Here is a 72,089-nt window from a genome sequence, read left to right on the forward strand (position 1 = left end):
ATGGCAAACTTTTGGCAAGGTGACAACAAATTTGAAAGCTTAGATGTGCAGATTTTCGATTGCTGGCTAGATGGTTTGATTCTAAATGAGATGGATGAGCTAATAATGCTTACGGGGATAACCTAAGATGGCTGGCTTTTCTACAAAGATGACTCTAAAGTGAAGCTTATCCAAGAAGGTGGGGAGAAACAAGGGTGTCTAATCATAGAAATCATGCCTAGTTGGTAAGGCATAAGCAGGATTAACTCCTGGACATTGGCTAAATTTGATGGTGCGCTCTAACCAAGCCTCTTGAAGTGCTTCGTCGGTAGCTTTGTCCTCTGCTTTGTGGAGTTTGGCAATTCGTGGGCTTGGTGTTATTTCTTTTCTCTTGGCTGAAAGTTCTTGATATGCCAAAGATGGCTTGATTTTGACTTTGCGAAACTTCTGTTTGGGTTTGGGTTGTTCCGACATAAATTCCTGAATTTGCTTGGCTTTTGGGAAATCTCAGTTGTTTTTCTTCAACTCGTTCAACTTCTGGAATAGGCAGTGACTATGCTAAGTATGCCCTAAGCTAGGATTGACCAAGTTTGGAAAACATTCATTCAACAAATAAAAGATCAAGCAATAGATAGAAACAACCAGATAGAAGTTTTTGATTCTCAGAAAGTGATACTTGCGCCAAGGAGTGTGTATGTTCTACAAATGTTTCGATCAGTCACCTCAAATACATTAACATCCTAGATGTTTGTCTACAAGGCTGACAATTGGTTTAGCTAAGGAGTCCTTGATATACCCAAGGTACGTGAGGCCCAAATCCGTAGATGAGACCAAAAAGATGTCACACAGCCGAGAGGAGCGGTAAACCACTTCTCCTCTTTCACTTCTCAAGGGTATAAAGTTCCTTGAGGCTTAGCCCGAGTGACAAAATCTTGATCCCAAGAGAGGTGTCTTTCGATTCCTCCCGATTCTTATACTCTGCCGGAACGCTGGAGTTGAGGTCGTCCAAGGGGTGATTAAATCCCCAAGCAGACCTCCTAAAAAGAAACAAGGTTTTGGATCCTAATCTTATGCACCCAAGATGGCCTCGAAAGACGACAAGGGGAGAGAAGACTTGGATGACCTTGGGCTAAAAAACACGCTTGTTCTTTTACCAACTGACTCTTATGTGTGCTAATCTAGACTTTGCAAGCACTCATGTTTAAGAGACAATGTTCAATTCCAACTTGAAGCGCCAACAAAAGTAAATCGATCGAAGAATGCAAACAATAAGAAGAGCTAGGGTCAACAAAAGAAAACTCGCGCGCCCGGAGGCCCTCCATGTCAAGTATCGATTAATTTTCTTTAAGGCATTCAAGATTGAGTGTGAGTTTGTTTTAAGCCCAAAACAAAAGTGTGTGAGATTTGATTTCAAGCGCACGCTCGGAGGCTCTCCACGTCAGTTGTTGTTCAATTTTAGTGCCCAAACTTGAAGTGTGATCGATTTAATCTACAGTTTTGATCATTTAAAAATTTTGATAAAGTTAAAGCAAACGTTCAAAGACCAAGTGAGTGAGTTAGATTGTGGAACATTTAACACCTTTTTCAAGTAGATCCATCCCCATAAATGGCACTGAGATTGCAACCAATGGTTAATATTTGATGGGTGATTAGAAAAGAGGTGAGTCCAAGGAACTACTCAAATTGATTTTTGCAAATTTGCATTTAACTTAACAAAGTTTCTTAATTGTCCAAAAATCAAACATTGCCCAAATTGCATGCAAAAGAGAAATTTTGTTTGTTCTTTTTAATGCACCAAATGAAGTGTTTGATATTGCAATGGTTAATTGATCCTTGGCATTCAAAATTGGATCTGTTTTTTTAAGCATGCATTCCAAGGAAAGTTGATTTTAATCCATGGCACTCAAGAGTGTGTTTTGAGCAACATTCATTCAATGGAAAAGGTGTTTAACCATTCAAGTTCATTTTTTAGCAACATGCATTCAAAGACAAATGGTTAAACATTCAAGTTCATTTTTTTTAGCAACATGAAAACCTGCAAGAAACATGGTTAGTGGTTCCATATGTGCTACAACCTGCAATGAGACAAAAAAGAGCAATTTAGTTAGTTAGCCAAAATCTTCAAAAATGAGAGCTTAACTATGGAAAAAAAATTTTAAAACTTTTTTTGTTGTTTTTCCTACGCGTAAAAATTCTTAAAATGGTCTAAATCCTACGGAACCACTAAAAGTCAAATTTTGATTTATATATATATATATATATATATATATATATATATATATATATATATATATATATATATATATATATATATATATATATTTTAACTACAAAGTGCAGAAATGAAGATTTTAAAACAGAAATGCAACATAAGCAGGCAGAGACGACAGTCTATCAAGCGGAGACGCCAAAATACGTAGACGCTAAAATGCGAAGACGCTAGTATTCGGAGACGACAGAGCGGAGACGATAGGTCAGATTTTGCGGCGCAGAAAATATGTGACAAGCGGAGACGTCGATTTGCGCAGACGCTGATTTTCGCAGACAACGATTTGGGTTGGCGGCGGCGGAGACGACAGAATAGGTTGCGGAGACGACAGTGTAGTTGGCAGAGACACGAATTTGCGGAGACGATGGTTGAGGATGCGCAGACGATAGTCTAGTGGCAGCGTCGACAACAGAAAACCAGGCGGAGACGCCAAAATGCAGAGACGTCGATTTGTTTGCGCAAACAACAAAGTAGCCGACGGAGACGACAGTTTGCAGGCGCAGACGCCAAAACTACGGATACGACACTGCGCGAAAAAAGTTGAAAAAAGCGATTTTTTAAAAAAAAAAATTAATTTTTTTGCTATTTTAGGATTTTTAGATGGTATTTCTTCTTCCTAAGTGCGTTCTTTAACCTGCTAAAATAAGTAAAACACCCTACAACACACTCAAACAACAACAAACATTAGATGGTTAGAAAAAATGACATATAGATGAAAATGGATGATTAAATGACCCATAGTGGGGTCCCGCCGGGCGTGCCAAAATGTATACACTAATCTAATGTGCTAGAAATGCTAATCTAATGAAAGCATTTACACATTAAACTAACATAACATATAAGAGAGACAAAGAGAAGACAAACTCAAATGAGAATGTGAGCCATGGATAAGCTCTCTCAATGAGATTTGTTCTCTTGTTTTTGAGATGTGTCTATGTGTAGATTGGGGATGTATGCTCAAATGCTCAAAGTTGCTTCAATGTTGGAGATGGGTAATGGAAAATTGGTAGCTTTGTGAGCTCTCAATTTGGCATTATAAAGGTATGGGTATGGTTTTTGGCTCTCAAAAGGGCATGGTAACTTTAGCTCAAAGATTGTTGATGGAATGGCTTGGGATGGGATTCAATTTATAGGCCAAGGGGTAGAGGGATGGAGGGCTTAGATGCAAGGATGGGGAGATGGTTAAGGAGGGCTAAGATGCACTCAAAGGGGAGCACATGGATTGTGCTTGTTTAGCACCAATGGGAAGGTGACACTTGTCACAAGGAGGGTGAGTGTGAGAGGGTAGGGTAAAGGGTTGGTTAAAGGCATGATGAGTGGGGTTGAGTATGTAAGAGAGATGTAAGAGGAATGAGTGTGGAAGAGGGAAGAGTGTGGAAGATGGATGTAAGAGTCATGAGTGGGCTTGTAAGAGTCTTTTATGGTTTGTAAGAGCACTCATGACTTGGTGGTTGGGATTTTTGAGGGGAGACTTTGGTTTGGATTAGGAAAGTCTTAAACTTGTTTAAGGAATGTGACAACATTAGGGGGTGGATTAGCCTTGGGTTTAGGATTAGATTAGGAATGTTAGAGATGTACAAGTGGATGACATTAATGAGGGTGGGTGAGTTAGTGGCTAAGCTTGGTTAGTATGGGTGGATGGGGTGGATTAGGCTAAATGGAGGATTAGAGATAGGTTAGGGGTTTTTGAATTTGAGAATTTCATTTATCAAATAGATTTATTTAATAAATGGGGATTTTTGGAATTAGATAGGAGAAAATGATTTAATTGATAAATAATAAATTATTTGATCTATCAATTAGGACTATAGATGATTAATTAAATTAATCAACTAGGGATGGCAAAGGATTAATTAAATAAGAATTTAATTAATGATGCCTTTAGAGATGGCTAAATTAGATTACCAAAGCAGTGTAATCAAATTTAGGTGTCTACACTAATTACATAGATTAGTTATTCCTAAAGACATAACTAGACAATGTATCAACAAACCAATTTTCATGAAACACAATTACCAATAGAATGAATACTTGAACAATTCAAGGAAAATTAAATTCATTATCAATACTTCTTGTGTAAATCTATAGAAACATGAAGTTAGTAACAATGATCATTTATATGTGGAAAAAAATCATATCTTATTTAAAAAGCTAAAAAATGAGATGAGTTAGATGACAAAACTTAGAACAGTAATAAGAATTAAAGATTAAAAATGAAAAAGATTTTTTCATTATTATAAATTTTAAACATAACAATATAATGTTAATAATTCTGCAAAGTCAAAATTATGTGCATCTTTTAACTAACATTATAAATTAAAAATTTAAATTATCCCAAAAATAATTGATAATCTTATTTCTAATTTTCAACCTTTTTAAATAAAATATTGAATGGAGACTCTAAAATAAAAAAATCAAACAAGCTTCTCACCTTTCATTCAAAGATATAATAAATTATCCAAAGTGTAAAGTTTAAAAAAAACATCACAAAGTAAAAGATTATAAGAAAAAACCTTATTCAACACGAAAAATATAAAATTTAGATAGCTTTATTATTTTTTTAGAAAGTAAAATATAAATTAATAGACAACGAAGTTTTCTGTGAGAAATCAATGAACCACATCAAATTTCCAGTTTTCGTCTAAGTATATAGATGCAAACCACAAATTTAGAACTAGGATAGATGCCCTCTCAGAACTGAAAACATGTTCTACCTGTAAGGAGTGCTAAGAGATGTAGTTGTAAGAGATGTAGTTGTAAGGTATGAATGTGTGGACATCAAATGGAGTTGTAAGAGATGTTTTTCTGAGAGGGTAATACATCGCTTTTTAGAAGCCAACAACATGGACCCCTCTGAGAAACCACTTGTGTTAAGGGTTCTCACCCAAGTAGAGGAGATGCTTATCGCACGTGTTACTCCCATCTTGCAAGTAACTCATGCTCATGGTGGGGAATACAAATATAGTTGGCACACAATAAGCTTTCCCTAAGATATTCAAAAAATTACAAAATATTTACCACTTACAATTGACCAACTAGATGTCTTAATGGTTCGAAGACTAAATACAAGTGGGAAGCATTATGATTGCTATGTTAGTAGAAGCCATGTTCACAATGCACTCTCATACAAGATCAAATTTGACCCTTACCATAAAGATGTCAAAATAGATAGTTTGGTATTAAATGATACTTACATTGAAAGAATATATGGAAGTGGAAATATATTCATTTAGTACATGTATAAAAATATTTTTTAAAACTCTTAGTTCTAAATTAGAAAATAAATATTTAGTTCTACCTTATGTAAGTGTTAAACTAATAAAATTTAGTTCTACAAAGAGTCTACCAATGTGTGTAGAGCTCTTTATACTTAATTGCATATAATAAATTATATTTTCTGTTAATTTTCATAAAATACATGTTGAATAGATAAATATATTTTAGGGACTTTATGTGTTTTAATAGTGTATGCTCTAAAAATAAATATAACTTAGCTAGACAAGGGGCTTTATTTTTTGTATATAACTGTTAAGTTCATTTGTCTAATGATACAAAACAACTAAATCAATATTTTTTTTTCCTTTGTAATGTTTGAGTTTCAAATCAATCATAATAGATTTGAATTTCATTAAACATCACAATATCAAATCATTCCAAATTATAAAATTTTATATTAGAAATCATAGATTGTAAATGATGTTAGTGGTTTTCTTCTTTAGATTTAACATTTATTTTGGTTTTTAAGGTTATGGCTAATGCTTGATAACCTATCCAAATAATAGATCTCTCAACTAGATATCTTCAATACAATCAATACAATCAAAAAGTGGCACCTACTATTGTGGGATCACCCAATGGCTCACACAAACAACAACCTCACACCAAATGAATAGATTGAGTTTTACCAAGCAATACATTTGTTTGCTAGAAATGTAAAAGTATCACCACAACAAAAAAGTGTTAAACGAAGTAAATGTCCAAATTGCACTTTGTACTACAATAAATTTATATTGTAGGCTTAAGTAATCTGTTGATGATGACCAACGATCCAGAGAGGTTTTATTATGTAAACTTCAACGTGTTATCTTTACAACAAACCTTTGGATCACAACTAGTCTTGTTAATGTATCTCTTAGGGTAGGTATAAGATATAGTGTATCCAATAAACTCTAAATTTCCTTAGTTGCCTTCATATGTTAAAGTAGAGTTCAATAGCTACAATGGTCCACGTTGAGATCCTAGATACCCAAAAACCTTTCAAATCCAACCCATATCTCGAGGAAATCATACACAATTGCCTCTCACCATAGACTGGGCTATCACTATATACAAATCAAAAGGCCTTACCCTAGATAAAGCTACAATTTATATAGGTAGAACTAAAAGGCAAGGCCTCACCTTCACAACAATCTCCAGAGTCAAATCCATCCAACTTCGTATAAATCCTTACTTTGATATTTTGAACACTTTTTTAAGATGCAAAAAAAAAACCCATACACTATTATTAGAAAGAAACAAGAAGCATGTATGTACTTGATCTCTCTTACCAACCACATCTATGAAGCTACTTCTATAAAAAAAGGTAATGTTTGACATTCTAATACTATTCCTATTTCATTTATTACATTCTTTTTTCGCTTGCTAAGTAATCCATTACTCTTTTCTATAGATTGACATTTGTTGAATTCAAAAACATGTTCACTCAAAAAAATAAAGTAGACAAGTTCAAGTATGTTAATGACCTTTTCGATGTTTTTAAACACTAGTTCTAGATTTTAAACCATTTACTCATATGCACTTCTTATCAATTAACATCATTTTCCTTTTACTTGTAGGTTTTTTCTCGTTGACCATGAATAGGACCCAAATTATGTTTATATTTATATACAAAAGAATATATTTAAAAAATTGAACAATTCAAACCAACTCTTTAATTGGGATGTCATACAGTAAGTAAAATTTTAAGAGATGCAAAATTAACGGGAAGATTTCAAATTGATAACATAAAATCAAATTTTTATATAAAATAGCGGCATATACACATGACTAATCTCACTAGAGGTTCAAACATTGTACATCCCAATTCAAGAGTTGATTTGAACAATACATTTTTTGAAATTTTTTAAACTATAAATACAAAAATAATTAGAGTCTATTTGTGTTGTGACAGACACATTAAACCCTAGTTTTAGAAAATGTTGTATATGTAAACACGAATGAGATGGACATAAAATAAAGTAAGTACAAAATGAATATTACTTTTTGAACAACAATTAATACAAGAAAGATGAAATGCAACAATTTGACGGAAAACATAAAAAGTTTCTTATAGAACACGTAATAAAATAATAAAATAAGATACAAGTATTTAAGTATATAAATTGAAGAAAACTAAACTTAATCACAAATTGTAAAAAAAAATCAATTACACTGATAAGTATACGATATAAGATATAAGAACAATAAGAAAAGTTTAATATGTAAGCGATATATTTTAAATATAGTATAATGGAGTGAATTTATAATTTTGAATATTTTAATTCAAAATATTTAGTAAATTAAAAATTAAAAAAGTATTTCAATAGGAAAGAAAAACCTATATATGGAAACACATTTGGGTAGAGGAAACCCTACACCTAATTTTGATGTATTGTTTTTTAAATATGAGAAATTTAATAAAGTCAATTTTCTCTTAGATCATTAAATTCCATGTTGATTGAACTATTATTCATTATGAATAATCATATTTGATTGAACTATTATTTTATTATCTCATTAATAAAATACTTGAATAATGATCCTAATTGTGTTTACATAAAAAAATTCATTTTTTGTCTTATTAAGATTGTTAATTTTTATATTAATTATATATTAAAAAAAGTTACATGAACTCATTTGTAATATATATTTTTAAAAAATTATAATACAAATAAAAAATTATAAATATATAATATGATAGTATATATTTAAGTATATGTATATCATATATTAGTTATGTATTAATAAATAATATCATTTTCACACAATATTATATAATTAAATGTATTCAATATTTATTTTATTTTATTATAATAATTCATTTAAAAAAATACAATCTAGTTAAAAGTTTAAATTATTCTATCAACAATTTGATATAAGTTATTAAAGTTAAATAATGTATATATATTGTTAATTTAAAATTATATTTATATTCAGTAAGGGAAAGTAAGTCATTAAGAAATTATTTAATTTAATTTAGTACCATTTAGACTAAGTTTGGCATTTATTTTTTACCATTTTACACTTACTAATTTTCAATGCACGATCTATTTTTTAATTATCATAAGTTTCCTATTCTATGTTTTTTTAAAAAGTTGTTGCTATTTGTTTGAGTTCTTTGGAAAATTTGATGTATGATGTTCAACTGATGTGATGTTCAACCAATGTGAGACTTAGACTCATTATAACACTACTTAGCAAGATTGAATGTGAAAAACCTACTTATGTTCCCTGCTAGTGTTTAATTATCTTTTGTTTTGGGAGCTTATTCATCTTAAAAATTGAAAAAAAAAAAAACATTTTTGTGTAGGTTATCAAAGAAAGTAAAAATGAATTTGGAAGTTTCAATAACCAAACAGTGGATTTTTATTTTATTGTTTAAATTTGAAAAATCTAAGTGAAATTTCAATATTTGCTTGTTGAAACATTTGGATTTCTCAGGGCACCCTTATAATTCCTAGCAAAGCCTCATTGTAAAGGCATCATTATACTTTACATACTCTTCAAAGCTCCTCTACTATTGTAGGTGAGGATAGAACTCATACACTCTGGTGTTCTCATCATAGTCTTCGATATTGGCAAGACCCAACCATAGGTGATTTGTGGTTAAGGCATATATTGGATATGATGACATATAGAATTTCCTAAATCCCTTAGCCAATTTTTTCCAAGAGGCAAGCTCTTCACATATAATATGAGCCCAATAAATTTGCAATCCCTTAACACAAAGGACATGGAATAAGTAGAAATGATGGTCAATGAAATATAAGACCTCAACCCTTCCTTTTAATCTTAGAAACAATGCCAAGATGTTGACTATTTCTCTCTTTAGATTGGTCCCAAAAAGAGTCCTTGTCATTTTACTCTTTTTTTAATGAGTTGTCTGAAATCAAGTTCATTGCATGTCCTCTCTCCTTAGATTCTTCTACTCATTGAACATTGATGTAGAGGTGGAAAAGTCGATGTTGCAATATTCTTCTTGTTAGAAATAGATAATATTGAGAGCGGGGGGGGGGGGGGGTGGTTGTTGGGGGTAAATCAATATTTTACAAACTTTTGCCCACAATTGGATATTGTTAATTATTTTATAACTAGCATATGAAAGTAAACCAACAATTCTAAATAGTAAATATAACCATACACAATGAGAACTCATAACACCACTATTTGTTAACTAGGGAAACCCTAGCAAAAGAAAAACCCTAGTGAGACTAATTCCCACAAGATGATCCACTAGAACAAAGAATCTTGTTAAGGATATTGACCCTGTTAGGAGTCTATGAAATACATATAGTGTCTCAAGTCCTTGTTAGAGGACTAGGCCTTGTTAAAAGCCTTAACCCTATTAGGAGTTGCTTCAACCTTGTTAGGAGTTGTTATGTAGAGGTGGAAAAGTTGATGTTGCAATATTCTTCTTGTTAGAAATATATAATATTGAGGAGGGGGGGGAGGGAGAGTGTGGGGGTGAATCAATATTTTAGAAACTTTTTCCCACAATTGGATATTGTTAATTATTTTATAACTAGCATGTGAAAGTAAACCAACAATTCTAAATAGTAAATATAACCATACACAATGAGAACTCATAACACCACTATTTTTTAACAAGGGAAACCCTAACAAAGGAAAAACCTCAGTGAGGATGATACCCACAAGATGATCCACTAGACCAAAGAATCTTGTTAAGGATATTGACCCTGTTAGGAGTCTATGCAATACATATAGTGTCTCAAGTCCTTGTTAGAGGACTAGGCCTTGTTAAAAGCCTCAACCCTGTTAGGAGTTGCTCCAACCTTGTTAGGAGTTGTTAGATCAAATACAATGTATACAAGAAGAGCTCACTTCCCTAACATACAATATAAAATTAAGTTTCTTCACAAGCATAGATATACATACTATTGCACATGTATTTTTCTTCATCCTTAAAGTCAATTGTTTAAGTCTTGGGAGTGCCTAAGTTGAACTTGAACTTGAATCTTTGAGTCAATTCAAGTTCAAGTTCAAGTTCAAGTTCTATCACTAGCATGAAATGTTGAAAGTAGGTTAGTCATTCTCCTAGTTGCCAGCCTTCCTATTCACATATGGGAAAGTTGAACTTGAACTTGAACCTTTGGTTAGTTCAAGTTCAAGCTCAAGTTCAAAATTCCAAAGATCGCTGGTGCAAAGTGCAATGTTCAATTCAAAGTCAGAAGTTGCTCAGAAGTTCAAGATCCAAGGCCAGAAGGTGGTGGCGGACAATGAAATGTACAATAGGGAAACTCCAACATGTGATTCATGTGTAGGTATTGGTGTATATGTTCTTGTAGTTTTAATACAGCCTATAACCACATATTTCTATTAGCATTAAAAAAAGTCACAATGCAAATGGCGCAAATCTTAGCTCCACCATTGGATCTTATTAAATTTTTTATATGTTTTCCAAAATCAAGTTTTCTAAATAATCACTGGAGAGATCTTCAAATTTTGGCCAAGGTAAAAAGTTATAATGGACTGTATGCAAGTCTATCAAACATACTAGCAAATGCAAATGTGTTGTAGTCAGAAAAAATAGCCATGTTGCGGGGGCCACAAATTTTAATTCTACCATTGGATTGAGTTGAATTTTAGATATATTTTGGGAAACCTAATTATCTAAATTCTTGTTAGTAAACAGATTGGTTCTTTTTAATTTAACTCTCAAATGCCCAAATCTAAAAGAAAAACCAAATACTAACAGTTGGATAATCTATCTTCAGGTTGATAGATTTCCTCTGAATTGAAAGGTACAACTCTCTTATCAAATGATAATGAATTTACTAGTTCTCAAGCTAATTGGGTACGTTCTTAACTTGAGAACGGAAGAGGAAAACCAAGCCAGCCCTAGACAGAACTAACTCAGGCAGATTTTAGTTCCTAAACCTAGCCAACACCAAGAACCCACAATTCCTGTGACTTCTCGACATTGGTAATGCAATATGAATGTAAATTATGTAAGTGCAATGAAACTAAAATAGAAGAAGGCTAAACATTCTAATATTTGCAATAGAAACAGTTGAAAATACTCTGATCTAAAACCCATTCACTATTTGAATAAGAATGCAAGAAAGTGTTCAAAACTGACTATAACAATACTCTAATAGAAAGTAATAAAAAAAAGTGATGGCAAATACTCTGATTCACAACTAAACCTTTCTTGTTTTGAACAAAACAAATACAACCCTCTGATTATGTTTTCTTACAATTTATAGCCAAATCTATTACAAAAATTGAATGTCCATCTCCCATGCATAAATGAAAATACATAAACTAAATGCCCTCCCCTCTACTTCAGCAATACCTACTCTTGCAGAAAAACAAGAACCCCTTTTATCATCATCCAATTCCTTATTTAATGCCTTTTCATCTTCATGACCCTTCAATTACAAATATACCTGATTCTTTCTCATCCAAGTCTTTAATTGTTTCTCAATGATAATCTATTTTCACTCTTTTGGAATCCTATTCTTTAAACTTTTACCAGCTTGACCATTTTAATGGTATTGTTCTTTATAGATTCAATGTAAAATATTCCTCAAAATATTGCAATAGTCTTGTAAATATTGGCACTATTGGGATTCTTTGACTCTTCATGTCCGAAATCCGACTGTCTTGGAATACTTTGCCCCACTTTTATGGTAATAGTTGTGTTCAAACATTACACTGCCTGTACTTCCTTTTTTGCATTAAGACATGATAACTCCAAAGTAAGTTGAAAATTTATGTCACCATCTGTAAAGATGTGTAAAAGGCATCAACCTAGAAATATGGTCTCTTTATTCGATCTGTAAGTTCCTTGATATGGATATCCATTTCATTTTTTCCCTCTCCATAAACCATTTGATAATCACAATTTTCAGTTTCACCACTTTTCAAGCTTCACTTCCTTTTTGTGAGATGACAATGTATGATTCAAACTATTTGTCCCTTCGATGGAGCCACCTATTTTTAGTATATTTGTACAATCTATAGGACTAGCATTTGATACTAACATTGATGGACTGGGATAATGATCTTGGGTAATCTAATCAATTCTTTGATATCTTTTCCTTGTGGCACATCTGTGCATCTTATCATCTGGTTTTCTAGTGCATGGCATGGTTGGATTCCTTGTATCTATGTTATCTTCTCCAGACTTGTCTTTGGTGCCAGTTAGCAGATTATGTTCAAAACAAATAGGGTTTTGGACATTTTTCATATTATCTTTTTATTCCATTTGAGATTCAATATTTTTCACAAGGAAACCATGTTGTTTCTCACAACCACTTCTTCAAAATATCCAGACAATAAAATGAGATTTCCAAGTATGAGTAAAAACTAAGAAATCTTCAAACTCTGTGTTATGGTCAGATACAAAGCTATTCCAGCCACGTTCCAAAGTCATTACTATGTTAGTGCAACATAATTATACAGGCCAAAGCTATCCATTGGGGCCTTCAAGAAGAATATTAAGATGCATTCGATATTTGAAAAGTTGAATAAACTTTGGTAATAGTTTCCTATGCACATATCAGGTTAAATAGACATGCTTATCTCATCACATTTGGAGACCAAACATGCCTCGATCACTCCCCATGGTGACAAATTTGTAATGCATATCGTGTATGAATTAAGGAATGGCCATCTTTACAATGGGGAGTTTTTGCTAGAAATGTTTAGCTTTGACAAACTAAACTAACATGTCCATGTTTATCTTTCTCTTTCATGTTATAATTGTTGGCATTGGGTGTCAACTTCTAAATATATTTTAGCTCGATGAACACATCCTCGTCTCTTCACTGTCTCTGCAATGGCACAAGTTCACTAGTTTTGGTCGCATACATTTCCTCAATATTTGTGGAAGAGAATCACAAGGAACCATGGATATTTGGATACAATATTCAACATTGGCATTCTCAAACTTCCTCAACAAATGTGATGTAAATGCCATTTCTACTATAGTTGCTGCCCTCAAAATGTTAAATGTATGAAGTATGATATGCATGTCAGTCAAAGTCCTAAAAAAGCCTCCAGATTTAAATGCTCTCGTATTGAAAGATAAGTGGATGAGCTTTGAGAGTTTTTTTCTTGTAAATTCAAAGCATGCTTGTAGTTTACAATGTCAACACAGGGATATGGAGCTCCAAGTTTCGTAGGTAGTTCAACAGTGCTTATCCTACTAGCAAGAAACTGCTTGAGAAGACCTCTGAGAAAGGGAGCCATTGTATTTCATCTTCTCTTATTCTCTATAAGAACAGACAAGGCAACAATCCATCTAACAAACCAATAAATAAGCTTGTGATCTCTTGTTACAACCTTTCGTTGCAAGAATATAACTGCCTAGAATAGCCCTACAAATGCTGATAGAAATGATGTAGATCGCATTGCCCCCTTTGTAGCATTCCAACATGTTCTCATAGGAGACTCCATAAACTTTTGAAGGTGAAGAATAAAAAATGGTACAAATGTTAAAGAGGAATATAGTTGAAATGTTTTCTGAATGTTGAATATGTTACATTTGCATTATGTGCTAATCATGAAGCTGCATCAGGATGTAAGATAGAACATGGGATAACTAGAGCATATGGATCCAATTTATGTGATTGGAAATCCATCCTACTAGATAAGTAAGTAGATAGAGAAACCAAAATAATAAGACCACCTATGGAACTATCTCGAACAACTTTATATACTGGCAATGCAATTGGACTAGTTTTTGCAACGAAATCTTGATATGATTTAGGTAGTGTTTCTGGTCACATAAGAAAGGAATACATGACCTAAGTAGATGATATGGAAAATAAAAAAGAATCTTCATGTCCCCAACGAAGACCATGGAAAGGTCCATTAAATCCACCAAATAACAAACCAATTCAACAAGCTTCTTCTCTTACAATCAAATCTTTCTCAGACAAAAGCAATTTTATTTTTTAAATTGAACCCCAAATCTTGAACTAGAACTTTGAATCTTCTTTCTCAAGTTGTAGATGTTGAACCTTAAAACTTTAAATATCTGAACTCACTTTTGGACTTCAAAAAATCTTGTACTTTTGAACCTTCTAAACTTTGAGAATTAAGATTCAGGTTCAGTGCTTCTTTCAAATGCAATCTTCTTACAAGATGAATCCTACAACACCATAACTAGCAAAATGAACCAACAGAAGATTTTCTTGATGGGGCTAATTTGGAAGCTCAAAATTGAGGGAATGGAAGTACGCCTATAGCTAGCTATGAATGGGGATTGTGTGCTGCAAAGTACATAAAGAATCTAGAATCTCTAGTAGAAGACAATTATTTTATCCATTGGGTTAGAGAGTCGAGCCAAGAAGAGGGTAAAAATAGAGTTGCTTGTTAGTAGGGCGGAGGGGAGCAAGGAAAAATCAAAACTAGGAAAGTGAATAGCAACGCATCAACACAAGGAAAAAGTAAACTAGGCAAGCCAAAATTGGGAAAGAAAAACATATTTACAAGTAGGTGAGGAAACCTCACCAAACAGAGGAGAAGCAAAATGAAACTCATACATGGCCATTAACCGGTTGTGAAAAGAAGGAACCATTCCGAAATAATGCATGGTATCCCAATGAAGTAATCCATCTCAGCTGAAGTTTAATTACCCCCACAATACTGAAAATCAAAACAATAAAATGAAGAAATCTTGGAAGCAAAATAATATACCCAAAGAGCCATTTTTTGTCATAAAATTCAAATCTTTCTTTATCCTTTTGCATAGAGGATTTGAGGCCATTCTCAAACTCAAATTGGAACAAACATTTCTCAAATATCTCCAAAGAAAACACTTCATTGTCTTTCTCATTTAAACACTTAAGACTATCATAATTTGGAGGACTTTCAGCATACATGACAACCTCAAATTTTGAACATGCCTCTCCAATTTTAGGATAAACCTTGACTAAAATAATTTCCTTATCCTCCTTGCAAATCAAATCTTAAAATCTTCTATCCAAAATAGTGACATAGGATGATAAATCAATACCTAAAGCTATTGGAGAAGCATCCCTTTCTTCAATAATCAGTAAGAGCTGAGAGATAACCTCTTCCTTGCAAGGTAATGTGTTTATTGAAATCATGGATGGCATCAATTGCTGTAACCTTTTAACTTCTTCAATCTCAACCAAACTTTTATCTTGGAACTCAAAGGAAGAATTAGAAAACAATGATCCTTCATCTATTTGACATGATGGAATTTTATCATAGAATACTGCTGGAACCGAAAAATCTTGAACATTGCTTTCTATTAACATAGGATCTGAAATCAATTTCAAACTTTCTTTATTCTCAAAATGATTGACATTTTCCTCATTCAAACAATCAGGCTGAAAATGTAACTTATAAGAACATTCATTATTACTTACTTGAAGGTCATCTTCTATATGTTGTTCTTCTTCTTGTTCATGCAACACATGTAATGATATGATGTTAGGCTCCTCATTTTTAGCTTGTTGAAGATCTTCACATGCATGCTCTTGTTCCTTGGGTTCTTGCACAAGAGGTTTCTTCTTGATGAGGAAAGAGCCATAGGCAACCTTCAACCAATTCACACATCTTGCCATATCTTCTGTAACTTCCTCAATTGGGGTTTTGAATCTTGGGATAAAGATAAAGATATCTAAAACATCTTCATCTCTTGCTAGAATCCAATCTTTTAAAATTTTTGAATATTTCAAGAAAATTTCTTCAATAGAGCCACCAACCTCCATTCTAGGCAAGGTACCTTAAATTCTAAAAATGAAAGCACTAAACTATCTGACCACAAATTTTGAGAATTACAAATAGAATCACCAATCTCCAGGCAACAGAGATAATAATAAACTGAGGAAGAAAAACTTAACACTAATCTTCTTTTCTGCAGTCCCTAGCAGAGTTGCCAAAAATTTGTTTGTAAACAGATTGATTCTTTTTAATTTAACTCTCAAATGCCCAAATCTGAAAGAACAATCGAATACCAACAGTTGGATAATATATCTTTAGGTCGATATATTTCCTCTAAATTGAAAGGTACAACTCCCTTATCAAGTGATATTCAATGAATTTACAAGTTCTTAAACTAATTGGGTACATTCTTAACTCGAGAACGGAAGAGCAAAACCAAGCTAGCTCTAGACAGAACTAACTCAAGAAGATTTTAGTTCCTAAACCTAGCCAATACAAAGAAATCACAATTCCTATGACTTCTCGACATTGGTAATGAAATATGAATGTAAATTATGTAAGTGCAATGAAATTGAAATAAAAGAAGACTAAACATTCTAATCTTTTCAATAGAAATAGTTGAAAATACTCTGATCTACAAACCATTCACTATTTGAATAAGAATGCAAGAAAGTGTTCAAAATTGACTATAACAATACTCCGATTGAAAGTAATCAGAAAAAGTGATGGAAAATACTCTGATTCACAACAAAACCTTTCTTTTTTTGAACACAACAAACACAACCCTCTGATTATATTTGCTTGCAATTTATAGCCAAATCTATTACAAAAACTTAATGTCCATCTCCCATGCATAAATGAAAATACATAAACTAAATGCCCTCCCCTCTACTCCAACAATACCTACTCTTGCAAAAAAAGAAGAACCCCTTGTATCATCATCCAATTCCTTATTTAATGCCTTTTCATCTTCATGGCCCTTCAATTACCAATATACCCGATTCTTTCTCATCCAAGTCTTTAATTGTTTCTCAATGATAATCTATTTTCACTCTTTTTGAATCCTATTCTTTTAACTTTTACTACCTTGACCATTTTAATGGTATCAATCTTTATGGATTCAATGTAAAAGATTCCTCGAAGTATTGCAATAATCTTCTAAATATTGGCACTATTGGGATTCTTTGACTCTTCATGTCCAAAATTTGACTGGCCTAGAATACTTTGCCCCTTTTTTTGGTAATAGTTGTGTTCAAACATTACACTGCCTATACTTCCTTTTCTGCATTAAGACATGATTACTGCAAAGTAAGTTAAAAATCTATGTCACCATCTGTAAAGATGTGTAAAAGGCTTCAACCCAGAAATATGGTCTCTTTATTCTATCCGTAAGTTCCTTGATATGGATATCCATTTCATTTCTTCCCTCTCCATAAACCATTTGATAATCACAAATTTTCAATTTCACTACTTTCAAGCTGCACTTCCTTTTTGTGAGATGACAATGTATGATTCAGACTATCTGTCCCTTCGATGGAACCACCTATTTTTAGTATATTTGTACAATCTATAGGATTAGCAGTTGATACTTACATTGATGGACTGGGATAATGATCTTGGGCAATCTGATCAATTGTTTAACATCTTTTCCTTGTGACAGATCTGTGTGTCTTATCATCTTGTATTCTAGTGCATGGCATGGCTAGATTCCTTGTATCTATGCTATCTTCTTTGAACTTGTCTTTGGTGCCAGTTAGCAGATTATTTTCAAAACAAATAGGGCTTTGGACATTTTTCATATTATCCTTTTCTTCCATTTGGGATTCAATTATTTTCACAAGGAAACCATGTTGTTTCTCACAACCACTTCCTCCAAATATCCGGACAATAAAATGGAATTTCCAAGTATGAGTGAAAACTAAAAAATCTTCAAATTCTATGTTATCGTTAGATAAAAAGCTATTCCAGCCATGTTCAAAAGTCATTACTATGCCTATGCAACATAATTCTACAAGCCAAAGTTGTCCATTGAGGCCTTCAAGAAGAATATCGGGATCCATTTGATCTTTGAAAAGTTGAATAAAATTTGGTGATATTTTCCTATCCACATATCAGGTTCAATAGACATGTTTATCTCATCACATTTGGAGAATAAACATGCCTCGATCACTCCCCGTCGCTTCACAAATTTATGTAATGTGTATCGTGTATGAATCAAGGAATGGCCATCTTTACAAATGGTAGTATCTGCTACAAATGTTTAGCTTCGACAAACTACACTAACATGTCCATGTTTATCCTACTCTTTCATGTTTTAATATTTGACATTGGGTGTCGAATTCTAAATATATTTTAACCCGATGAACACATCCCCATCTCTTCATTGTCTCTGCAATGACACGAGTTCACCACTTTTGGTCACATACATTTCCTCAATATTTGTGCAAGAGAATCACAAAGAACCATGGATATCTGGATACAATATTCAACATTGGCATTCTCGAATTGCCTCAACAAATGTGATGTAAATGCCATTTCAACTATAGTTGTTGCCCTCAAAATGTTAAATGTATGCCAGTATGATATGCATGTCAGTCAAAGTCCTGAAAAAGCCTCCAGATTTAAATGCTCTCCTATTGAAAGATACATGGTTGAGATTTTAGAGTTCTATTCTTGTAAACTCAAAGCATGTCTATAGTTTACAGTGTCAACATAGGGATATGGAGCTCCAAGTTTCAAAGGTAGCCCACCAGTGCTTATCCTACTAGCAAGAAACTGCTTGAGAAAACCCCTAAGAAAGTGAGCCATTATATTTCATCTGCTCTTCTCTTCTATAAGAATAGACAAGGCAACAATCCATCCAAAAAATCAATAAATAAGCTTGTGATCTCTTGTTACAACCTTTCGTTGCAAGCATATAACTGCCTAGAATAGTCCTACAAATGCTGATAGAAATGATGTAGATCGCACTACCCCTTTAGTAGCATTCCAACATGTTCTCATAGGAGACTCCATAAAATTTTGAAGATGAAGAATAACAAATGGTACAAATGTTAAAGAGAAATATAGTGGAAATGTTTTTTTGAATGTTGAATATGTTATATTTGCATTATGCACTAATCATGAAGCTACATTAGGATGTAAGATAGAACATGGAATAACTAAAGCATAAGGATCCAATTTATGCAACTGGAAATCCATCCTACTAGATAAGTAAGTAGATACAGAAACCAAAACAATAGGAACACATCTGCAACTTTCTCGAACAACTTTATATACTGGCAAAGCAATTGGATCAATTTTTGCAATGAAATCTTGATATGATTTAACTAGTATTTTTGGTCGCATGCTAAAGGAATACATGACTTGAGCAGATGATATGGAAAACAAAAAAGAATCTTCGTGTCTCTAACAAATACCATGGAAAGATCTAGTAAATCCACCGAATAAAAAACCAATTCGACAAGCTTCTTCTCTTATAATCAAATCTTTCTTAGACACAAGCAATTTTATTTTTTAAATTGAACCCCAAATCCTGAACTGGAACTTTGAATCTTCTTTCTCAAGTTGCAGATGTTGAACTTTAAAACTTTAAATATCTAAACTCACTTTTGAACTTTGAAAATTCACATAATTCTAAACTTCCTAGACTTTGAGAATTAAGATTAAGGTTCAATGCTTCTTTCAAATGCAGTCTTCTTAAAAGATGAATCCTACAACACCATAACCAGAAAAATGAACCAATGGAAGATTTTCTTGATGGGGCTGATTTGGAAGCATAAAATTGGGGGACTGGAAGTAGGCCTACAATTCTCTCCAAGTTGTTTTGTACAATTCATCAGAGATCAAACTTTATGACTATTTAAGTGCAGTAGTATATAAACTACCAATGACAGTCACAAGATCATGACAACAATTTGTTACCAGCATATGCCACCTATCCAAGAATGCGTATGGGATTAATTTTAAATTTGGAAAATATGTCTGTTATCATATATGCAACTTTGAAATGGCTCAAATATTAAATATTTGTAAAATGATAAGAAGAAGAGATTATTCATGAGAATGATTAAAATTGTTATCAAGAAATGATTACTAGTACCAAAATGCAAGTGAAAACTATTATTTATTGTGAAGATTTCTACACAATGGGGTTTCTTCTCTTCACTGGCAGTTTTGCAACTATAGGAGTGAGAGGATACATTTTTATGGTCAGTGATTGTAATAGGGAGGAGGAATAGAAGTTTAATTTTTATTTTTCTATAATTGGACTGTAATGACATAAATAAAAAGATATTGTTATTATTTTGTTATGCATCTAAAATAAAAGAGAGTTTCATATATCAGATTCTAAAGAGTGCAATTTTCTTGGATTGAAAATGGTTATATAGTTATTTCTTTCATGTTTTGGGTGGAATTCTACATTATCATTCATAGTTAGCAGAATAAAATAATGTTTCTTTGCACTTCCCTTGTGATGTGAAAGATTGGATAGATGGACTTGTGGCTGTTTGTTTGTTTTTCTTTCCTCATTGTCCAATTTATAAATCTTATAATTGCATTTCTCCCATAGTGATGGGTAAATGCTAGAAAGCCTTTGTGTCTTCTAGTAAAAGACATAATCGGCCATTTAAATCCTTTGAATATCTTTCTAAGAGGGAACTATACCTCTCAATTCAGAGGAAAGATACCAATCTCATGATAGTATTTCCAACTATTAGTGGTAATTTTTCTTCTAGTCAGGCATTTTGAGTCATTCATTGTATTTAATTTTGGAAGGACAAATCTTTTTACTAACACATGCAATATTATCTTACTGTTGTATCTCACACTTTCTTTAATCATACATCAGATTTTGCATCACATAAGGCTTACATATCATTTAAGCTTTCTTCACATATAGTTTGCATCACATTCATACTTCCCATTATCTGCGCAAGATATGATCTTTAGTTATATGTCACAAATTAATATATCTCTGCTTAGTCAGCCTTGATGCTTTCATACGCTTGACCAAATATAAAATAACTTTGGGTAAACATCTAGGATGTCGGCCCAACATGATCAAGTAATTATTTTGTTTCCAAAATAATTCCTTAAGTCGTACACTTCAATTGACTGACGTGCTTTGTTAATTACCTATGCTTGTAATCCTTCTATAACTTATGTCGTACTATCTATACATGTGTATGCACTAAAAATATTTATCTCTCTCTCTCTCTCTCTCTCTCTCTCAATAACCTAATCATGTTTTACAAAACCTGATCATGATCTAAATGCATTTTTTATTTTCATAACCTGATTGGGTTATTTGAATCCAAAAAGCTCATTTGGGTTATGGCTTGGTGATAGCCTAGGGAAATGACCCAAAGGCTTGGGAGATAGTTTTCCCTCCATTCTTTTTCCTTTAGACGTATTTTCATCTTCTAAGATGAATTCTTGTCTTTGTCTTCATCAGATATGCTAATGGTGAAGTGGGTATCTCTAAAATCACCGCCATAATTTTACACATCTTCTTAACTTTCTAACCATATAATTTTTCTTTTTTTGGACAGTATTGATGTTGCAAACTTTAATTACTTTTACCAATGCCTTGGCATTCCTCACAAACATATGTCTACCATTTTTGTAATAACTTTTGATAGACTTTACCAAATTCAAAATAAATTACATATTACTGATCTACACTTGATTATATACACATTTATAATAAAAAAGTTTCCATTTTCAATTATTTTGATGCAAGTTAGGCTCAGCACACAAATAGGTACCAAAATTTCAAGATGTATTTTGTTCAATAATTCATAACAAAAAAAATACTCATCATAAAATTACAAAAACATACACAACTTCTAGATATGACTCTTAAATATCACCCTACCAAAGGGATATGAAAAATACTAAATATAACTATGTCTTTTGTGCTGTACACAAAAACAACTATGTTGTGTTTTCTAAAAAATCAAGAACTATTTTTTGTGTGTGCAGGGTTTGACCCACCTAATCTTATCCATTTTGTAAAAACTCTAGTAGTTTAGAAAGTAGATTCAGATTACTACAATTTATATGTTTTACACATCTTGTCATTTTTAGTGGATGACCCTCAAATGTCTCGTCCAATTTTAGGTCTACCTAATTTCAGAAGAAAGGTGTCCAGTTATACCCCTTTTTGTACACCATCTTGGTGCACTCACCCTCATGTAGTATCATTAATGCAGTTATGACAATAATTTCTCGGTCACAATCATGTTTTTCTTGATTACTTTCTAATTGAATTTTTAGATCTACCACTTCTTTTATAAGTGCATCAACCTTTTTGCTCCTTTTATTTCTTGTTTGTTGTAATTGACGTTGTTGGGAAAATGGTATGATGGTTAGCTGTTTGTATGGATCTTCTTGATTCCTAGTAGATGGCTCAATAGCTATTGAACAATTTTTACAACAAACCTTTGGATTCAAATGGGTCTTGTAAATGGGTCACTGAGGGAGGTAGTAGATATTGTGTATACACCTGGTTGTAAACCCCTAGAACCACTTCTATATGTGGTTGTCCATTTTGATAATTACAATGGGCCACCTTTGAACAAAGATCACCCAAAAAGCTTACCTATAACATCTATATCTAGGTAATCGTAGAAAAATACCACTATACATGTCATTGACACTCACCATACATAAATCCCAATTTGGTTGATGCTTAAAAATTAAATTGATTTTGGTAAAATGAAATGACAAGTTGTTACTTTTACAACTATATCAAGAGTTAATCATTAGACAACTTTTGTATAGTGAAAACAAATATCCTTTAATTGATATTGAATAAAAAATATAAAATCCATATACAATTATTAGGCAAAAGGAAGAGTCTTGATTGTAACAACTCTCAATAAAGTGGACCAAATCTTGTAGTTTCCTTTAATACATATTACTCGATATATGTTTACTTCCGTCACTTTTTTTATCGGATACATTTATGCATTTCAATATCCTCTTTCCCCGATGAATAAAGTTGTTGTGTTAGGCACTATCTATACAGGGACCAAAATGCACTTTTATTAATTAATTATAAATTTTTATATGAATGTTGATTTGTTAAAAAATACAAACAAATTAATTATGGAGGTGCATTTTGACCCCTGTATAGCCAAAACTGTTGTGTTATAGGTATGGTGAGAAAATGACCCTTGTGAAAATGCAAATTATGTTATCCAAACTTTTGCTTCTTGAAATCCTTTATATTTGTTTCGAATACAAACAACATATTACCTTGTAAACAGAAAAGTGTCGAAAATATTCTACTATTTTTCTTCAAAAATAGATTACTTTGTGGAAAAAATGTATGTACCAATTTAACTCTTTTTTGTTTCTTTTCCCCTTCTACATTTCTTTAAATTTTATAATAAGTGTGTATGAATCTAAAAGAACAACTAGATTTAACTATTTTAAATTAACAATATTTAAATTGTTTTTCAAGCTTTTATGTTTCCTTTCATTTTAATTCAATGTCCAACTAAAAATGAAATGTGTGACAACCATCTTATGTAGATTTGCACCCTTTGCTCTTCCAGATGCGAGTGCTAGTTTAAAATAAAAAAGCATTCAATGCGACAAGTACATGTTGCCAAAATTAGACCTCATTCTTAATAAAGTATTTGTATTTGTGATTCCATGCAACAGGTACGTGTTACCAAAATTAGCGCTCATTCTTTATAAAGTGTCATTTATTTGCTTGTGATTCATTGACATTTTTTTGATTGTTCTTGTGCCCAGTTGTGCGGTAAAGCGAGCGGATTAAGGCTCTTCTTGCCCCAGGTAAGTCCATTAGATCTTTCTTTCTCTGGTTCTAAGAAAAATGGATCTGCCTTAAAAAACCCTTGCAAATTTTGATGATAAGTTTTGAAAAAAAATGTTGCAGGGGTGAATCTGAATTAGCCATTGCAGCTGAGACCTAATATATGAGCATCTGTGAGCGAAATTGGGAGAGACTTTCGTCTGGGAAACAGTTATCAGTAGGCGAAATTTCGTTTGAAGAATACGGAAAGCGAGAGAATGGCGTGGATAGGAAACATGCAACAGGCAGGAGAAATACGTCTTTTGTGCGAGAGATTTCCAGAATCAAGGTTTCTCTCAAGGAGCCCGGGAATGAGAGGAATCGCGGTATAGCCGGGAGAGATAGAAACAGGGATTGGGACAGAAACATGACAAGACACGAAGATCATGACAGATATACAAAAATGAGGAGATCTGAAAAGGTGACTGAGAATTGGCAGCCCAAGATTGACAGAGCTCGCAACAGCGACATGCTTGAAGAAAAAGATGGTTATAAGGAGACAGCTGATAGAAATAAGCACAAATTATGTGATAAATCGGCTTCTGGAAACAAGAGGAAAAGAGAGGCAGTGGAACTGAAAATTTCTGGTGTTACCTCTCCATCTCAGAATAGGAATGGCGAAGTTTCTGTGAGAGAGACCGTGAAGGGTCTAGGAAGAAGTGGTGGTATTTACATTCCCCCATTCAAGCTGGCTCGACTAGTGAAAGATGAGCAGGACAAGAGTAGTGTGGAATACCAGCGCATAACATGGGATGCCCTTCGGAAGAGTATCAATGGTTTAGTAAACAAGGTAAATGCATCCAACATCAAGAATATCATTCCGGAGTTGCTTGCAGAGAATATCATCCGCGGAAGGGGTATATTTTGTAGGTCTTGCATGAAATCCCAAATGGCATCCCCTGCATTTACAGATGTTTTTGCTGCCTTGCTTGCTGTGGTAAATACAAAGTATCCAGAACTCGGCAGTCTGTTGTTGCGAAGAACTGTTTTGCAGCTCAAGAGGGCATACAAACGCAATGACAAGCAAATGTTGATATCAGCAGCAAAATTCATAGCACATTTGGTGAATCAACAAGTTGCACATGAGATTATTGCCTTGGAAGTTCTCACCCTCTTACTAGAGAATCCTACAGATGATAGCATAGAGGTTGCCGTTGGGTTCGTAAAAGAATGTGGGTCTTTGTTGCAAGACCTTTCACCCAAAGGTCTCAATGGGATTTTCGAAAGACTTAGAGTCATTCTCCATGAGGGGGAAATTGACAAACGAGTGCAGTTTTTAATTGAAGGTCTTTTTGCAATTCGCAAAGGTAAGTTCGAGGGTCATCCAGCTGTGCGTGCAGAATTGGACCTTGTAGAGCAAGAAGATCAGGTAACGCATGAAGTTTCCCTGGGAGATGAACTTGATCAAGAAGCCGGTTTGGATGTTTTCAAGCCAGATCCCGAGTTCTTAGAGCACGAGGCAGCATATGAAAAACTGAAGAAAGATATTCTTGGAGATGCTTCTTCCGAGGAAGCAGAAGGAGAGAATGATTCAGGTGATGATTCAGATGATGAGGAGAAGGAAGATGAAGAAACGCTGAGAATACAGGACGAGACAGAGACAGACTTGGTCAATTTAAGACGCACAATTTACTTGACAATTATGTCAAGTGTTGATTTTGAGGAAGCTGGTCATAAGCTACTAAAGATCAAGCTTGAACCTGGTCAAGAGATGGAGTTGTGCATCATGCTCTTAGAATGCTGCAGTCAAGAGAGAACATACCTCCGTTATTATGGACTTCTTGAACAAAGGTTCTGTATGATCAATAAAAATTATCAGGAATGTTTTGATAAGTGTTTTGTACAACAGTATTCTATGATACACAGGTTAGAGACTAACAAGCTACGCAATGTTGCAAAGTTTTTTGCTCATTTGTTTGGTACAAATGCTCTCTCGTGGCATTCTCTTGCCTATATACGGCTGACAGAGGAAGATACTACTTCCTCTTCCCGTATTTTTATAAAGATTCTCTTTCAGGAGCTGGCAGAGCAGCTGGGTATAATGCTACTTGAAGAAAAATTGAATGATCCAACACTGCAAGAGTCTTTGGACTCAATTTTTCCAAAGAACAGTTTCAAGGATTCTCGGTTTGCTATCAATTTCTTTACTTCCATTGGTCTTGGTGGTATCACCGACAGTTTGCGTCAGTATTTGAAGAATTTCCCAAGGCTTATAATGCAGCAGCAAAAGTCTTTACCCACGTCAGATGAATGTACCTCTAATGATGATTATTCTAGTTCATCAGGCTCATCAGATTCTGATTCATCAGCTTAGTTTCTGAGAGTGAACTTGACAGCGAGAGGATTAAGAAGCCACCAAGAAAGACAAGTATGTCAAAGGATGAGTAGTTTTTTTGTTCTGAATCTCTTTTTAAGCTCACAGTTGTAAATTCCTGCATCTGGGCTTTCAATAGTTTTTATCAGTTACTTATTTTGGAAAATGAGTAAGTATAATTGACTTTATTGTTGATGACACTTATCAATGGCCCAAATGGTTAATCTCTTGTTGAACTGTCACGAGTTTGGTTTAGCAGGTGATTCAATATGATACACTGTTTGTTTTAAATTGGATTTTTAGGTATTTAGCAACATAGATGAATATATAATCTCCTGGCAGGCATAGATATATGTCCTTTCCCATCATTTGTTTAGACTGTTTTGTAGCATCCGGTTTCCTGGATAAACATTTTCTCAATTGTACCAGTATACTGTAAAATTGATACACGGATCTGATCACTTTTAAAAGTTTAACATTTTGTTGGCATGCTTTGAGCTTTGATTTTGGTTTTAGAAGTGTGTTCAAGGAACTAATCATTATATTTTAAGCTATGATAATACTTGCCATTCTGATGGCAACAATTATTACATTACGATCCCTGTAATTACAGCCGGGTCCACATTCAGCCACAGAGTTCGTCGTTCACTGCGCAAACCGCAAACCGTTTACTGATCACCGTGCAACCAAATCCCTTCACCGTTCAAACCGCTATCCACAAAACCACATGCGTGCACAGACCCCTGCATTCACTCTTTGCCAATCTGCAAAACATGTCGTCCTTCACTTGCAATTTTTTTTCCATGGGCCTCCACCTATGAGTTTACACTATCAACCTGTTCATCTGGCCCTACCTTCTCATTATTTTGGAAGAAAGACCCAAACATCATCCGCCATGGGAGACCCCTGCAACTGCTATCAACACTGGCCATTACAATTGATTATCCATCCTTCCTAAGACCTTATCAAAATTTGACGATCACCGGAGCCTGTTGCTTCTGCACAGAACAAACCCGCTGTGGCACTGCCACAGGGAAGTTTTGCACAATCCCTTCCTCTCTTTTTCTGAAGTTTTATTTTAAGCTTCCACCAAGGCTCCCACCTCTTGTCCAGATATTCCTCTCCATGTCTTCATTTTTCTTAGTGACCTGATAAACGGAATAATTCCATATCTCTGTGCGTCTTCATTGTTAGTAAAACGTTTTGTAATGTTGGTGCCTACTCCTGGTTCTGCCCATTCAAAAATCAAAGGCAGCCCCAGTAGTAGCTCTTTGTCAAACAAGGGTTCAACAACCCATGTTACTGTCTCCATATCCTCCCCTAATTCCAATCCCCATCCAGTTATCATAGACACTATTTCTTCCAGCGCCAGTGATTTTGGAATTTCTCTCCCAGTAGCTCAAGGAGAATGTACCACCCGCTGTGATTTGAACTGAATGAGCATGGCCATCCATTCTTTCTTTGTCGCTCCTCGTAAACCTTTCTGCTGCTAGTCATTGTCACAGAGAAATTAACCTCCATCTTCTCTACACCTGCTCTGCGACCCAAATGATAATCTTTGGTTCACCCAATTCTACACAGTCATGCATTTGAATACAAATCCCCATATTGACTCCTGTAGATGGCCTTTCATTAAAGGATACCGATTAATAATTGAAGTGACATCCCACACATTATCTTCCCTCAGCAATTAATAATGCTCCGACACCACCATCTACTAAAAATGGCCAAGTTGTGCAGAGATCCACTCGTGCAAATCTTAAATTTTGAACTCACCTTCATTGTGCAGAGAAAGGGCCCGGTTAGATAATTTATCAGCCTCCGGGGTCCCATCTCTGCAAATGTTAGAAATCATAAAATCATCTGGGTTATCAAGCTTATCAGATATAGCATTAATGATCGGTTGTAGATGCGAGGCCTCAATTCCCTGTTTCGAAATAGCTCTGATGATCACCTGTGAGTCCTCTTCCAAGTAAACGTGATTAAAGCCTAGATGAGAGGCATAATTGGGTAGCCATCAAAGCTGCCCTCCCTTCAGATACATTGTTAGAACCTCCAGGGAGCCTTATTGCTCCCAAAATTTATAGTGTTTCCGTCATGATCTTGTAAGTTCACCCCTAGACCTGAGGCTCCCCCATTGTTTAGTGCTGCTCCATCAAAATGGACTTTGCGGTTACCTCCATCTAACATTTGATCTGTTTACCTTCTTCAGACCCTGTGACAGTCTATCCCACCTCCTAAATTTCAATCTCGTCCACTGTGATTGACGCCGTTGGTCCCACTTGGAAAAAGACACCTCCATTGCTGATTTACATGAGGTTGTACTGGCTACTTCCTGAATGGCAAGATTCACTCTTAACAATTCTTTCCAACAATTCCTTCCTGTCTTGAAAATTTGTCTGTTTCTCTCTTTCAAAACCTCCCAGATTACAACAGATAGGTAGATATTCCATAAGCTGGAAAAAATAAAACAATGGATCCTAGCAGGCCAGTGATAAAAATGGTCTTTGAGTGTGTGTGGGAGGGTACCATGCCACCCTAACTTCCTTTGGACCATCTTCCACACTTCCATTGTAATTTTACAATTTAAAAGCAGGTGATCTGCTGTCTCTTCCTCCTCCTTATAGATGCAGCATCGCGAAGGACCAAAGACACCAAATCTTCGCCTTATATCATTTTTTAGAATCCTTCCTTTGGTAGCCAGCCAAGCAGGAAAAAATAGAATGAGGGATCCTAGCAGGCCAGCGATAAAAATGGTCTTTGAGTGTGTGTGGGAGGGGACCATGCCACCCTAACTTCCTTTGAACCACTGTCCACACTTCCATTGTAATTTTACAATTTAAAAGCAGGTGATCTGCTGTCTCTTCCTCCTCCTCATAAATGCAGCATTGCGAAGGACCAAAGACACCAACTCCTCGCCTTCTATCATTTGTTAGAATCTTTCCTTTGGTAGCCAGCCACGCAGAGGAACCGCCTCAGGCAAACATTCCTTTCCCTAAAATAAATTTGTAGGCCAGTTTTCTTCTTGTCAAGCCCGAGTCAGCATTTGATATCCAATTTTGACTGAATATGCCCCACTTTTAGCTGCACACCATTTATCATCCTTGTTGGTCCTCATAATTGGTCGCAATTTCAAGATGTTTAAAGCCAGTTTTGGGGTTCTGATGTATCCAGATTTTGCACATTCTTCCACTTCCATTCCTCCCCAAAGGAGGTTGAAATAGTTTCCATGTAATCACAAACCCTCTTGCCCGATTGGTATTTCATAACCTGACTTAAACATTCCAGCTCATTACCCTCCCTTAGCACTCTATGGCCATTCCAAGAGTCATCCCAGAAATTAGCCTGCTGCCCACTAACAATCTGCCATGTAATACGTTTGGTGACAATATCTCTATAATCTAAAATAAAATTCCAAATTGCAGAACCTCGAGGGGGTTTACAAATAGGGAGAATTTGACTGTCCTCCTAGCTATCCAAGTATTTAGCTTTCAGAATGCGAACCCATAGCAGATCCGGCGTCGTGTATATCAACCTCAAAAGCTTTGCTCCAAAAGCTCTATTCATGATTTCCCAGCTCCGCAGTCCAGCTGCACCACTCTGTTTAGATTGATCCCAGGCCAACAGAGGGCGTTTATCTACTACTCATCCCCCATTCCAAAAGAAGTTTCGCATTCTATGTGCCATTGTCTTCAAAATCTTTTAGGGATCTTCGTGCACATCATTGAGAACATTGGAATCACAGAACTGACTGACTTTAGTAGTAGAAATTCCCCACAGAAGTGAGCCACCTGCTCTTCCAGCCTTCCATTTTCTTGACACATTTGTCCACTGACTCCTTCCATAGATGAGATTTAGAAGCACCTTCAAACAGCGGGATCCCTAAATACTTACTAGATAGTTTACCAATTTTCATTTGTAAAACTTGACTGATGCTATGCTGCACATTAAGGCTAGTGTTTAAAAGATAAATTGCTGATTTCCCCCAATTGACACATTGACCTGAAGCCCTACTATACTGATCTAGAAGCGCACAAATCTACCTTGCCTCCTGCAATGTTGCCTCTCCAGTTAAATATGTCATCTGCAACCTGCAAATGTGAGAGAGGCTTAACTCTATTCACAATTTTCATACCCTTCCAGCTACCTCGCCGCTTAGTGTTTGAAATGAGCTCCCCCAACACTTCTACCATAATAATAAATAGGAACGGGGATAGAGGGTCCCCTGTCTCAGACCATTAGAGGACTCAAAAAATCCTTGTGGAGACCCATTCACCAAAATTGAAAACGTAGGGGCAGAGATGCAGCTAGTGACCATTCTTGAGAAAAACCAAATCTTTCAACCATCTTCAACAGAAAACCTCTATTGACAACATCATAGGCTTTCCTTATATTCAACTTTATCATCATCTTTTTTAAATTTGCAGATTTCACTGAATGTATTGCCTCATGTGCTACAAAAACTCCTTCATAGATGGAGTGGTTCAGGGAGAAACGACTCCGCTCATTAGATATAGCAACATCCAGCACAGCCTTTAACCTGATAGCAATAACCTTAGAGAAGACTTTATATGTAGTGTTGCATAAAGAGATCAGGAGAAAGTCATCCAACGATGATCTCCTATCGTCTAAGTTGTCGGATTTGGACCTTGGAGCTCAGGTTTGGGTCCGGATTCATCCGGGTCCGGATTTGAGCCCTGGTCCGCGACGGGTCCGGGTATGGTCCGTGTTCTAGCTTGCGGGTCTGTGTTTTGGCATGTGGGTCTGCTCGGGTCTGTGCAAGCATGGACCCGGGCGGACCCGCAAGCCAGAACACGGACCCTGCTCGAACCCTGCATAGACCCGGGCGGACCTGCAGGCCAGAACACGGACCCTGCCCGGACCCGTCGCAGACCCGGGTGAATCCAGGTGGACCCGCGGCAGGTGGGGCCAAAAAGTGGCCCAAAAAAATATTTAAAATATGTTTTAATTTTTTTTTTCTTGCCAAATCCTAAAGTAAGGCCTATTATATGCATTTCATTCATCTAATCTCTCATTTGCTTTGTCATTTTGATGTGGCCATTTTGCAAATTTGAAGAGAAAGTTGTAGAGATTGTTTGTGGAGTCTCAAATCCTTCAAATAATCAGTGCCGAGTGTTCCAGGTATGCATTTGATCCTTCCTTTTGCTTCTTTCATAGTTTGTTTTCAGTTTTTCTTTAATATTTATTGTTCTAAATTTTTAGCAAGTTTTGTGTAAGTGTTGAAATATTTTTTAAATTTGTTTTTATAGATTGCAAGAATCCAAGAATGATTAGTCAAGGTTCAGTGGGTGGGGTGGGATCCCAAAGATTTAAAATTGATAAAGGCCCTCCTTTGTGGAAGTATACAACAAGAATCGAGCAATGTGCTGGTGGGGAAGGGTATATATGAAAATGCAATTTTTGCCAAAATCAATATAGAAGCTCCTATTACTGGGTTGAACATCATTTGATAGGTCCACTAGGTCAAGGGATTTCCATGTGTGAGGGGCCCCAGAGGGAGGTAAAAAACGGTTGCCGGCTCTTCAAATAGCAGGCATGTTAAAAGAACAACAAGAGGCTGATAAGTTAGTGTCAAAGGCAAAAAAAGATAAGTCAAAGCAAAAACCACCAACACCACCCTCTCAAACAATCAGTAGACCACATCCCTTCCTACCTACCCCATTTGTGGATGAAGATGAAATAGAAACACCCGCATCCCGCAAGAGAGGCCCATTAAATATGGCATTTGAAAATGACAAGAGAGAAATTGCTGACATAAAGATTGGGCATTGTCTCATTACAAATGGTGTTTCATTCAATCTAGTGAGATCCCCTTATTGGAGAGAGATGGTGAAAGCAATAAATGATGCACCTCATGGTTACCGATCCCCTGGATATGAAAAATTGAGAACCACCATATTGCATAAGAAGAGAAAGAATGTAGAAAACCTCCTCAAACCAATAAGAGATTCTTGAATCCAAACGGGGGTGAGCATTGCCTCTGATGGATGGAAAGATTGCAAAAACTGTCCATTAATAAATGTGATTGCTGTTTGCCCCAAGGGGGCAATGTTTTTGAAGGTGGTTGATTGTGAAGGGCAAGTACAGGATGCAAATTTTATTGCCCAACTTCTCATTGAATCCATAGAGTCCGTGGGAGCTGACAATGTTGTCCAAGTAATAACGGACAATGCTAAAGTTTGTAAGGCTGCAGGTGTTTTGGTAGAAGCACGATATGAGCATATCTTTTGGACACCATGCACTGTCCACACCTTGAACTTGGTGATGAAAACAATGGGCAGCCAAATTGAATGGATGAAAAATGTGTATGAGGAGGGTGAGCAGATCCAAATGTTTGTGACAAACCACCATATGTCACAAGCAATTTTCAAAACTTTCTCCCGCTTGGAATTATTGAAGGTAAAATTTAAACTTTATTTAGCTTCATTTATCATTTTAATTTTTTTGTCATACTTTACAAAATTTAATACATATTCATAAATTTTTGTGTTATCAACTTATCATATTAACTTACAATTTGAATTAACATGGTAATAGGTTGCTGAAACAAGGTTTGCTTCACACACAATCGTCCTTAGATGACTTGTGAGGGTGAAAGAGGCATTGGGTCAAATGGTTATTAGCAACAAATGGGGTGGATGGAAGAAAGCTGCTACAGAAAAAGCCAAAACTGTAAAGGATTTGATCTTGAGTGATGATTTTTGGAATAGGGTGGAATATGCATTAGAACTCACTGAGCCCATCATGTCTATGCTTCGGTATGCCGACATGGATGAGCCTTGTTTGGGGAACATATATGATGCCATGGACTCCATGCTGGAAAGAATGAAATTAGTAAGTTTAAATTTTTATACAATACTTTATCCTTGTTTATTGAGAGATTTTGATTTTTGATTTTAATTAAGTTATTAACACTACATCAAGATAACTTACATGTACATCATTTGACATCCCAGGTCATTTAGAGGAGAGAGAAGGATCTTGATACCTTGTACACTAAGGTGGAGAAAATTGTTCTACATCGTTGGAACAAGAGGACTACACCTTTACACCTCCTGGCATATGCACTTTCTCCTAGATATTATAGCAGTGAGATACTTGCTATTCCTAGTAGAGTGGCACCATATAGAGATCTTGAAGTTGTTGCTGGGTATAAGAGGGCACTTAACAGGCTCTTTAGTGATCCTGATGTGGCATCAAATGTTAGGAGAGAGTTTGTTGATTTTGTCTCAGGCAAAAATGCAGAGCCTGATGTAATCAATGACCAAAGTAGATTGGATGCTATTGGATGGTGGTGCTTACATGGGGACAGTTACATGTACCTCCAACCTCTTGCCATTAAGATCTTGTCACAAGTATGTATTTAAGTTTTTTTCCTTTTCTTATGGCCACTTAGCTTGTCGAATTAACACTCTTAAATTCCTATTGTATTGTAAAATTACTTAGCTAATTTTTTAAAATTTGTTGGTTGTCTCTCTAAGTTGCAAGCTCTTCTGTTGTTGAGCAGAATTGGAGTACATACTCCTTTATCCACTCAGTGAAGCGTAACCGGTTGGGTTCGAAGAAGGCAGAGGACTTGGTATTTATTCACAACAATTGGCGCCTCTTATCACGCAAGGATCTAGGATATAAGAAGGGACCAGAGAAGTTGTGGGATGTACTACCTGAGACTTCTGACTTGGATATGACTGTCTAAGATATATCTAGAATTGCCTTGTTAGATGTTGAGGAGGAGGATGTGGTTGCATCTGGGGCTAGTGGAATTGGTTTGGATTCCAATGATGAGGAAAATGTCAATGATATAGATGAGCCATTGATCCCTCATATTTTGATGACCCAATTGACCCTTGAAGGGCATTTGCATCTTTGATAAACTATGTTTAAACATTTCTCATTGACTCATTGACTCATTTATGATTTATGACCATGTTTCATAGTTTCAAACTTTATCAAGTCATAATTTATTATCTATCAATCTGATGAAGTAGTCTATGTTTTGAAATTCAATTTTGCATTTTAGTAATTCAATGTATGATTTTATTTATAACATCAGCATAGATTAATGAGTGAGTATTTAATTAAGGAGATAATAAAATAATGAGATTTCTAGTTTTTAAGTAAGGTAGCTCATCTCACTAATATATTCTAACAAAATTTATAAAATTATATCTTTAAACGTCACTTCCATATAAACTAATTGTATACACTAATCTAATGTGTTAGAAATGCTAATGTAATGAAAGCATTTACACATTAAACTAACATAACATATAAGAGAGACAAAGAGAAGACAAACTCAAATGAGAATGTGAGCCATGGATAGGCTCTCTCAATGAGATTCGTTCTCTTGTTTTTGAGATGTGTCTATGTGTAGATTGGGGATGTATGCTCAAATGCTCAAAGTTGCTTCAATGTTGGAGATGGGTAATGGCAAATTGGTAGCTTTGTGAGCTCTCAATTTGGCATTATAAGGGTATGGGTATGGCTTTTGGCTATCAAAAGGGCATGGTAACTTTAGCTCAAAGATTGTTGATGAAATGGCTTGGGATGGGATTCAATTTATAGGCCAAGGGGTAGAGGGATGGAGGGCTTAGATGCAAGGATGAGAAGATGGTTAAGGAGGGCTAAGATGCACTCAAAGGGGATCACATGGATTGTGCTTGTTTAGCACCAATGGAAAGGTGACACTTGTCACAAGGAGGGTGAGTGTGAGAGGGTAGGGTAAAGGGTTGGTTAAAGGCATGATGAGTGGGGTTGAGTATGTAAGAGAGATGTAAGAGGAATGAGTGTGGAAGAGGGAAGAGTGTGGAAGATGGATGTAAGAGTCATGAGTGGGCTTGTAAGAGCCTTTTATGGCTTGTAAGAGCACTCATGACTTGGTGGTTGGGATTTTTGAGGGGAGACTTTGGTTTGGATTAGGAAAGTCTTAAACTTGTTTAAGAAATGTGACAACATTAGGGGGTGGATTAGGCTTGGGTTTAGGATTAGATTAGGAATGTTAGAGATGTGCAAGTGGATGGCATTAATGAGGGTGGGTGAGTTAGTGGCTAAGCTTGGTTAGTATGGGTGGATGGGGTGGATTAGGCTAAATGGAGGATTAGAGATAGGTTAGGGGTTTTTGAATTTGAGGATTTCATTTATCAAATAGATTTATTTAATAAATGGGGATTTTTGGAATTAGATAGGAGAAAAGGATTTAATTGATAAATAATAAATTATTTGATTTATCAATTAGGACTATAAATGATTAATTAAATTAATCAACTAGGGATGGCAAAGGATTAATTAAATAAGAATTTAATTAATGATGCCTTTAGAGATGGCTAAATTAGATTACCAAAGCAGTGTAATCAAATTTAGGTGTCTACATTTTGCCCCTCTTTGACATAGTGTTGAGACAACACTATTTCAAAGAAGTTCGAATGAAGACGACACGAAGAAGATGTTTTAGAAACAAGGTTGCCCCAGTCTCGGATAAGAAGAGGAGAGACTAGACTTAGATGATGCCCCCTCAAGAAGGCGGCGGGGAGAGAAATGAGGCTCAATGACTTCTTGAAAAGTACAAGGAATTGAGATGGAGCTGAGACACAGGTTGGCAAAGAGAAGGAGCTGAATTAGCTCAAACTCTCACTATGGGAGAATGATAAAGGGAAATCAGAGACACAATGGTAAAGCAAGCTTAAGACTTTCCAAGATTGGGGGAGGATGGAGGAGTGGAGCGCTATAAAAGGAATTCATGGAGGAGGGGAGGGATGATGGGATGATAAAAGTTGATGCAACAGGATTTCAAAGAGTCAGATTGGCGGAAGATGTGTTTCAGAGATCCCTAGGACTAGGATTGTGGATCTCAAAAGATGAGGCTTGGTGGATTGATTTGATTGGTGGATCCCTAAGACTAGGATTGTGGATCCCTAAAGCTAAGCGTGAGGAGTGATTCAAAGAGATACTGATGCATAAGCTGGGGTAGGAGCGAGAGATGCAGGATATGGATGGGGGATAACGAAGATGAAGGGAATCCATTGAAGCTTTTTGAGTGGGGGGATACTTCAAAGAGAAGTACCACCATGTAGATGAGCACTAGATTTGCTATAGGATTGTTGGTTAATTGCCAAGGTTACCAAGAACATCAAGGCTTTTTCACCAACCATCCAGAGGACTGACGAACTGACTCGAAACAAACACGCAAGGATTGCCCCAGTATCACACATGAATCCCAGAGGAAGCAACGTGGAAATGACACTAGGTATCCCACAAGCAGAAAAGGAAAACAAGCAAAAGACCTGATCAAGACCTTACACTCTGATTGCCCTATTCGCAGCATACCATGATATGGAAAATCGTGGCAACCTTGAGGAGGGAACAAGGAGATTGCTTGGAAAAGATACTTCAAGACCCAAAAGGGAAGATCCCAAATCAAAAGAAAGCAAAAATCCAAAAGAGAACCGTTTGCCAACGAGATGGGTAGGACGAGGTACTGACGAACCAAGATCAGACATGAGGAAAGCTATATCCTGCAAGGATCTATCGGAGAGCACCTAAGCTGGTGGATTTGGATGAGTGGTGCGCCAGACAAGCTGAACTAAGAAGGATAACACTTTGGTGACATGAGATCTAGCTAAAGGATGTATTGGAATAGCTAACCAAGGTGTGCGATGTGTGCAAGATGTTGACCAAGGATGAACTAACACAAAAGCCAGATAGATACAATGATACTAAGCTAAAGAGGATGTACAAGCTGATGGACCAAGATATGTTACAAAAGTACAAGTTTGTTCATGTTTTGTTTTTTTGTGAGATGGAAATGTTTTTGAAGGATGGGATGTCTATAATAGTTGATAGGTGGATGGTAGATGGTTTGCGAAAAGTTTAAGGAAAATGGGATTCTTTGTGTGCATGTGATAGGATACAAGCTAGGATACAAGATTATTTACAAGCTGGAATATGGTACAAACTTTGGACAAGATTCGGATATACAAGGTATGGTACAAGATTTACAAGGTATAATACAAGCTTTGGTACAAGTTTTTACAAGCTGAGGTACAAGATTTTACAAGCTATACAGGAGGTATTTACAAGCTTCATCAGATTTTGGATATTTGGTTGGAACACCAAGGGAACAAGCAGGTATTTTATGGGATGCTGAATGGATGGATGAGGGATAGGATAGTGATAGATAATGAATTAGTCTTTAGTACACAAGGTGTCTGAATTACCAGGTTTTCACCAAGGTACCTATCCAAGGCGCTTGAATTGCCAAGTTTTCACCATTGGATGCTTATTTCTCTTTACTATTTTTTTGTATTTTTCAAAAGCTGGGTATACCAAGGATCTTCAAGCATAGAACTTCTTGAGATGAATGATGTTAGTGGGATCATTCAAGAGTTCTCCTTCTGGTGTAGATAATTGATAGGCTCTGGAGCCAAAGGAGGCAGTAACCACATAGGGACCAAGCCATGTAAGTTCAAACTTGCCTTTCTTTTCTCGATCTGCTTCGACTTTCATATTTTCTTTGAGGACCATGTCACTTGGCTGAAAGTGTCGTGGGAGCACCTTCTTGTTGAAATTCCTTTTGAGATGAGTTTGATAGACTATGAGATGGTCATAGGCTTGTTGTCTCTTCTCATCTAAGAGATCTAGCTGGGTGAGTCGAGCTACTCTGTATTCTTCATCTGAGATTTGCCCTCGCAAAGATATGCGTAGTGAGGGAAGTTCAACTTCTATAGGTAATACCATTTCGGCACCATAGACTAGGGAGTATGGAGTTGTGCCTGTTGATGTACGGAAGGAAGTTTGATAGGCCCATAAAGCCGGATTTATTTGTAGGTGCCAATCGCGGCCGGAATCATTGACAACTTTCTTTAGGATTTTGAGGAGGGTTTTGTTAGTTGCCTCTGCCTGGTCATTACCTTGTGGGAAATATGGGCTAGAAAAGTGGTGATGGATGCGGAGGGAAGTGCATAATTCTTCCATGTTGAGATTTTCAAAGTTACCTCCATGGTCAGTGAAGATGGTGGATGGGATGCCAAAGCGGCAAACAATGTGGTATAAGATGAACTTGGAGACTTGAACTCCTGTAGCTGAGACTAGGGGGACTGCTTCCACCCACTTAGTGAAATAATCTGTAGCTGTTATTATCCATTTATGTCCATCAGATGAGAAAGGTGTGATAGTTCCAACTAGATCAAGGCCCCAACAAGCGAAAGGTCAAGGTGGTGCAATAGGCTGTAGATCTTGTGCTGGAGCGTGCACAAGATTTGCATGCTGCTGACATGGGAGACACTTTCTGACAAAGTCACAAGAGTCTTCTTCAATGGCAGGCCAATAGTAGCCTACTCTAAGGATTTGTCGTGCTAGGACAATACCACTCGTGTGGGCACCGCAAAGTTCGAAATGTACTTCTTTTAATGCCATCGCGGCCTCATTTTCATCTAAACATTGAGAGAGAGTATCGTGATAACCCCGACGATATAGGGTATTGGCTATGATAACATAGCGGGATGATTTTCGGATGAGGTTTTGGCATTGGGTACGTGTGAGGTGAGGGGATATGATACCATCGTTAAGGTAAGCGTGAATTTCATGGTACCAAGGGGATTGGGGACCAACCAAGATACAAATACGGTTTGAATCCTCATTTGCATAGGCAGGTGTGAGGAGCTGCTCAACTAAAAACTCATACTGCGTAGCTTCTTGGGGAATTTCCAAGAGCGAGCCGATAGTGGCCATGGCATCTGCTGCCTTATTTTGCATTCGTGGCACTTGTGTAAACTGAAGCTTTGTAAAATGTTGGGTCAGTTGATCAACTAGCTCTTTGTAGGGTAATAGCTTTTCATCTTTAGTTTGATATTCATTTAAGACTTCTTTGATGATGAGCTGGGAATCGCCAAAGATTTCTAACTCAGTGATATTCCATTCTGCAGCGATCTTTAATCCTGCTACAAGAGCTTCATATTCTGCAATATTGTTGCTGCTAGGGAATTGTAGCTTGAAGGCTTTTGGAATATAATCTCCCTGAGGTGTAACTAATAATATTATTGCCCCTGATCCATGATATGTGTATGAGCCATCAAAATAAAGCTTCCATGGGGGTTGTTCTTCAATTAGGCAGATATGCTCGTCTGGGAATTCTGTGAACAAAGGATATGCATCTACTAGAGGTGCATCAGCTAGGTGATCTGCTATAGCTTGCCCTTTGATTGCCTTTTTGTCCACATACTGGATGTCAAACTCACTTAGTAGCATAACCCACTTTGCTAGCCGACCTATGAGTGCTGTTCTAGAGAGCATATACTTGAGAGGATCAATCTTAGAGACTAGTTGGATGGTATGACTTAGCATGTAGTGGCGAAGCTTTTGAGTTGAGAAAACAACTGCCAAACAAGCTTTTTCCATAGGAGTATAATTGAGTTCATAACCAACTAGGGTTCTACTAATATAGTAGATGGCTCTTTCTCTGCTATAATCATCATGTTGTGCTAGAAGCGCCCCTAGAGCAGTAGGTGTTGTTGATATGTACAAGATCAAGGGACGACCAGGAACTGGTGGGACCAAGATAGGGGGATTGGCTAGATACTACTTGAGCTGATCGAAGCTACACTGACATAAAGGATCCCATTTGAAGTTCTCATCCTTCTTTAGCAAGTGTGAAAATGGTGTACACTTATCTGCAAGCTGGGAGATGAAGCGCCGAACATATTGAAGTTTTCCCTGAAGAGAGTGAAGCTGTCGCAGTGTCTGGGGAAGAGGCATGTCTAAGATAGCCTTGACCTTTTTGGGGTCGATCTCTATACCTCGTTTAGAAACTATGAAGCCTAGAAGCTTGCCAGATGTGACCCCAAAGACACATTTCTTGGGATTTAGCATGAGATGATATTGGGCCAACCTATCAAAGACTTTCTCCAGGTCAGCAAGATGATCCATGAAGGTGTGAGATTTGACTAGGATATCCTCCACATAATCTTCCAAAATGCTATGGATAAGATCATGGAAAATGGCTGTCATAGCTCTTTGATAGGTAGCCCCAGCATTCTTTAGGCCAAAAGGCATCATGGTGTAGCAAAAGGTTCCACAAGGGGTAGTGAATGCTGTCTTATGTTGATCCTCTTCTGCAATCTTGATCTGATTATACCCAAAAAATCCATCCATAAGGGACAAAATTTCATGTCCAACTATAAGATCTACAATCATATCTATGTTGGGCAAGGGAAAATCATCCTTTGGACAAGCTTTGTTAAGATCTCTAAAATTAGTGCAGATTCTGATGTCACCAGAAGGCTTAGTGACAGGGACCATGTTGGAGATCCACTCTGAGTAGTCGATAGGTTGGATAACCTTAGCAACTAACATTCTTTCTAGTTCAGCTTTGACCAGTAATGCCACCTTGGGGTGCATTTTTCTAAGCTTTTTTCTGACGGACTTGATCTTTGGATCGACTGCAAGATGATGAACTACAAGCTTTGGATCAAGTCCTGGCATGTCCTAATATGACCATGCAAATCGGCCAATGTTCTCTCGTAAAACCTCAAAGAGGAGGTTAGCTTGGTCTTGTGATAGGGATGCAGCAATGTGAACAAGTCTAGGGATCTCTGAAGAACCAATGTTGACTTCTCTAGTATCCTCTATTAGAATAGAAGACACCTCTGGTCGATTATCTTGAGGAGGCAATACTAAATCCTCATGTTCTGCTTCAATTTTCTTGCTAAGGGGTTCTCTTCGCTGCCTTAGCTAGTCCCAGATTTACCTTAGTTCCAGTTTTGGGTGTATCGAAACTAGGTTGGGAATTTTCTCCAAAATACCCCTTGGGATCTAGCTTGTAGATGTAGGCAGAATCTGGCTTTGTCTTCTTATGAGGAGTTTCGGCTCCCATGAATCTTAGAAGTGCTTCCTCTGATGCGAACTCATCAATATGTATGACACTTGGTTGGTCCCAATCTATGAGTTGTGGATGAGTGAGTGGTAGGTCAATGAGATGGATGGATAGTTCTCGGAGAACAGAGTCTCCTAGGAAGATTTGGTCTGGGATATTGTCGTAGGCTCTCTTTCCAACTTCCTCAGGAATGTCTTTGATTTCGACAAGGTCGCGGTGGATATTCAAAAAAGTGTGACCGTTCTCGTTGGTGCCCCCAGTTGTGGGTATGCCAAAGCCAAGACCTGACTTCGTTTCCCACTTATGTGCTTCAATGGGACATTGCATGCCCCTTTCTTCTGGTCCTAGTCCACCACCTTGATAGTTCCATTTTTCAGTGATGAGCTTATGTTCTTGGGGATACTTCTGGCTGAAGTGATCAAGGCGTGCTTGATTTCTTGGGGGTGCATCCTTATGTAACCAATTGTTGATATCTGGAGTGAGCTCTTCATGAAGAGGGGTTTTTGAGGACACAAAGGTGGTTGGGCCAAACTGTTTGTATCGAGGAGGTGGAATCTCCTTAGCTTTGTGATATGTTGGCCGTCCATGGGTATGTGGATCAAGTGGGATTGCTCCGACAGCAAATGCATCTGACAGACTATATTCTCCACAGCCTTTGTTGTTGATCTTTACAGTAGATAGGGTGGAGGCGAGGATGGTTTCAGCGTCATTACAAGTGTGGGATGAGCTGGCGATGTCTGTGCCGATGTCTATTCCAGGGCAATGATTTGTATATGAGGCTTCAAGCGCATTGAAGTAAGCAAAGGGTTTTGGATCGGCCTGGATGGTTACCTCAGTGCCTTGATGCGAAAATTTGATGCACTGATGGTAGGTGGATGGAACGGCCTTCATAGTGTGAATCCATGGGCGACCGAGGAGGATGTTAAATGGTAGGTTTAGATCAACAACATGGAAAACTGTCTCTTAGATGACCGGCCCAACCTTGATTGGTAGGAAAATAGTCCCTTCTGTGGTTCTTTCCAAGTTGTCATAAGCTTTGATGGTGATAACCTCACTGATTATAGTTGCCTCGGTATACCCAGCTTGTTTTATGAATTTTAGGTTGCAAATATTCAAGGCTGATCCATTATCTATCATTACTCGTTTCACAGAAAAATTGGATACCATGATGGCTATGCGAAGTGGAAGGGTGTGATCTGGCTCGACTGCGGGTATGTCGGTGGGTTTGAAGGATAGGGCACATGAGGATGAAAGGTGTCCGACAAGATTACGAAAATCAATAGCATTGATATCAGAAGGGACACGGGATTCTATGAGAGCACTGTCAAGGATGTCTTCGTACACAGGACTAGTGCAACGAAGGTCTAAAATGGAGATTTGGGCTGGCATGTTCCCAAGGTGTTCCAAGATATTGTACCAGATTTTTGATGGGGCTGATGGTGCTGATGAAACTGGTGGGCTTGCGATGTTAAATCGCGCTCTTCGAGTGGTAACTGCACACTCATTGTTTGGTCCTCGGATGTTGATAACATTGACAGAAGGCTCTTTCTCAGATATACAACCTATAACGCTACCATAGTCTATATAGGATGAAGTGTGGTCATTGTTCTTCCCATGCTGTTGGTTTGGCTAGCGGTTGTTGGTGTTGTTTTGGATAGGTGCTTTTCCAAATTTTTGTTTGTTGTGTGGAGGAAAAGCATTTTGATAAATCTATAAGCTTGCGTTGGGAGAGGTTTGGGCACCAACAGTGATTTCTTTCCGATCAATGAGGTCCTGCACATAATCTTTCAGTTTCATGCATCTGAGGGTGGTGTGACCATTTACCCTATGGAACTTGCAATACTCATTGTCCTTGTACCATGCAGCTTTGGATTGGCTTGGATCAATTTGCTGTGTAGGAGGAAATTTGATGAGGTTTTCCTTAGCCAATTTCTCAAAAATAACATCCAATGGCTCACCAAGGGGTGTATAGTTTCTAGGTGCAGGTTGGAATCTGGGCTTTTGCCCTGCAGCTACATTGATGGCATTAGCTCGATTGTTAGACCCTTGAAAGTTGGGTCTTGTATTATGGTTTTGATAGCTTTGGTTATTCCGTTGTTGGTAATTGATAGCTTGTTGGTTGTTTGTTTGATATGGTGAGTTAGACTGGTTTTGACAAGGACCAACAATATTCACATGTCTGGTGTCAGTAACCCCATATGTTGCAACATGCTTGTTTTTGTTCCAATACCTAGACCTGTCATTGGAATGTGATTGATTTTGGTTGGCCTCTTTGTAAATCTTTACCACACCATCTTTGATGAGTCCTCGCTCAAGGATCATTCCTTTCTCTTTGATATCCTTATAGGTCTACAAACAGTTCATGGTCATGTGGAGAGCCAAGCTGGGATGTGCATTATCAATAAACATTTTCACCACATGGCGTTCTGGCAAGGTGCAGGATATGCGGGTGGTAAGGGTTTGCCATCTTTGCAGGTATTCGGCAAGGCTTTCTCCACCTTTTTGCTTGGTGTGGACAAGATCAATTATTGATAGCTTTGTTTCAACAAGATGGGCATATTGGGCTACAAATGCCTCAGATAATTCAGCAAAGTTTTTAATTGTGCCATAGGAGATTCTATAAAACCATTCAAGAGCTGGTCCAACCAAGCTTTTGGGAAAAAGGCGCAAGAGGAAGACATCATTGTATGCCACGTCTTGGCAATGCATGTAAAATTCTTTGATATGTGTGACAAGGTCTCCTTTTCCTTTGAATTTGTCAAATTTGGGTACCTCAAAGTGTTTGGGAAATGGTGTCATGGTAATGGCTCTGTCAAATGGGTAAGGACACACATTCTCAAACTTGAATGTCTTTGGATCATTCCCCTCTTGGATGGCTTTCAAAGTTGTCTTCATTTGCTCCCATTCTGAATTGATAGGTGATGGTTGGGGTGCCCCCAATGTAGGAGTGCCTTGAGGTAGGTATGTGCTGCATGGGGCCACTGAATATGGATGGCTGTGAGGGATTTGCTGATAGGGATTGTACATTGTTTGGGCAGCTGCATGGTGGATGACGGGTTGCTGAGGGGGAGGTGGCGCATATTGCTGCATGTGTTGTGAGGCTTGCTGTTGATATGGGATTTGAGGTTGGGATTAAGGAACATAAGCTGGTTGTGGGATAAATGGATTGCTTTGTGGGGGTAAGGTATAAGATGGTTGTGAGGCTTGGGGAAAGGATCGGGGGGCTTGTGGGGTTTGACCAATATATGTGGGTTGTGCCCCCATTTGGGATGGTATTTGCAAATAATTGGTGGTTGGCTGGATTGGTGGATTACCTCCTAGAAGTGGCATTGAAAAGTAGTTGGTAATAGGAGGTAATGGATTAGTTTGTGGTGGAGGTGGTGGGAATTGAAAGCTTGGGAATGGAATTGATGGGGTTTGATAGCTTGGTGGCTAGATTTGGAAGCTTGGTAGAGTGGTGGCGGGAGCTGGGGTCACTTGGGAGCTTGGTAGAAAATTGGCAGTACCTTGTGGTATTTGATAGCTTTGTGGAGTAAAGGTAGTAGCTTGTGGATTTGTGGCTGATGGTATTGAGCTCCCAAGACCTAATGGAAATGATGGGATTGTGCTTTGGGCTGTGGTGAACAAGCTAGGGGTAATGAAAGGTAGGTTACTTGGCCCCATAGGTGGCATCCCTGTTGTATATTGCTGAGGTTGGCCAAAGATGCTAGCACTGATTTGGGAAATGGGTGGATTTGGAAGGCTGGGTTGGGGAGTAGCAACAACAATAGTGAAGGGGGTGAATGGTGAGTTGTTTTGGGTAAAGGGGGTTTGGAGCAGAGAGGTATGAACCAAAGATGGAGTGGTGGTGGCTGGGTTGGCTTGCGGCATGGAGATTTCAACTTGGGTGGATGATGGTATGTTTGGGTCTGTTGGATCATATGGATTGGCTGGAGGCTCTTCTTTTGGCATATATTGAGGATAATTTGGATCATAAGAGCCTATGGGTGGTGGCAGCTGCCCAAGAAACAGGTGAGATGGATTTGATAATGGAGGGGGTCTTCCAAAGTCAAAGGTTCCTACATTGTCCCTTCGAAAATTAGCCATGATTGTCTCTTTGTTCTTGTCTATAATGGCGTTTACCAATATTGCATTTCCTGGTTGGTTCATGAAAGCTTCAATGTCAGTAGGTGATGGCATAGCTTTCTCTGGGCTGAAGGATGGCTCAGTGCTCAAGGGGGGTGAGGCTGTTCGATCCAAATGATAGGGCTCCATTGTTTATTTCTTCTTGGCTAAGCGTGTGACGGGTGGCATGAAAAATGATCCTAGGGATGAGATGCAATAATGCTGATGGATGCAAAAGGGGGAAGGCTTCTCTATGCAAATGATTTCCTAGGTTGAGGCAAAGCTATATGACAAAACCTAAGGAGGATTGGGTTGAGGATTCTAACTTCAAAAATATGTTGTCAAAGCACAAAAGGTCTGCTTTCCTATGTGCAAGCTTGGTGGTGATTGTGTCAACTTAAGGATAGACTGATGATCCTTTAGGAAGAACACGAGATTGACCACTTGTGGATCCCAACCTTTAGCTCAAGGTGATGAGGGATAACAAGTGACAAAGCTAGATTACCCTAGACAAAGCTCTGTCAAAGGGATAACCTTGGTGAGATTGGTAGATTTTGAAAGTTTTTAGGAATGGCAAACTTTTGGCAAGGTGACAACAAATTTGAAAGCTTAGATGTGCAGATTTTCGATTGCTGGCTAGATGGTTTGATTCTAAATGAGATGGATGAGCTAATAATGCTTACGGGGATAACCTAAGATGGCTGGCTTTTCTACAAAGATGACTCTAAAGTGAAGCTTATCCAAGAAGGTGGGGAGAAACAAGGGTGTCTAATCATAGAAATCATGCCTAGTTGGTAAGGCATAAGCAAGATTAACTCCTGGACGTTGGCTAAATTTGATGGTGCGCTCTAACCAAGCCTTTTGAAGTGTTTCATCGGTAGCTTTGTCCTCTGCTTTGTGGAGTTTGGCAATTCGTGGGCTTGGTGTTATTTCTTTTCTCTTGGCTGAAAGTTCTTGATATGCCAAAGATGGCTTGATTTTGACTTTGTGAAACTTCTGTTTGGGTTTGGGTTGTTCCGACATAAATTCCTGAATTTGCTTGGCTTTTGAGAAATCTTAGTTGTTTTGCTTCAACTCGTTCAACTTCTGAAATAGGCAGTGACTATGCTAAGTATGCCCTAAGCTAGGATTGACCAAGTTTGGCAAACATTCATTCAACAAATAAAAGATCAAGCAATAGATAGAAACAACCAGATAGAAGTTTTTGATTTTCAAAAATTGATACTTGCGCCAAAGAGTGTGTATGTTCTACAAATGTTTCGATCAGTCACCTCAAACACATTAACATCCTAGATGGTTGTCTACAAGGCTAACAGTTGGTTTAGCTAAGGAGTCCTCGATATACCCAAGGTACGTGAGGCCCAAATCCGTAGATGAGACCAAAAAGATGTCACACAGCCGAGAGGAGCGGTAACCCACTTCTCCTCTTTCACTTCTCAAGGGTATAAAGTTCCTTGAGGCTTAGCCCGAGTGACAAAATCTTGATCCCAAGAGAGGTGTCTTTCGATTCACCTCCCGATTCTTATACTCCGTCGGAACGTTGGAGTTGAGGTTGTCCAAGGGGTGATTAAATCCCCAAGAAGACCTAAAAAGAAACAAGGTTTTGGATCCTAATCTTATGCACCCAAGATGGCCTCAAAAGACGACAAGGGGAGAGAAGACTTGGATGACCTTGGGCTAAAAAACACGCTTGTTCTTTTACCAACTGACTCTTATGTGTGCTAATCTAGACTTTGCAAGCACTCATGTTTAAGAGACAATGTTCAATTCCAACTTGAAGCGCCAACAAAAGTAAATCGATCGAAGAATGCAAACAATAAGAAGAGTTAGTGTCAACAAAAGCAAACTCGCGCGCCCGGAGGCCCTCCACGTCAAGTATCGATTAATTTTCTTTAAGGCATTCAAGATTGAGTGTGAGTTTGTTTTAAGCCCAAAACAAAAGTGTGTGAGATTTGATTTCAAGCACGCGCCCGGAGGCTCTCCACGTCAGTTGTTGTTCAATTTTAGTGCACAAACTTGAAGTGTGATCGATTTAATCTAGAGTTTTGATCATTTAAGAATTTTGATAAAGTTAAAGCAAATGTTCAAAGACCAAGTGAGTGAGTTAGATTGTGGAACATTTAACACCTTTTTCAAGTAGACCCATCCCCATAAATGGCGCTGAGATTGCAACCAATGGTTAATATTTGATGGGTGATTAGAAAAGAGGTGAGTCCAAAGAACTCTCAAATTGATTTTTGCAAATTTGCATTTAACTTAACAAAGTTTCTTAAATGTCCAAAAATCAAACATTGCCCAAATTGCATGCAAAAGAGAAATTTTGTTTGTTCTTTTTAATGCACCAAATGAAATGTTTGATATTGCAATGGTTAATTGATCCTTGGCATTCAAGATTGGATATTTTGTTTTAAGCATGCATTCCAAATAAAGTTGATTTTAATCCATGGCACTCAAGAGTGTGTTTTGAGCAACATTCATTCAATGGAAAATGTGTTTAACCATTCAAGTTCATTTTTTAGCAACATCCATTCAAAGACAAATAGTTAAACATTCAAGTTCATTTTTTTAGCAACATGAAAACCTGCAAGAAACATGGTTAGTGGTTCCATATGTGCTCCAACCTGCAATGAGACAAAAAAGAGAAATTTAGTTAGTTAGCCAAAATCTTCAAAAATGAGAGCTTAACTATGGGAAATTTTTTTAAAACTTTTTTTGCTGTTTTTCCTACACGTAAAAATGCTTAAAATGGTCTAAATCCTATGGAACCACTAAAAGTCAAATTTTGATATATATATATATATATATTTTTTTTAAACTACAAAGTGCAGAAATGAAGATTTTAAAACAAAAATGTAACATAAGCAGGCAGAGACAACAGTCTATCTAGCGGAGACGCCAAAATACGTAGACGCTGAAATGCGGAGAGGCTAGTATTCGGAGACGACAGGTCAGATTTTGCGGCTCAAAAAATATGTGACAAGCGGAGACGTCAATTTGCGCAGACGCTGATTTTCGCAGACAATGATTTGGATTGGCGGCGGCGGAGACGACAGAATAGGTTGCGGAGACGACAGTGTAGTTGGCGGAGACGCGGATTTGCGGAGACAACGGTTGAGGGTGCGCAGACAACAGTCTAGTGGCAGCGCCGACAACAGAAAACCAGGCGGAGACGCCAAAATGCAGAGACGTCGATTTAGTTGCGCAGACGAAAAAGTAGCCGACAGAGACGACAGTTTACAGGCGCAGACGCCAAAACTACGGAGACAAAACTGCGCGAAAAAAGTTGAAAAACGCAAATTTTTTTCAAAATTTTTAAATTTTTTTGCTATTTTTGGATTTTTAGATGGTATTTCTTCTTCTTAAGTGTGTTCTTTAACCTGCAAAAATAAGCAAAACACCCTACAACACACTCAAACAACAACAAACATTAGATGGTTAGAAAAAATGAAATATAGATGAAAATTGATGATTAAATGACCCATAGTGGGGTCTCGCTAGGCGTGCCAAAATGTATACACTAATTTAATATGCTAGAAATGCTAATCTAATGAAAGCATTTACACATTAAACTAACATAACATATAAGAGAGACAAAGAGAAGACAAACTCAAATGAGAATGTGAGCCATGGATAGGCTCTCTCAACGAGATTTGTTCTCTTGTTTTTGAGATGTGTCTATGTGTAGATTGGGGATGTATGCTCAAATGCTCAAAGTTGCTTCAATGTTGGAGATGGGTAATGGAAAATTGGTAGCTTTGTGAGCTCTCAATTTGGCATTATAAGGGTATGGGTATGGCTTTTGGCTCTCAAAAGGGCATGGTAACTTTAGCTCAAAGATTGTTGATGGAATGACTTGGGATGGGATTCAATTTATAGGCCAAGGGGTAGAGGGATGGAGGGCTTAGATGCAAGGATGGGGAGATGGTTAAGGAGGGCTAAGATGCACTCAAAGGGGAGCACATGGATTGTGCTTGTTTAGCACCAATGGGAAGGTGACACTTGTCACAAGGAGGGTGAGTGTGAGAGGGTAGGGTAAAGGGTTGGTTAAAGGCATGATGAGTGGGGTTGAGTATGTAAGAGAGATGTAAGAGGAATGAGTGTGGAAGAGGGAAGAGTGTGGAAGATGGATGTAAGAGTCATGAGTGGGCTTGTAAGAGTCTTTTATGGTTTGTAAGAGCACTAATGACTTGGTAGTTGGGATTTTTAAGGGGAGACTTTGGTTTGGATTAGGAAAGTCTTAAACTTGTTTAAGGAATGTGACAACATTAGGGGGTGGATTAGGCTTGGGTTTAGGATTAGATTAGGAATGTTAGAGATGTGCAAGTGGATGTTATTAATGAGGGTGGGTGAGTTAGTGGCTAAGCTTGGTTAGTATGGGTGGATGGGGTGGATTAGGCTAAATGGAGGATTAGAGATAGGTTAGGGGTTTTTGAATTTGAGGATTTCATTTATCAAATAGATTTATTTAATAAATGGGGATTTTTGGAATTAGATAGGAGAAAAGGATTTAATTGATAAATAATAAATTATTTGATTTATCAATTAGGACTATAGATGATTAATTAAATTAATCAACTAGGGATGGCAAAGGATTAATTAAATAAGAATTTAATTAATGATGCCTTTGGAGATGGCTAAATTAGATTACCAAACTAGTGTAATCAAATTTAGGTGTCTACACTAATTACATAGATTAGTTATTCCTAAAGACATAACTAGACAATGTATCAACAAACCAATTTTCATGAAACACAATTACCAATAGAATGAATACTTGAACAATTCAAGGAAAATTAAATTCATTATCAATACTTCTTGTGTAAATCTATAGAAACATGAAGTTAGTAACAATGATCATTTATATGTGAAAAAAAATCATATCTTATTTAAAAAGCTAAAAAATGAGATGAGTTAGATGACAAAACTTAGAACAGTAATAAGAATTAAAGATTAAAAATGAAAAAGATTTTTTCATTATTATAAATTTTAAACATAACAATATAATGTTAATAATTCCGCAAAGTCAAAATTATGTGCATCTTTTAACTAACATTATAAATTATAAATTTAAATTATCCCAAAAATAATTGATAATCTTATTTCTAATTTTCAACCTTTTTAAATAAAATATTGAATGGAGACTCTAAAATAAAAAAATCAAACAAGCTTCTCACCTTTCATTCAAAGATATAATAAATTATCCAAAGTATAAAGTTTAAAAAAAAATCACAAAGTAAAAGATTATAAGAAAAAACCTTATTCAACATGAAAAATATAAAATTTAGATAGCTTTATTATTTTTTTAGAAAGTAAAATATAAATTAATAGACAACGAAGTGTTCTGTGAGAAATCAATGAACCACATCGATTTCCAGTTTTCCTCTAAGTATATAGATGCAAACCACAAATTTAGAACTAGGATAGATGCCCTCTCACAACTGAAAACATGTTCTACCTGTAAGGAGTGCTACCCCGGTATGAATGTGTGGACATCAAATGGAGTTGTAAGAGATGTTTTTCTGAGAGGGGAATACATCGCTTTTCAGAAGCCAACAACATGGACCCCTCTGAGAAACCACTTGTGTTAAGGGTTCTCACCCAAGTAGAGGAGATGCTTATCGCACGTGTTACTCCCATCTTGCAAGTAACTCATGCTCATGGTGGGGAATACAAATATAGTTGGCACACAATAAGCTTTCCCTAAGATATTCAAACAATTACAAAATATTTACCACTTACAATTGACCAACTAGATGTCTTAATGGTTCGAAGACTAAATACAAGTGGGAAGCATTATGATTGCTATGTTAGTAGAAGCCATGTTCACAATGCACTCTCATACAAGATCAAATTTGACCCTTACCATAAAGATGTAGAAATAGATAGTTTGGTATTAAATGATACTTACATTGAAAGAATATATGGAAGTGGAAATATATTCATTTAGTACATGTATAAAAATATTTTTTTAAACTCTTAGTTCTAAATTAGAAAATGAATATTTAGTTCTACCTTTTGTAAGTGTTAAACTAATAAAATTTAGTTCTACAAAGAGTCTACCAATGTGTGTAGAGCTCTTTATACTTAATTGCATATAATAAATTATATTTTCTGTTAATTTTCATAAAATACATGTTGAATAGATAAATATATTTTAGGGACTTTATGTGTTTTAATAGTGTATGCTCTAAAAATAAATATAACTTAGCTAGACAAGGGGCTTTATTTTTTGTATATAACTGTTAAGTTCATTTGTCTAATGATACAAAACAACTAAATCAATATATTTTTTTCCTTTGTAATGTTTGAGTTTCAAATCAATCATAATATATTTGAATTTCATTAAACATCACAATATCAAATCATTCCAAATTATAAAATTTTATATTAGAAATCATAGATTGTAAATGATGTTAGTGGTTTTCTTCTTTAGATTTAACATTTATTTTGGTTTTTAAGGTTATGGCTAATGCTTGATAACCTATCCAAATAATAGATCTCTCAACTAGATATCTTCAATACAATCAATACAATCAAAAAGTGGCACCTACTATTGTGGGATCACCCAATGACTCACACAAACAACAACCTCACACCAAATGAATAGATTGAGTTTTACCAAGCAATACATTTGTTTGCTAGAAATGTAAAAGTATCACCACAACAAAAAAGTGTTAAACGAACTAAATGTCCAAATTGCACTTTGTACTACAATAAATTTATATTGTATGCTTGAGTAATCTGTTGATGATGACCAACGATCCAGAGAGTTTTTATTATGTAAACTTCAACGTGTTATCTTTACAACAAACCTTTGGATCACAACTAGTCTTGTTAATGTATCTCTTAGGGTAGGTATAAGATATAGTGTATCCAATAAACTCTAAATTTCCTTAGTTGCCTTCATATGTTAAAGTAGAGTTCAATAGCTACAATGGTCCACATTGAGATCCTAGATACCCAAAAACCTTTCAAATCCAACCCATATCTCGAGGAAATCATACACAATTGCCTCTCACCATAGACTGGGCTATCACTATATACAAATCAAAAGGCCTTACCCTAGATAAAGCTACAATTTATATAGGTAGAACTAAAAGGCAAGGCCTCACCTTCACAGCAATCTCCAGAGTCAAATCCATCCAACTTCGTATAAATCCTTACTTTGATATTTTGAACACTTTTTTAAGATCCAAAAAAAAAACCCATACACTATTATTAGAAATAAAGAAGAAGCATGTATGTACTTGATCTCTCTTACCAACCACATCTATGAAGCTACTTCTATAAAAAAAGGTAATGTTTGACATTCTAATACTATTCCTATTTCATTTATTACATTCTTTTTTCGCTTGCTAAGTAATCCATTACTCTTTTCTATAGATTGACATTTGTTGAATTCAAAAACATGTTCACTCAAAAAAATAAAGTAGACAAGTTCAAGTATGTTAATGACCTTTTCGATGTTTTTAAACACTAGTTCTAGATTTTAAACCATTTACTCATATGCACTTCTTATCAATTAACATCATTTTCATTTTACTTGTAGGTTTTTTCTCGTTGACCATGACTAGGACCCAAATTATGTTTATATTTATATACAAAAGAATATATTTAAAAAATTGTACAATTCAAACCAACTCTTTAATTGGGATGTCATACAGTAAGTAAAATTTTAAGAGATGCAAAATTAATGGAAAGATTTCAAATTGATAACATAAAATCAAATTTTTATATAAAATAGCAGCATATACACATGACTAATCTCATTAGAGGTTCAAACATTGTACATCCCAATTCAAGAGTTGATTTCAACAATACATTTTTTGAATTTTTTTAAACTATAAATACAAAAATAAGTAGAGTCTATTTGTGTTGTGACAGACACATTAAACCCTAGTTTTAGAAAATGTTGTATATTTAAACACAAATGAGATGGACATAAAATAAAGTAAGTACAAAATGAATATTACTTTTTGAACAACAATTAATACAAGAAAGATGAAATGCAACAATTTGACGGAAAACATAAAAGGTTTCTTATAGAACACATAATAAAATAATAAAATAACATACAAATATTTAAGTATATAAATTGAAGAAAACTAAACTTAATCACAAATTGTAAAAAAAATTCAATTACACTGATAAGTATATGATATAAGATATAAGAATAATAAGAAAAGTTTAATATGTAAGCGATATATTTTAAATATCGTATAATGGAGTGAATTTATAATTTTGAATATTTTAATTCAAAATATTTAGTAAATTAAAAATTAAAAAAGTATTTCAATAGGAAAGAAAAACCTATATATGGAAACACATTTGGGTAGAGGAAACCCTACACCTAATTTTGATGTATTGTTTTTTAAATATGAGAAATTTAATAAAGTCAATTTTCTCTTAGATCATTAAATTCCATGTTGATTGAACTATTATTCATTATGAATAATCATATTTGATTGAACTATTATTTTATTATCTCATTAATAAAATACTTGAATAATGATCCTAATTGTGTTTACATAAAAAAATTAATTTTTTGTCTTATTAAGATTGTTAATTTTTATATTAATTATATATTAAAAAAAGTTACATGAACTCATTTGTAATATATATTTAAAAAAAATTATAATACAAATAAAAAATTATAAATATATAATATGATAGTATATATTTAAGTATATGTATATCATATATTAGTTATGTATTAATAAATAATATCATTTTCACACAATATTATATAATTAAATGTATTCAATATTTATTTTATTTTATTATAATAATTCATTTAAAAAAATACAATCTAGTTAAAAGTTTAAATTATTCTATCAACAATTTGATATAAGTTATTAAAGTTAAATATTGTATATATATTGTTAATTTAAAATTATATTTATATTCAGTAAGGGAAAGTAAGTCATTAAGAAATTATTTAATTTAATTTAGTACCATTTAGACTAAGTTTGGCATTTATTTTTTACCATTTTACACTTACTAATTTTCAATGCACGATCTATTTTTTAATTATCATAAGTTTCCTATTCTATGTTTTTTTAAAAAGTTGTTGCTATTTGTTTGAGTTCTTTGGAAAATTTGATGTATGATGTTCAACTAATGTGATGTTCAACCAATGTGAGACTTAGACTCATTATAACACTACTTAGCAAGATTGAATGTGAAAAACCTACTTATGTTCCCTGCTAGTGTTTAATTATCTTTTGTTTTGGGAGCTTATTCATCTTAAAAATTGAAAAAAAAAAAACATTTTTGTGTAGGTTATCAAAGAAAGTAAAAATGAATTTGGAAGTCTCAATAACCAAACAGTGGATTTTTATTTTATTGTTTAAATTTGAAAAATCTAAGTGAAATTTCAATATTTGCTTGTTGAAACTTTTGGATTTCTCAGGGCACCCTTATAATTCCTAGCAAAGCCTCATTGTAAAGGCATCATTATACTTTACATACTCTTCAAAGCTCCTCTTCTATTGTAGGTGAGGATAGAACTCATACACTCTGGTGTTCTCATCATAGTCTTCGATATTGGGAAGACCCAACCATAGGTGATTTGTGGTTAAGGCATATATTGGATATGATGACATATAGAATTTCCTAAATCCCTTAGCCAATTTTTTCCAAGAGGCAAGCTCTTCACATATAATATGAGCCCAATAAATTTGCAATCCCTTAGCACAAAGGACATGGAATAAGTAGAAATGATGGTCAATGAAATATAAGATCTCAACCCTTCCTTTTAATCTTAGCAACAATGCCAAGATGTTGACTATTTCTCTCTTTAGATTGGTCCCAAAAAGAGTCCTTGTCATTTTACTCTTTTTTTAATGAGTTGTCTGAAATCAAGCTCATTGCATGTCCTCTCTCCTTAGATTCTTCTACTCATTGAACATTGATGTAGACGTGGAAAAGTCAATGTTGCAATATTCTTCTTGTTAGAAATAGATAATATTGAGAGCGGGGGGGTTGGGGGTGAATCAATATTTTACAAACGTTTGCCCACAATTGGATATTGTTAATTATTTTATAACTAGCATATGAAAGTAAACCACCAATTCTAAATAGTAAATATAACCATACACAATGAGAACTCATAACACCACTATTTGTTAACTAGGGAAACCCTAGCAAAAGAAAAACCTTAGTGAGGATAATTCCCACAAGATGATCCACTAAACCAAAGAATCTTGTTAAGGATATTGACCCTGTTAGGAGTCTATGAAATACATATAGTGTCTCAAGTCCTTGTTAGAGGACTAGGCCTTGTTAAAAGCCTTAACCCTATTAGGAGTTGCTTCAACCTTGTTAGGACTTGTTATGTAGAGGTGGAAAAGTTGATGTTGCAATATTCTTCTTGTTAGAAATATATAATATTGAGGAGGGGGGGGGGAGGGGAGGGAGAGTGTGGGGGTGAATCAATATTTTAGAAACTTTTGGCCACAATTGGATATTGTTAATTATTTTATAACTAGCATGTGAAAGTAAACCAACAATTCTAAATAGTAAATATAACCATACACAATGAGAACTCATAACACCACTATTTGTTAACAAGGGAAACCCTAACAAAGGCAAAACCTCAGTGAGGATGATACCCACAAGATGATCCACTAGACCAAAGAATCTTGTTAAGGATATTGACCCTGTTAGGAGTCTATGCAATACATATAGTGTCTCAAGTCCTTGTTAGAGGACTAGGCCTTGTTAAAAGCCTCAACCCTATTAGGAGTTGCTCCAACCTTGTTAGGAGTTGTTAGATCAAATACAATGTATACAAGAAGAGCTCACTTCCCTAACATACAATATAAAATTAAGTTTCTTCACAAGCATAGATATACATACTATTGCACATGTATTTTTCTTCATCCTTAAAGTCAATTGTTTAAGTCTTGGGAGTGCCTAAGTTGAACTTGAACTTGAATCTTTGAGTTAGTTCAAGTTCAAGTTCAACTTCAAGTTCTATCACTAGCATGAAATGTTGAAAGTAGGTTAGTCATTCTCCTAGTTGCCAACCTTCCTATTCACATATGGGAAAGTTGAACTTGAACTTGAACCTTTGGTCAGTTCAAGTTCAAGCTCAAGTTCAAAATCCCAAAGATCGCTGGTGCAAAGTGCAATGTTCAATTCAAAGTCAGAAGTTGCTCAAAAGTCCAAGATCCAAGGCCAGAAGGTGGTGGTGGACAATGAAATGTACAATAGGGAAACTCCAACATGTGATTCATGTGCAGGTATTGGTGTATATGTTCTTGTAGTTTTAATACAGCCTATAACCACATATTTCTATTAGCATTAAAAAAAAGTCACAATGCAAATGGCGCAAATCTTAGCTCCACCATTGGATCTTATTAAATTTTGTATATGTTTTCCAAAATCAAGTTTTCTAAATAATCACTGGAGAGATCTTCAAAATTTTGCCAAGGTCAAAAGTTATAATGGACTGTATGCAAGTCTATCAAACATACTAGCAAATGCAAATGTGTTGTAGTCAGAAAAAATAGCAATGTTGCGGGGGCCACAAATTTTAATCCTACCATTGGATTGAGTTGAATTTTAGATATATTTTGGGAAACCTAATTATCTAAATTCTTATTGGTAAACAGATTGGTTCTTTTTAATTTAACTCTCAAATGCCCAAATCTAAAAGAAAAACCAAATACTAACAGTTGGATAATCTATCTTCAGGTTGATAGATTTCCTCTGAATTGAAAGGTACAACTCTCTTATCAAATGATAATGAATTTACTAGTTCTCAAGGTAATTGGGTACGTTCTTAACTTCAAAACAGAAGAGGAAAACCAAGCCAGCCCTAGACAAAACTAACTCAGGCATATTTTAGTTCCTAAACCTAGCCAATACCAAGAACCCACAATTCCTGTGACTTCTCGACATTGGTAATGCAATATGAATGTAAATTATGTAAGTGCAATGAAACTAAAATAGAAGAAGGCTAAACATTCTAATCTTTGCAATAGAAACAGTTGAAAATACTCTGATCTAAAACCCATTCACTATTTGAATAAGAATGCAAGAAAGTGTTCAAAATTGACTATAACAATACTCTAATAGAAAGTAATAAAAAAAAGTGATGGCAAATACTCTGATTCACAACTAAACATTTCTTGTTTTGAACAAAACAAATACAACCCTCTGATTATGTTTTCTTACAATTTATAGCCAAATCTATTACAAAAATTGAATGTCCATCTCCCATGCATAAATGAAAATACATAAACTAAATGCCCTCCCCTCTATTCTAGCAATACCTACTCTTGCAGAAAAACAAGAACCCCTTTTATCATCATCCAATTCCTTATTTAATGCCTTTTCATCTTCATGACCCTTCAATTACCAATATACCTGATTCTTTCTCATCCAAGTCTTTAATTGTTTCTCAATGATAATCTATTTTCACTCTTTTCGAATCCTATTCTTTTAACTTTTACCACCTTGACCATTTTAATGGTATTGTTCTTTATAGATTCAATGTAAAAGATTCCTCAAAATATTGCAATAGTCTTGTAAATATTGGCACTATTGGGATTCTTTGACTCTTCATGTCCAAAATCCGACTGGCTTGGAATACTTTGCCCCACTTTTATGGTAATAGTTGTGTTCAAACATTACATTGCCTGTACTTCCTTTTTTGCATAAATACATGATAACTCCAAAGTAAGTTGAAAATGTATGTCACCATTTGTAAAGATGTGTAAAAGGCGTCAACCCAGAAATATGGTCTCTTTATTCTATCTGTAAGTTCCTTGATATGGATATCCATTTCATTTTTTCCCTCTCCATAAACCATTTGATAATCACAATTTTCAGTTTCACCACTTTTCAAGCTTCACTTCCTTTTTGTGAGATGACAATGTATGATTCAAACTATTTGTCCCTTCGATGGAGCCACCTATTTTTAGTATATTTGTACAATCTATAGGACTAGCAGTTGATACTAACATTGATGGACTGGGATAATGATCTTGGGTAATCTAATCAATTCTTTGATATCTTTTCCTTGTGGCACATCTGTGCATCTTATCATCTAGTTTTCTAGTGCATGGCATGGTTGGATTCCTTGTATCTATGTTATCTTCTCCAGACTTGTCTTTGGTGCCAGTTAGCAGATTATTTTCAAAACAAATAGGGCTTTGGACATTTTTCATATTATCTTTTTATTCCATTTGAGATTCAATATTTTTCACAAGGAAACCATGTTGTTTCTCACAACCACTTCTTCCAAATATCCAGACAATAAAATGAGATTTCCAAGTATGAGTAAAAACTAAGAAATCTTCAAACTCTGTGTTATGGGCAGATACAAAACTATTCCAGCCATGTTCTAAAGTCATTACTGTGTTAGTGCAACATAATTATACAGGCCAAAGCTATCCATTGGGGCCTTCAAGAAGAATATTAAGATGCATTCGATATTTGAAAAGTTGAATAAACTTTGGCAATAGTTTCCTATGCACATATCAGGTTTAATAGACATGTTTATCTCATCACATTTGGAGACCAAACATGCCTCGATCACTCCCCATGGTGACACAAATTTTTGTAATGCATATCGTGTATGAATTAAGGAATGGCCATCTTTAAAATGGGGAGTTTCTGCTAGAAATGTTTAGCTTCAACAAACTAAACTAGCATGTCCATGTTTATCTTTCTCTTTCATGTTATAATTGTTGGCATCAGGTGTCAACTTCTAAATATATTTTAGCTCAATGAACACATCCTCGTCTCTTCACTGCCTCTGCAATGGCACAAGTTCACCAGTTTTGGTCGCATACATTTCCTCAATATTTATGGAAGAGAATCACAAGGAACCATGGATATTTGGATACAATATTCAAAATTGGCATTCTCAAACTTCCTCAACAAATGTGATGTAAATGCCATTTCTACTATAGTTTCTGCCCTCAAAATGTTAAATGTATGAAGTATGATATGCATGTTAGTCAAAGTCCTGAAAAAGCCTCCATATTTAAATGCTCTCCTATTGAAAGATAACTGGCTAAGCTCTGAGAGTTTTGTTCTTGTAAATTCAAAACATGCCTGTAGTTTACAGTGTCAACACAGGGATATGGAGCTCCAAGTTTCATAGGTAGGTCAACAGTGCTTATCCTACTAGCAAGAAACCGCTTGAGAAGACCCCTAAGAAAGGGAGCCATTGTATTTCATCTTCTCTTCTTCTCTATAAGAACAGACAAGGCAACAATCCATCTAACAAACCAATAAATAAGCTTGTGATCTCTTGTTACAACCTTTCGTTGCAAGAATATAACTGCCTAGAATAGCCCTACAAATGCTGATAGAAATGATGTAGATCGCATTGCCCCTTTTGTAGCATTCCGACATGTTCTCATAGGAGACTCCATAAACTGTTGAAGATGAAGAATAAAAAATGGTACAAATGTTAAATAGAAATATAGTGGAAATGTTTTTCTGAATGTTGAATATGTTACATTTGCATTATGTGCTAATCATGAAGCTGCATCAGGATGTAAGATAGAACATGGAATAACTAGAGCATATGGATCCAATTTATGCGATTGGAAATCCATCCTACTAGATAAGTAAAGAAACCAAAATAATAAGACCACCTATGCAACTGTCTCGAACAACTTTGTATATTGGCAAAGCAATTGGACTAGTTTTTGCAACGAAATCTTGATATGATTTAGGTAGTGTTTCTGGTCACATAAGAAAGGAATACATGACCTGAGCAGATGATATGGAAAATAAAAAAGAATCTTCATGTCCCCAACGAAGACCATGGAAAGGTCCATTAAATCCACCAAATAACAAACCAATTCAACAAGCTTCTTCTCTTACAATCAAATCTTTCTAGACGCAAGCAATTTTATTTTTTAAATTGAACCCCAAATCTTGAACTAGAACTTTGAATCTTCTTTCTCAAGTTGTAGATGTTGAACCTTAAAATGTTAAATATATGAACTCACTTTTGAACTTCAAAAAATCTTGTACTTTCAAACCTTCTAAACTTTGAGAATTAAGATTCAGGTTCAGTGCTTCTTTCAAATGTAATCTTCTTACAAGATGAATCCTACAACACCATAACTAGCAAAATGAACCAACAGAAGATTTTCTTGATGAGGCTAATTTGGAAGCTTAAAATTGGGGAACTGGAAGCACGCCTATAGCTATCTATGAATGGGGATTATGTGCTGCAAAGTACATAAGGAATCTAGAATCTCTAGTAGAAGAAAATTGCCTTATCCATTGGGTTAGAGAGTCGAGCCAAGAAGAGGGTAAAAATAGAGTTGCTTGTTAGTAGGGTGGAGGGGAGCAAGGCAAAAATCAAAATTGGGAAAATGAATAGCAACGCAACAACACAAGGAAAAAGTAAACTAGGCAAGGCAAAATTGGGAAAGAAAAACATATTTACAAGTAGGTGAGGAAACCTCACCAAAAGGAGGAGGAGCAAAATGAAACTCATACATGGCCATTAACCAGTTGTGAAAAGAAGGAACCATTCTGAAATAATGCATGGTATCCCAATGAACTAATCCATCTCAGCTGAAATTTAATTACCCCCACAATAGTGGAAATCAACTCAATAAAATGAAGAAATCTTGGAAGCAAAATAATATACCCAAAGAGCCATTTTTTGTCATAAAATTCCAATCTTTCTTTATCCTTTTGCATGGAAGATTTGAGGCCATTCGCAAACTCAAATTGGAACAAACATTTCTCAAATATCTCCAAAGAAAACACTTCATTGTCTTTATCATTTAAACACTTAGGACTATCATAATTTGGAGGACTTTCAGCATACATGACAACCTCAAATTTTGAACATGCCTCTCCAATTTTAGGATAAACCTTGACTAAAATAATTTCCTTATCCTCCTTACAAATCAAATCTTAAAATCTTCTATCCAAAATAGTGACATAGGATGATAAATCAATACCTAAAGCTATTGGAGAAGCATCCCTTTCTTCAATAATCAGTAAGAGCTGAGAGATAACCTCTTCCTTGCAAGGTAATGTGTTTATTGAAATCATGGATGGCATCAACTGCTGTAACGTTTTAACTTCTTTAATCTCAACCAAACTTTTATCTTGGAACTCAAAGGAAGAATTAGAAAACAATGATCCTTCATCTATTTGACATGATGGAATTTTATCATAGGATACTGCTGGACCCGAAAAATCTTGAACATTGCTTTCTATTAACATAGGATCTGACATCAATTTGAAACTTTCTTTATTCTCAAAATGATTGACATTTTCCTCATTCAAACAATCAGGCTGAAAATGTAACTTATAAGAACATTCATTATTACTTACTTGAAGGTCATCTTGTATATGTTGTTCTTCTTCCTGTTCATGCAACACACATAATGAGATGATGTTAGGCTCCTCATTTTCAGCTTGCTGAAGATCTTCACATGCATGCTCTTGTTCCTTGGGTTCTTGCACAAGAGGTTTCTTCTTGATGAGGAAAGAGCCATAGGCAACCTTCAACCAATTCACACATCTTGCCATATCTTCTGTAACTTCCTCAATTGGGTTTTTGAATCTTGGGATAAAGATAAAGATATCTAAAACATCTTCATCTCTTGCTAGAATCCAATCTTTTAAATTTTTTGAATATTTCAAGAAAATTTCTTCAATAGAGCCACCAACCTCCATTCTAGGCAAGGTACCTTAAATTCTAAAAATGAAAGCACTAAACTATCTGACCACAAATTTTGAGAATTACAAATAGAATCACCAATCTCCAGGCAATAGAGATAATAATAAACTGAGAAAGAAAAACTTAACACTAATCTTATTTTCTACAGTCCCTAGCAGAGTTGCCAAAAAATTGTTGGTAAACAGATTGGTTCTTTTTAATTTAACTCTCAAATGCCCAAATCTGAAAGAACAATCGAATACCAATAGTTGGATAATCTATCTTTAGGTTGATAGATTTCCTCTGAATTGAAAGGTACAACTCCCTTATCAAGTGATATTCAATGAATTTACAAGTTCTTAAACTAATTGGGTACATTCTTAACCCGAGAATGGAAGAGCAAAACCAAGCTAGCCCTAGACAGAACTAACTCAAGAAGATTTTAGTTCCTAAACCTAGCCAATACAAAGAACTCACAATTCCTATGACTTCTTGACATTGGTAATGAAATGTGAACGTAAATTATGTAAGTGCAATGAAATTGAAATAAAAGAAGACTAAACATTCTAATCTTTTCAATACAAACAGTTGAAAATACTCTGATCTACAAACCATTCACTATTTGAATAAGAATGCAAGAAAGTGTTCAAAATTGACTATAACAATACTCCGATTGAAAGTAATTAGAAAAAGTGATGGAAAATACTATGATTCACAAAAAAACCTTTCTTTTTTTGAACACAACAAACACAACCCTTTGATTATATTTGCTTGCAATTTATAGCCAAATCTATTACAAAAACTTAATGTCCATCTCCCATGCATAAATAAAAATACATAAACTAAATGCCCTCCCCTCTACTCCAACAATACCTACTCTTGCAAAAAAAGAAGAACCCCTTGTATCATCATCCAATTCCTTATTTAATGCCTTTTCATCTTCATGGCCCTTCAATTACCAATATACCCGATTCTTTCTCATCCAAGTCTTTAATTGTTTCTCAATGATAATCTATTTTCAGTCTTTTTGAATCCTATTCTTTTAAATTTTACTACCTTGACCATTTTAATGGTATCAATCTTTATGGATTCAATGTAAAAGATTCCTCGAAGTATTGCAATAATCTTCTGAATATTGGCACTATTGGGATTCTTTGACTCTTTATGTCCAAAATTCGACTGGCCTGGAATACTTTGCCCCTTTTTTTGGTAATAGTTGTGTTCAAACATTACACTGCCTGTACTTCCTTTTCTGCATTAAGACATGATAACTGCAAAGTAAGTTAAAAATCTATGTCACCATCTGTAAAGATGTGTAAAAGGCTTCAACCCAGAAATATGGTCTCTTTATTCTATCCGTAAGTTCCTTGATATGGATATCCATTTCATTTCTTCCCTCTCCATAAACCATTTAATAATCACAAATTTTTAGTTTCACTGCTTTCAAGCTTCACTTCCTTTTTGTGAGATGACAATGTACGATTCAGACTATCTGTCCCTTCGATGGAACCACCTATTTTTAGTATATTTGTATAATCTATAGGATTAGCAGTTGATACTGACATTGATGGACTGGGATAATGATCTTGGGCAATCTGATCAATTCTTTCACATCTTTTCCTTGTGACAGATCTGTGTGTCTTATCATCTTGTATTCTAGTGCATGGCATGGCTAGATTCCTTGTATCTATGCTATCTTCTTTGAACTTGTCTTTGGTGCCAGTTAGCAGATTATTTTCAAAACAAATAGGGCTTTGGACATTATTCATATTATCTTTTTCTTCCATTCGAGATTCAATATTTTTCACAAGGAAACCATGTTGTTTCTCACAACCACTTCTTCCAAATATATGGAATTTCCAAGTATGAGTGAAAACTAAGAAATCTTCAAATTCTATGTTATGGTTAGATACAAAGCTATTCCAGCCATGTTCAAAAGTCATTACTATGCCTGTGCAACATAATTCTACAAGCCAAAGTTGTCCATTGGGGCCTTCAAGAAGAATATCAGGATCCATTTGATCTTTGAAAAGTTGAATAAACTTTGGTGATATTTTCCTATCCACATATCAGGTTCAATAGACATGTTTATCTCATCACATTTGGAGAATAAACATGCCTTGACCACTCCCCGTCGCTTCACAAATTTCTGTAATGTGTATCGTGTATGAATCAAGGAATGGGCATCTTTACAAATGGTAGTTTCTGTTAGAAATGTTTAGCTTCGACAAACTACACTAACATGTCCATGTTTATCCTACTCTTCCATGTTTTAATTTTTGACATTGGGTGTCGACTTCTAAATATATTTTAACCCAATGAACACATCCCCATCTCTTCACTGTCTCTACAATGGCATGAGTTCACCACTTTTGGTCACATACATTTCCTCAATATTTGTGCAAGAGAATCATAAGGAACCATGGATATCTGGATACAATATTCAACATTGGCATTCTCGAATTGCCCCAACAAATGTGATGTAAATGCCATTCAACTATAGTTGCTGCCCTCAAAATGTTAAATGTATGCCAGTATGATATGCATGTCAGTCAAAGTCCTGAAAAAGCCTCCAGATTTAAATTCTCTCCTATTGAAAGATACGTGGTTGAGCTTTTAGAGTTCTATTCTTGTAAACTCAAAGCATGTCTATAGTTTACAATGTCAACATAGGGATATGGAGCTCCAAGTTTCAGAGATAGTCCACCAGTGCTTATCCTACTAGCAAGAAAATGGTTGAGAAGACCCCTGAGAAAGTGAGCCATTGTATTTCATCTGCTCTTCTCCTCTATAAGAATAGACAAGGCAACAATCCATCCAACAAACCAATAAATAAGCTTGTGATCTCTTGTTACAACCTTTCGTTGCAAGCATATAACTGCCCAGAATAGTCCTACAAATGCTGATAGAAATGATGTAGATCGCACTACCCCTTTAGTAGCATTCCAACATGTTCTCGTAGGAGACTCCATAAAATTTTGAAGATGAAGAATAAAAAATGGTACAAATGTTAAAGAGAAATATAGTGGAAATGTTTTTTTGAATGTTGAATATGTTACATTTGCATTATGCGCTAATCATGAAGCTACATTAGGATGTAAGATAGAACATGGAATAACTAAAGCATAAGGATCCAATTTATGCAACTGGAAATCCATCCTACTAGTTAAGTAAGTAGATAGAGAAACCAAAACAATAGGACCACATCTGCAACTTTCTCGAACAACTTTATATACTAGCAAAGCAATTGGATCAATTTTTGCAATGAAATCTTGATATGATTTAACTAGTATTTTTGCTCGCATGATAAAGGAATACATGACTTGAGCAAATGATATGGCAAAAAAAAAAGAATCTTCGTGTCTCTAACAAATACCATGGAAAGATCTAGTAAATGCACCAAATAAAAAACCAATTCGACAAGCTTCTTCTCTTATAATCAAATCTTTCTTAGACACAAGCAATTTTATTTTTAAAATTGAACCCCAAATCCTGAACTGGAACTTTGAATCTTCTTTCTCAAGTTGTAGATGTTGAACTTTAAAACTTTAAATATCTGAACTCACTTTTGAACTTTGAAAATTCTCATAATTCTAAACTTCCTAGACTTTGAGAATTAAGATTAAGGTTCAATGCTTCTTTCAAATGCAGTCTTCTTAAAAGATGAATCCTACAACACGATAACCAGAAAAATGAACCAATGGAAGATTTCCTTGATGGGGCTGATTTGGAAGCATAAAATTGGGGGACTGGAAGTAGGCCTACAATTCTCTCCTAGTTGTTTTGTACAATTCATCAGAGATCAAACTTTATGACTATTTAAGTGTAGTAGTATATAAACTACCAATGAATTTCACAAGATCATGACAACAATTTGTTACCAGCATATGCCACCTATCCAAGAATGCATATGGGATTAATTTTAAATTTTGAAAATATGTCTGTTATCATATATGCAACTTTGAAATGGCTCAAATATTAAATATTTGTAAAATGATAAGAAGAACAGATTATTCATGAGAATGATTAAAATTGTTATCAAGAAATGATTACTAGTACCAAAATGCAAGTGAAAACTATTATTTATTGTGAAGATTTCTACACAATGGGGTTTCTTCTCTTCACTGGCAGTTTTGCAACTATAGGAGTGAGAGGATACATTTTTATGGGCAGTGATTGTAATAGGAACGAGGAATAGAAGTTTTATTTTTATTTTTCTATAATTGGACTGTAATGACATAAATAAAAAGATATTGTTATTATTTTGTTATCCATCTAAAATAAAAGAGAGTTTCATATATCGAATTCTAAAGAGTGCAATTTTCTTGGATTGAAAATGGTTATATAGTTATTTCTTTCATGTTTTGGGTGGAATTCTACATTATCATTCATAGTTAGCAGAATAAAATAATGTTTCTTTGCACTTCCCTTGTGATGTGAAAGATTGGATAGATGGACTTGTGGTTGTTTGTTTGTTTTTCTTTCCTCATTGTCCAATTTATAAATCTTATAATTGCATTTCTCCCATAGTGATGGGTAAATGCTAGAAAGCCTTTGTGTCTTCTGGTAAAAGACATAATCGGCCATTTAAATCCTTTGAATATCTTTCTAAGAGGGAACTATACCTCTCAATTCAGAGGAAAGATACCAATCTCATGATAGTATTTTCAACTATTAGTGGTAATTTTTCTTCTAGTCGAGCATTTTGAGTCATTCATTGTATTTAATTTTGGAAGGACAAATCTTTTTACTAACACATACAATATTATCTTATTGTTGTATCTCACACTTTCTTTAATCATACATCAGATTTTGCATCACATAAGGCTTACATATCATTTAAGCTTTCTTCACATATAGTTTGCATCACATTCATACTTCCCATTATCTGTGCAAGATATGATCTTTAGTTATATGTCACAAATTAATATATCTCTGCTTAGTCAGCCTTGATGCTTTGATATGCTTGACCAAATATAAAATAACTTTGGGTAAACATCTAGGATGTCGGCCCAACATGATCAAGTAATTATTTTGTTTCCAAAATAATTCTTTAAGTCGTACACTTCAATTGACTAACGTGCTCTGTTAATTACCTATGCTTGTAATCCTTCTATAACTTACGTCGTACTATCTATACATGTTTATGCACTAAAAATATTTATCTCTCTCTCTCTCTCTCTCTCTCTCTCTCTCTCTCTCTCTCTCTCTCTCTCTCTCTCTCTCTCCCTCCCTCAATAACCTAATCATGTTTTACAAAACCTGATCATGATCTAAATGCATTTTTTATTTTCATAACCTGATTGGGTTATTTGAATCCAAAAAGCTCATTTGGGTCATGGCTTGGTGATAGCCTAGGGAAATGACCCAAAGGCTTGGGAGATAGTTTTCCCTGCATTCTTTTTCCTTTAGACGTATTTTCATCTTCTAAGATGAATTCTTGTCTTTGTCTTCATCAGATATGCTAATGGTGAAGTGGGTATCTCTAAAATCACCGCCATAATTTTACACATCTTCTTAACTTTCTAACCATATAATTTTTCTTTTTTTGGACAGTATTGACATTGCAAACTTTAATTAATTTTACCAATGCCTTGACATTCCTCACAAACATATGTCTACCATTTTTGTAATAACTTTTGATAGACTTTACCAAATTCAAAATAAATTACATATTACTGATCTACACTTGATTATATACACATTTATAATAAAAAAGTTTCCATTTTCAATTATTTTGATGCAAGTTAGGCTCAACACACAAATAGGTACCAAAATTTCAAGATGTAGTTTGTTCAATAATTCATAACAAAAAAAATACTCATCATAAAATTACAAAAACATACACAACTTCTAGATATGACTCTTAAATATCATCCTACCAAAGGGATATGAAAAATACTAAATATAACTATGTCTTTTGTGTTGTACACAAAAACAACTATGTTGTGTTTTCTAACAAATTAGGAACTATTTTTTGTGTGTGCAGGGTTTGACCCACCTAATCTTATCCATTTTGTAAAAACTCTAGTAGTTTAGAAAGTAGATTTAGATTACTACAATTTATATGTTTTACACATCTTGTCATTTTTAGTGGATGACCCTCAAATGTCTCGTCCAATTTTAGGTCTACCTAATTTCAGAAGAAATGTGTCCAGTTATACCCCTTTTTGTACACCATCTTGGTGCACTCACCTTCATGTAGTATCATTAATGCAGTTATGACAATAATTTCTCTGTCACAGTCATGTTTTTCTTGATTACTTTCTAATTGAATTTTTAGATCTACCACTTCTTTTATAAGTGCATCAACCTTTTTGCTCCTTTTATTTCTTGTTTGTTGTAATTGACGTTGTTGGGAAAATGGTATGATGGTTAGCTGTTTGTATGGATCTTCTTGATTCCTAGTAGATGGCTCAATAGCTATTGAACAATTTTTACAACAAACCTTTGGATTCAAATGGGTCTTGTAAATGGATCACTGAGGGAGGTAGTAGATATTGTGTATACACTTGGTTGTAAACCCCTAGAACCACTTCTATATGTGGTTGTCCATTTTGATAATTACAATGGGCCACCTTTGAACAAAGATCACCCAAAAAGCTTACCTATAACATCTATATCTAGGTAATCGTAGAAAAATACCACTATACATGTCATTGACACTCACCATACATAAATCCCAATTTGGTTGATGCTTAAAAATTAAATTGATTTTGGTAAAATGAAATGACAAGTTGTTACTTTTACAACTATATCAAGAGTTAATCATTAGACAACTTTTGTATAGTGAAAACAAATATCCTTTAATTGATATTGAATAAAAAATAAAAAATCCATAATTATTAGGCAAAAGGAAGAGTCTTGATTGTAACAACTCTCAATAAAGTGGACCAAATCTTGCAGTTTCCTTTAATACATATTACTCGATATATGTTTACTTCCATCACTTTTTTTATCAGATACATTTATGCATTTCAATATCCTCTTTCCCCGATGAATAAAGTTGTTGTGTTAGGCACTATCTATACAGGGACCAAAATGCACTTTTATTAATTAATTATAAATTTTTATATGAATGTTAATTTGTTAAAAAATACAAACAAATTAATTATGGAGGTGCATTTTGACCCCTGTGAAAATGTAAATTATGTTATCCAAACTTTTGCTTCTTGAAATCCTTTATATTTGTTTCGAATACAAACAACATATTACCTTGTAAACAGAAAAGTGTCGAAAATATTCTACTATTTTTCTTCAAAAATAGATTACTTTGTGGAAAAAATGTATGTACCAATTTAACTCTTTTTTGTTTCTTTTCCCCTTCTACATTTCTTTAAGTTTTATAATAAGTGTGTATGAATCTAAAAGAACAACTAGATTTAACTATTTTAAATTAACAATATTTAAATTGTTTTTCAAGCTTTTATGTTTCCTTTCATTTTAATTCAATGTCCAACTAAAAATGAAATGTGTGACAACCAGCTTATGTAGATTTGCACCCTTTGCTCTTCCAGATGCGAGTGCTAGTTTAAAATAAAAAAGCATTCAATGCGACAAGTACATGTTGCCAAAATTAGACCTCATTCTTAATAAAGTATTTGTATTTGTGATTCCATGCAACAGGTACGTGTTACCAAAATTAGCGCTCATTCTTTATAAAGTGTCATTTATTTGCTTGTGATTCATTGACATTTTTTTGATTGTTCTTGTGCCCAGTTGTGCGGTAAAGCGAGCGGATTAAGGCTCTTCTTGCCCCAGGTAAGTCCATTAGATCTTTCTTTCTCTGGTTCTAAGAAAAATGGATCTGCCTTAAAAAACCCTTGCAAATTTTGATGATAAGTTTTGAAAAAAAATGTTGCAGGGGTGAATCTGAATTAGCCATTGCAGCTGAGACCTAATATATGAGCATCTGTGAGCGAAATTGGGAGAGACTTTCGTCTGGGAAACAGTTATCAGTAGGCGAAATTTCGTTTGAAGAATACGGAAAGCGAGAGAATGGCGTGGATAGGAAACATGCAACAGGCAGGAGAAATACGTCTTTTGTGCGAGAGATTTCCAGAATCAAGGTTTCTCTCAAGGAGCCCGGGAATGAGAGGAATCGCGGTATAGCCGGGAGAGATAGAAACAGGGATTGGGACAGAAACATGACAAGACACGAAGATCATGACAGATATACAAAAATGAGGAGATCTGAAAAGGTGACTGAGAATTGGCAGCCCAAGATTGACAGAGCTCGCAACAGCGACATGCTTGAAGAAAAAGATGGTTATAAGGAGACAGCTGATAGAAATAAGCACAAATTATGTGATAAATCGGCTTCTGGAAACAAGAGGAAAAGAGAGGCAGTGGAACTGAAAATTTCTGGTGTTACCTCTCCATCTCAGAATAGGAATGGCGAAGTTTCTGTGAGAGAGACCGTGAAGGGTCTAGGAAGAAGTGGTGGTATTTACATTCCCCCATTCAAGCTGGCTCGACTAGTGAAAGATGAGCAGGACAAGAGTAGTGTGGAATACCAGCGCATAACATGGGATGCCCTTCGGAAGAGTATCAATGGTTTAGTAAACAAGGTAAATGCATCCAACATCAAGAATATCATTCCGGAGTTGCTTGCAGAGAATATCATCCGCGGAAGGGGTATATTTTGTAGGTCTTGCATGAAATCCCAAATGGCATCCCCTGCATTTACAGATGTTTTTGCTGCCTTGCTTGCTGTGGTAAATACAAAGTATCCAGAACTCGGCAGTCTGTTGTTGCGAAGAACTGTTTTGCAGCTCAAGAGGGCATACAAACGCAATGACAAGCAAATGTTGATATCAGCAGCAAAATTCATAGCACATTTGGTGAATCAACAAGTTGCACATGAGATTATTGCCTTGGAAGTTCTCACCCTCTTACTAGAGAATCCTACAGATGATAGCATAGAGGTTGCCGTTGGGTTCGTAAAAGAATGTGGGTCTTTGTTGCAAGACCTTTCACCCAAAGGTCTCAATGGGATTTTCGAAAGACTTAGAGTCATTCTCCATGAGGGGGAAATTGACAAACGAGTGCAGTTTTTAATTGAAGGTCTTTTTGCAATTCGCAAAGGTAAGTTCGAGGGTCATCCAGCTGTGCGTGCAGAATTGGACCTTGTAGAGCAAGAAGATCAGGTAACGCATGAAGTTTCCCTGGGAGATGAACTTGATCAAGAAGCCGGTTTGGATGTTTTCAAGCCAGATCCCGAGTTCTTAGAGCACGAGGCAGCATATGAAAAACTGAAGAAAGATATTCTTGGAGATGCTTCTTCCGAGGAAGCAGAAGGAGAGAATGATTCAGGTGATGATTCAGATGATGAGGAGAAGGAAGATGAAGAAACGCTGAGAATACAGGACGAGACAGAGACAGACTTGGTCAATTTAAGACGCACAATTTACTTGACAATTATGTCAAGTGTTGATTTTGAGGAAGCTGGTCATAAGCTACTAAAGATCAAGCTTGAACCTGGTCAAGAGATGGAGTTGTGCATCATGCTCTTAGAATGCTGCAGTCAAGAGAGAACATACCTCCGTTATTATGGACTTCTTGCACAAAGGTTCTGTATGATCAATAAAAATTATCAGGAATGTTTTGATAAGTGTTTTGTACAACAGTATTCTATGATACACAGGTTAGAGACTAACAAGCTACGCAATGTTGCAAAGTTTTTTGCTCATTTGTTTGGTACAAATGCTCTCTCGTGGCATTCTCTTGCCTATATACGGCTGACAGAGGAAGATACTACTTCCTCTTCCCGTATTTTTATAAAGATTCTCTTTCAGGAGCTGGCAGAGCAGCTGGGTATAATGCTACTTGAAGAAAAATTGAATGATCCAACACTGCAAGAGTCTTTGGACTCAATTTTTCCAAAGAACAGTTTCAAGGATTCTCGGTTTGCTATCAATTTCTTTACTTCCATTGGTCTTGGTGGTATCACCGACAGTTTGCGTCAGTATTTGAAGAATTTCCCAAGGCTTATAATGCAGCAGCAAAAGTCTTTACCCACGTCAGATGAATGTACCTCTAATGATGATTATTCTAGTTCATCAGGCTCATCAGATTCTGATTCATCAGCTTAGTTTCTGAGAGTGAACTTGACAGCGAGAGGAT

General features: G+C 35.6%; 1 long non-coding RNA gene and 6 pseudogenes across 2 annotated transcripts; 3 read left to right on the forward strand and 4 right to left on the reverse strand.

Moving 5' to 3' along the window:
- Positions 1-2,453: 2,453 nt before the first annotated feature.
- Positions 2,454-14,277, reverse strand: LOC149580688 (uncharacterized; annotated as a pseudogene).
- Positions 14,278-18,985: 4,708 nt separating this feature from the next.
- On the reverse strand, positions 18,986-19,534 carry LOC149580689 (uncharacterized; annotated as a pseudogene).
- Positions 19,535-23,853: 4,319 nt separating this feature from the next.
- On the forward strand, positions 23,854-26,558 carry LOC149580690 (uncharacterized; annotated as a pseudogene). The gene is made up of 2 exons (XR_016354101.1): positions 23,854-23,983; positions 24,087-26,558. The product of XR_016354101.1 is annotated as an uncharacterized LOC149580690 (transcript).
- A 6,172-nt stretch (positions 26,559-32,730) lies between these two features.
- On the forward strand, positions 32,731-34,284 carry LOC149580691 (uncharacterized). Its single transcript, XR_016360077.1, has 3 exons — positions 32,731-33,171; positions 33,294-33,692; positions 33,845-34,284. It is a non-coding gene; the product is annotated as an uncharacterized LOC149580691 (long non-coding RNA).
- A 13,971-nt stretch (positions 34,285-48,255) lies between these two features.
- LOC149580692 (uncharacterized) lies at positions 48,256-60,040 on the reverse strand (annotated as a pseudogene).
- A 4,548-nt stretch (positions 60,041-64,588) lies between these two features.
- Positions 64,589-65,284, reverse strand: LOC149580693 (uncharacterized; annotated as a pseudogene).
- A 4,311-nt stretch (positions 65,285-69,595) lies between these two features.
- The window catches only part of LOC149580694 (uncharacterized), a 2,705-nt pseudogene continuing 211 nt past the window's right edge, over positions 69,596-72,089 (forward strand).

This window comes from Cupressus sempervirens, chromosome 1 (genome assembly GCF_028749045.1).
Source record: "Cupressus sempervirens isolate cs-2001-9-10 chromosome 1, ASM2874904v1, whole genome shotgun sequence".
Classification (NCBI taxonomy): Eukaryota; Viridiplantae; Streptophyta; class Pinopsida; order Cupressales; family Cupressaceae; genus Cupressus; species Cupressus sempervirens.